At 45.4% G+C, this 71,895-nt stretch overlaps 1 protein-coding gene and 3 pseudogenes across 1 annotated transcript; 1 reads left to right on the plus strand and 3 right to left on the minus strand.

Annotated features, from left to right (window-relative positions):
• Positions 1–10,612: 10,612 nt before the first annotated feature.
• On the minus strand, positions 10,613–45,085 carry LOC136334564 (histone-lysine N-methyltransferase PRDM9-like; annotated as a pseudogene).
• Positions 13,275–19,127, minus strand: LOC136319748 (histone-lysine N-methyltransferase PRDM7-like; annotated as a pseudogene).
• Positions 44,992–46,564, minus strand: LOC136321101 (histone-lysine N-methyltransferase PRDM9-like). Its single transcript, XM_066254202.1, has one exon. The coding sequence runs from the start codon at positions 46,463–46,465 to the stop codon at positions 45,266–45,268; it is 1,200 nt and encodes a 399-aa protein (XP_066110299.1). The 5' UTR covers positions 46,466–46,564; the 3' UTR covers positions 44,992–45,265.
• A 4,035-nt stretch (positions 46,565–50,599) lies between these two features.
• On the plus strand, positions 50,600–60,526 carry LOC136335036 (uncharacterized; annotated as a pseudogene).
• Positions 60,527–71,895: the final 11,369 nt, after the last annotated feature.

The raw sequence follows: 71,895 nt of genomic DNA on the forward strand, positions 1-71,895 counted from the left end.
TCTTCATCAGCAGTGTGTTTGCACACAACTTTGAATTATATATTGAATCTTAGTACAGTACTTTTCTTCTCCAGGGAGGGCTTTATATTGACATTTTGAAAACCAATACTTACTATAGATTGTACCCTCTCTGTTCAGCCTTAAATATGCACGTTCTATATTTGGATACCATCATGATATTAATAGGGCTTTCAGCAATTAGTGGAGATCCAAACTGATAGATATGTGAATTCCAAACTGCCCTCTTGATGTTCCACTTATCTGTCAGACCTCACCCTTACTGGACTATTGCCCCTGAGACAGAGGAATTCCAAGAAGCTGACAAGCCACCCCAAGGAGGGGCTCCAGACATACCAGGACTTTTTGATTCAACACTCACATGCTTGAAATTTTCTTGACCCCATATAATTTGTCCCCCTAGCTTGTACTGGTGCACTTCTCCCTGAGGAGTGCCCCAGCAGGTCTTTCTTCTCTAATAAAGCCTGCACACCTAGTGATGAGTGCCATCTCATTCTTACAGAAACAACAGAATTGGTAGAAAAAAAATAAAGAGCACACGGGCTTTAAGTAAAACAAACTGAACCATTACTTTTTATTGACTACTGATCATGCTTAAAAACCAATAAATATTATGCACATCCTCCCTTTGAAAACTGATGTCCTGTGCTGATCATGCTTAAAAACCAATAAATATTATGCACATCTTCCCTTTGAAAACTGATGTCCTGTGCAGGCTTCAGAATTTGGTGATGAGTTATCAAATGAGAGTTATATGAGGCAAAGCAAAATGATTCTCTGAATATTTTTAAGTAATGAAGTCCAGTCATGATGAGTACTCATCAGTCTTTCACTTAAAATAAAGTTATGACCCAATTAGGAGAGCAAAACCATTTTGTCTATGTACCATGTTTTATTTTATAACAAAACAATAATTTATATTTTGTTAGGAATTCCTAACAATTGTCAATTATTTTATTAAAGTTTATTTTAAATGTTTACTTGGGGAAATTCCTTTTTCCCTGTTTTTTTAATAATTTCCTTATTTTTCTTAGTATTCATTTGGGAATAAACTAAACATTCAGATATTATGCCTTCTGTAATAGATTCTAAGTTTGGCTTTTCTAATTATCCCTTTCCTGTTGGCCAAATCCTTTTTCTAATTGGTTTTGAATAAACCTTTGGCAATAAGGTTTCCAAGACCCCACTGGTTCTGGGTGGCATCTATTCATTTGAATTACTATGTTCTGATTTTGAGGCAGACTGGAAAAATATACAATTAACAATAAAATTCAAATAGGTAATGTTAACAAATACTATAACAAACGTCTTAATACAATAAAGTGACTAGAGCCTACTAGATTATTAAACAAAAGTAAAATTCTGCCTTAGCCATTTGGCTCAGTGGTAGAGCGTCAGCCTGGTGTACAGAAGTCCTGGGTTTGATTCCCAGCCAGGGCACACAGGAGAAGTGCCTATCTGCTTCTCCACCCTTTTCCTCTCTTTCCTCTCTGTTTCTCTCTTCCCCTTCCACAGCCAAGGCTCCATTGGAGCAATGTTGGCCCAGGTGCTGAGGATGGCTCCAGGGCCTCTGCCTCAGGTGCTAGAATGGCCCTGGTTGCAACAGAGCAATGCCCCAGATGGGCAGAGCATTGCCCCCTGGTGGGCATGCCAGGTGGATCCCAGTCGGGTGCATGCGGGAGTCTTTCTGACTGCCTCCTCGTTTCCAACTTCAGAAAAAATACCAAAAAAAAAAAAAGGTAAAATTCTAACCAATGTAACAGGATTTAAAATAAAAGTCTTAGAACCACAAGTTCTTAACATGTTAACATAATTTCACTATCTATGTTGACATGCTCATTGCTTTATATTATGTGGCAATGTAACTTAATTTCAGTTTTCTGAGAAATGTCCTAAAAAATAGGAGTTACATATATTCAAGAAAAGTCCACAAGGCATTGGAGTTGTGGTCACATTCTACACTTTGCAGCTAGAGTTTAAGTCCTAGTGACCACTGCTTCTAGCTGGAGTTAGGAGCAGGTCCCAGCCTACAATAGGCATGGGGCATTGAGACTAGAGGAATAAAGGAGACACTATTGTAAGAATGAGACGGCACTCGATCACCAGGTGTGCAGGCTTCACTAGAGGAGAAAGACCTGCCGGAGCACTCCTCCAGGAGAAGTGCACCAGTACAAGCTAGGGGGACAAATTATATGGGGTCAAGAAGATTTTTGAGCATGTGGGTGTTGAATCAAAAGTTCTGGTATGTCCAGAGCCCCTCCTTGGGGCGGCTTGTCAGCTTCTTGGAATTTCTCTGTCTTGGGGTAATAGTCCAGTAAGGGTGAGGTCTGACAGATAAGTGGAACATCAAGAGGGCAGTTTGGAATACACATTTCTATCACTACAGGCTATCAGTGTTTCAAATTAGCAAAACAGTAGATCTGTCTTACCTACGCAGTGGAGTTACAAATTAGTAAGTCACAAGTTTACTTTACCTACAGCTAGTCCCATACCAGTACCAGTTCTAAAACAAAAAGAGAAAGCAAGTATTCAAAGGAAAGCAAGAACATAAAGCAAAAAGAGTTGCTTTGCTTACCTCTTTGATTTCTCTGCTGAATTATCCAAATTGTCAAATTTGGGAACTGGAAGGCATCTACCATAGAACTGTCCAGACCCCACAGGAAGACCAGGAGCCCTGGAAAGTCCCAGGTGGCATGCCTCTCCGTGAGATTCAAGTGGGGCCAGGCAGCTTCTCAGAGAGACCAGCCAATTGGGGGTGTCTCTATCCAGTGACACAAAATACCGGATTCCAGATGAGCCCCCTTATGTTATAAAGTATCGCACTTCAGATTCTGAAAGGCACTGTACCTCATTTCATCGAGTTCATGTAGAGACACCCAGTCCAGATGAATTTTGAAGAGTTTTATTAGAGGAGGAGATTTATTAAATATGCCGACCACATATGGCTGACACGGGGCATCAGGCCCAAATTGTGCAGTCCCAAAAATAGTCCAGGGACTGCTTATATACCCTTGATCACACATGGACAGGGGAGAGCATGACATCATGGCATAGAATGACAACATTTGTTTAGGGGATTCACAGAAACATTAAGACTTTTAAGGTGCCTGACTAGGTGGTGGCACAGTGGATACAGCATCGCACTGGGATGTGGAGGACCCAGGTTTGAGACCCCAAGGTTGCCAGTTTGAGCATGGGCTCATCTGGTTTGAGCAAAGCTAACCAGCTTGGACCCAAGGTCACTGGCTCAAGCAAGGGGTTTCTTCTTCTGCTGTAGCCCCACGGTCAAGGCACACATGAGAAAGCAATCAATGAACAACTAAGGAGTCCCAATGAAAAACTGATGATTGATGCTTCTCATCTCTCTCTGTTCCTGTCTGTCTGTTCCTATCTATCCCTCTCTCTGACTCTCTCTCTGTCTCTGTTAAAAAAAAAGACTTTCATGGTAACATAATCAAAGATGTTTACAAATCTTTCAGGGTTTAACTTCCTTCACTAGCCTAGAGGTATTTTACCCTCAAGATTCCAGGAAGGGGGAAGATCTACAATCAATGCAAGGTGGTATGTAAATTCTGCCTCCTATTGAAAGAGCAAATTGGCCTGGGTGCTGAAGTTGTCTCTAGTTGCAATGGAGCAACACCCCAGATGAGCAGAGCATCGCCCCCTAGTGGCCTTGTCTGGTGGATCCCAGTCAGTCGCATGTGGGAGTCTGTCTACCTCCCCATTTCTCACTTCAGAAACATACAAACAAAAACAACATAAAACAAACAAAAAATGGAATATGTGTTCTAGGGAAAAGCCTCAAGGTTCCATTTAGTCTTATCTGATAGAGGGCTCCAGTATTTATAGGCTTGATGGCACATTAGAGGAATCCATTATGTCCTGAGAAGTCCATTGTCCCCTCTGCCCTCTGGCTCAGGTTTGGGAGGAGTTTCCTTAAGGCACTGCCGGCCAGGTGAGAGGGGAAGGAAGAGGGAAAAGGTTACATTGTAGGAGAGGCACCATGGGAGTAAAAAATGGATGGAAAACACTGAGGTTCAGAATTCAGAGTGTTTATGGTCAAGAGAGGTTGTCCTTCTCAGCTGAAGAATAGAAACATGGTCCTAACAGAGATCTGGGCCTTGTGTTTGTCATTTTATTCTGCCTTCCTGCTGAGAGTAACACAGTGGCCACATTGTGGATTCATCACTCTACTTTTCATTCGTTTTCCAAGTTTATCCATTCATTTGAGACAGAGAGAGAGAAGCATTCACTCATTGCTCCACTTAGTTGTTTTATTTAGTTATGTGCTCATTGGTTGCTCCTTTTAAGTGCTGACAATGGGGCTCAAACATTTTCCCTTGGCAATGGGAAAATGGTATCTGTACTTAGCTACATGGCCAGTGCCCCATAGCATTTTTTATACTGTAGTATTTTAATTATCATTCAATTGAAGTTATTTTATATTTCCAATTGTGATGCATTTGGAGGGTTATTTAGAAAATATCATTTATACCTTAAACCAGGAGTCAAGAACCTTTTTGGCTGACAGAGCCATGAATGCCACATATTTTAAAATGTAATTCTGTGAGAGCCATAAAACAACCCATGTACATTATACATTATCCAATAAAAATTTGTGTTGTCCTGGAGGACAGCTGTGATTGGCTCCAGCCACCTGCAACCATGAACATGAGCGGTAGGAAATAAATGGATTGTAATACATGAGAATGTTTTATATTTTTAATGTTATTACTTTTTTAATTAAAGATTTGTCTGTGAGCCAGATGCAGCCATCAAAAGAGCCACATCTGGCTCATGAGCCATAGGTTCCCGACCAGTGCCTTAAACCATAAGGAGCTCGTAGGTCCCTCTTATTAATATTTTTTAGGTTTATGGCCATGACAGCAAGACATACACTTTGTATTCTTTCAAACCATGAAGCTTGTTGAAGGTTGCTTTCTGTTGCTTTGTGGTCTCTGTAAATATGTTTGAAGTGTGCCTCTCTGTCACCTTGTGTACATGCCAGTTTCAGAAGAGAACTTAAGTACAATCACCTTAGTGTTAGACATCAAGACTGCAAGGAGCAGCTTGTTGACCCCTTTACCTTACTTCTTTTGTCCAATAGGTTTTGGGGTTTTCCAACAAAAAGTAATCTGTAAGATGTGTCACTTGTTCTCAAATTAGCTGCATGTTATCCATGTCACCTTTGTGAATATAAGATTCTGGTCTGACTTGTGGTGGTGCAGGGGATAGAGCATTGATTTGGAATGCTGAGGTTGCCAGTTTAAAACTCGAGGCTTGCTGGGTCAAAGCACATGTTAGAGGCAACTCCTCAGAGGTGATGCTTCCTGCTCCTTCCCCCTTTCTATCTCTTCTGTCTTTTCTCTAAATCAATCAATCATTTTTTTTCAAAAAATCTTAGATTCTGTTATTCAGTTTTTTGAAGTGTTCTATACATCCAGTGTAACCTCATTGTCTGGTATTCTTGGGAATATCAGTTCCCCTTGAGCCTTTATTATACATTGAATATCCCTTGTTCATCTTATTATTTCACTTATTAGTCCAGCTGCTAGAATTTTCAAAGTATAAGGACATATTTTTATTTCATTCCCCACAGTGTCGAAGAGTCAGGCATGTGACATGAATGGCTGGGGAATTAAATCCTGGAGAGTCCTGCAGCTGAGATCATGGACATGTATCAAGTAAGGGTAAGCTTTATTTCTGTTCCCTCTGTCAGTTACTTGGTTTATTTTTATAGGGTTTGGTAGAATGTGGTAGGGCTGCTAGTGATGTTTCTCTATTCTACATTTACATTGGTAGTGAAATATATTTTGAAGCTCGCTGCTTGGACTTAGGGAGTCATGAGATGTCCTTTATGGAGTCCTGGCTGTGTTTGCATTGTATCAGGTTCAGCTCCTGCATCAGTCATTTAGCAAGTGAGGTCTGTTGTTTGGCTCCATGTCTGAAGTTCAGTTATGGGGTCTTGTTTACAGATCAGGAGCCTGTCTCCAGGGTTTGTTGTTGAATCTGTATTCTGCTGTGCACCTGGGGTCCCATTGCATTTAACCTCATATCCGAGTTCCAGTGTGGGGCCCATGAGCAGCTCCAGTTCTAGGACATGATGTATGGACTCTGGTGTCCAAGGTACCATGTCAGTCTCTGGCATGGGTGTGTCCTAGTCTCAGGTTGGGTCTGTAGACCAGTGTTAGGTGTTTGGTGCCAAGTCCCCTTTTTGGTTTGGGGGTTGGTCCAGTGCTCAGTTTAAGTCATCTAGGGTCCACAGAGGCCCTGATTCTGTCTAAGGACTCTGGTGTCTGTTCAGTAATGATTGTTGTGTTCATGTTGGCAGGAAGGTAGATATGGATGGGAAAGAGAGCAAAGCGAATGGGAGATTCTATTCTATAAAACTCGCAATACCTGCTCCAGGAAAAAGTCTCAAGGTTCCATTTAGTCAAATCTGATAGAAGGCTCCAATATTCGTAGGCTTGATGACACAGTAGAAAAATCCATTGTGTTCTGAGAGGTCCATCATCCCCTCAGCCCTCTGGTTCAGGTTTGGGAGGAGTTTCTCTAAGGCACTGCCAGTCATGTGTTTTGGGGAAGTGAGAAGGAAATGGCTCCATTTGTAGTAGAGGCACCATGGGAAGGCAGTAATGGGCAGGAAACACTGTGAGGTGCAGAATTAGATTGTTGATGGTAAAAAAAGGTAATCTTTTCTAGGTGAAAAATAGGAACATGGTCCGAAGAGATATCTGGATTTTTTACTTTGTTTTTCTTTCTTATTTTCTGCCTTTCTGTTGAGGAAATGCACTAGGCATGTTGCAGGTCTTTCTCAGCTTTTTCCATTTGATTTTTACATTTTTTTACATTGATTTGAGAGAGAGAGGGAAGCATAAAATCATTTTTTTTCAATTAGTTGTTCCATTTAGTTGTGTACTCCTTGGTCACTCCTCTTAGGTGCTGAGACCTGTGACAAAATCCACAATCTTGGCACACAGGGAGGACACTCCATGCACTGAGCCATCTGGTCAGGGAACCATAGGTTTTTTAAAATTATTATTATCTTTCAGTTGATGAAATTATTTTAGAATTCTAATTGCAATTTATGTTACAGGTTATTTAAAATTGTATTTTATAAGTGTAAGTATAAGGACTTCCTGGCTTATTTGTTACTAATGATTTTTTTTTTTTCCAGAGACAGAGTGAATCAGAGAGAGGGATAGACAGGGACAAACAGACAGGAACGGAGAGAGATGAGAAGCATCAATTATTAGTTTTTCATTGTGCGTTGCAACACCTTAGTTGTTCATTGATTGCTTTCTCATATGTGCCTTGACCATGGGCCTTCAGCAGACCAAGTAGCCCCTTGTTGGAGCCAGTGACCTTGGGTTCAAGCTGGTGGGCTTTAGCTCAAACCAGATTAGCCCGTGCTCAAGCTGGCGACCTCAGGGTCTTGAACCTGGGTCCTCTGCATGTCAGTCCAACGCTTTTTCCACTGCGCCACTGCCTGGTCAGGCGTTACTAATGATTTCAAGGTTAAGTGTCACAAGAGGAAGAAACATGGGTTACGTAATTTCAATCTTTTGAAGTTTGTTGTCACTTCCTTTATAGTGCAGTATGGACCCTTTTCAATGTGTCTCTGCTGTTAGGTCGGGTGCATCTTGAGAACAACACATCAGTGGTGGTCAGGAGGAACAGGGGTGGGTACAGTGCATTATATGTCAGTTGTTGGATGGCAGGAATCAAAGGAGGACAAAAACGCTCAGATAGCTTGATGAAGGAAGTAGCATTTATTTAGCTGGCAGAGCAGTGTGACTGCAAAAGAGGCAACCAAACATGTACTCCCCGAAGTTAGATTTCTTACATCTTATATACCTTTTACAGAATAGAGGTTTTAATGCAAGGGGCTCGTGATCCCTTTGTCTAGAGGTATACGTCACTCCCATGACTCCAGGATGGGAGGGTGAGTTTAGGTAGATTCAGAGGATGTGTTGGAATTTTTTCAATTAAGATATGTAAACACTGTTTCTTAAAAGCTTTTGAGAAATGAAAAAGGGAAGTGGTTTTCAGATAAGTTTTTTCTTCTTTGCTTTGTGTAGCAAGTGGCCCCAGTTCACCCTTTCAGAGAACTATAGGAAGTAGTTAATCTATAACTGCCTGACTCAGTTACCCCTGTAGGCTCCCTTCTCTTGCATTCTTCTTGTTTCTTCCTTCTCAGGGAAGAGGGGGCATGCCCTTCCCTCCTTAGTTATATTTTCTATCTCTGTATTTTCTTTTTTTGTGTTACTATATTGGTTCTGAAAGATTATTTTCTATCCCTAAATGAGAGTTGGATGAAACCCAGGGTTATGCCCTCACCAGGTAGCTCAGTTAGTTAGAGCATCATTCTGATACACCAAGGTTGTAGGCTTGATCCTCAGTCAGGGGACCTCCAAGAATTAAACAGTGAATGCATGCGAACATTGGTGCTGTCATATTTGGAGTTTAGCAGTTCTAATAGGTGTGAGTGTTGTATTATTGTAGTCTTATTGTGTCATTTCCTAATGATACATCAGGCAGAGCTTATTTTTACAAGGTTAGGTGCTTGGTCTCATCAACATAAGAAACATGAAAACTGGGGGATTTTAGGATCTCATTTGAGCCAAAATGACTCTAAATGTTTGGAATGAAGATCTCTATTCCTACAGATTGAGTGTAGTAATTTATATTTTATTTACTTTTTAAAATTTATTTTAGGCCAGCCTGACCTGTGGTAATGCACTGGGTAAAGCATTGACCTGGAATGCTGAGGTTGCTGGTTCGAAACCCCAGGCTTACCTGGTCAAGGCACATATGGGAGTTGATGCTTCCTGCTCATCCCTCTGTTCTCTCTATATCTTTTCTCTCTTTCTTTTTTCACTCTCTAATAATAATGAATAAAAAATAAATAAATGAAAAGACTCTCCTTAAAAAAAATTATTTTAGGCCATGGCCGGTTGGCTCAGTGGTAGAGCATCGGCCTGATGTGCAGGAGTCCTGGGTTTGATTCCCAGCCAGGGCACACAGTAGAAGCACCCATCTGCTTTCCCACCCTTTTCCGTCTCCTTTCTCTCTGTTTCCCTCTTCCGCTCCTGCCGCCAATGCTCCATTGGAGCAAAGTTGGCCCAGGCACTGAGGATGGCTCCAAGGTCTATGCCTCAGGTGCTAGAAAGGCTCTGGTTGCAACAGAGTGGTGCCCCATATGGGTGGAGCATCACCCCCTGGTTGGCATGCCGGGTGGATCCTTGTCGGGCTCGTGTGGGAGTCTGTCTGACTGCCTTTCCATTTTCAACCTCAGAAAAATACAAAAAAAATTATTTTAGACAGTGTAGATAGACAGGGAGGGAAAAGGTGGGAGTAGAAAGCATCAACTTTCATATGTGCCTTGATCAGGCAAGTCTAGTCTTTTTTAAGTTAATTCATTTTAGATAATGCAGAGAGAGAAGCAATTTTTTTCTTTTTTTCTTTTTTTTGCAAGAGAGACAGAGAGAGGGACAGATAGGGAAAGACATGACGGGAGAAAGATGAGAAGCATCAGTTCTTTGTTAGGGCACCTTAGTTGTTCATTGCTATCATATGTGCCTTGACCAGGAGGCTACAGCACAGTGAATGACCTCTTGCTTAATCCAGCAACCTTAGGCTCAAGCCAGCGATACTGGGGTCATGTCTATGATTCCACACTGAAGCCTCCAATCCCACACTCAATCAAGCTGGTGAGCCTGTGCTCAAGCTGGAAACCTTGGGGTTTTTAACCTGGGTCCTCTGAATTCCAGTTTAGGGCTCTATGCACTGCACCACTGCCTGGTCAGGCACCATTCTCATTTTATAGATTAAAATACAGAAAAATGGAAGTTGAGAATCTTGCCTTAGGTCACACAGCTGGTGAGGGCTGAGCTGAGATTCAAAGCAACTACTGAATGATCTGTAGTCCAGGTGGTATGCACCATGAGATGCTCACCCTGTAGAGGCCAGTGAAGAGAGAGTGAGGGAGACCAGGTGCCTAGACCGAGCCAGGTACATAGACATGCACATGCACATGTTCTTCCCTGGTTTGCACCACTGAGACACAGAGGTCAGAGGAAATCATGACAGGAATAAAGATAAGCCAAGGGAGGAGGGTTGTGAGCCTACTAGGAGAAAAGGCTCCACTTCTTGGGAGTCAAGGAAATTCCTTTCCTGGTGAGTCTGTCTCAAATCTCTCTCTGGGCAGTAAGCTAAGTAGATTGACTTAAGACTTCCACATTTCCAGTTGCTGAGTTTCTATGCATGACAGTGTGAGTTCTCTGTTGCTCTCCTGGAACTCTGGTTCCAGTGACAGGGGAAATGAAGTATGTGAGCTTTAAAGCTCTATGAAGATAAGATTTACTAGAACAGGAGGCCAAGATACAATGGAGGAGATTGGTGTTGATTCCCATAGCACTTAAGGAACTGTTTGTCTAGCTCATCTCTCGTTATGAAAGTGAAGAATTTGTTTAACCAGTTACTTCTGTATAAATTACACTCTTGGGAGGGAAGGGGTCAGTAGAGTCCTTCTGAAGTCTCTTCAGAGGTGGGATATGACCCATGTAAAAGCTATGGCTGTGGAGATGCAATTTTATGCTAATAAGTCACTACACTCTTTGCAAACATAAGGTTTCTCCCCTGAGTGTTTTCTCTGGTGTCTGAGAACACTTGACTTCCGTGCAAAGCCTTGTTCACACTCCCTGCAAACATAGGGCTTCTCCCCTGAGTGTGTCCTCTGGTGTATGAGGAGATCTGAATTCCATGCAAAGCCTCGTTCACATTCCCTGCAAACATAGGGTTTCTCCCCTGAATGTGTCCTCTGGTGGATGAGGACATGTGACTTCCGTGCAAAGCCTCATTCACACTCCCTGAAAACATAGGGTTTCTCCCCTGAATGTGTCCTCTGGTGTATGAGGAGATGTGACTTCCGTGCAAAGCCTTGTTCACACTCCCTGCAAACATAAGACTTCTTCCCTGAGTGTGTCCTCTGGTGTCTGAGGAGATAGGACCTCTGTGTAAAGCCTCGCTCACATGCACTGCAAATATAGGGCTTCTCCCCTGAGTGTGTCCTCTGGTGTATGAAGAGATCTGCGTTCCATGCAAAACCTTCCTCACACTCCCTGAAAATATAGGGTTTCTCCCCTGAATGTGTCCTCTGGTGTATGAGGAGATTTGACTTCCGTGCAAAGCCTCGCTCACACTCCCTGCAAATATAGGACTTCTCCCCTGAGTGTGTCCTCTGGTGTCTGAGGAGATGGGACCTCTGTGTAAAGCCTCGCTCACATGCACTGCAAACATAGGGCTTCTCCCCTGAGTGTGTCCTCTGGTGTATGAGGAGATCTTCCTTCGATGCAAAACCTCGCTCACACGCATTGCAAACATGGGGTTTCTCCCCTGAGTGTGTACTCTGCTGTATGAGGAGATCTACCTCCTGTATAAAGCCTTGTTCGCACTCCCTACTATCTGGTGTTTGAGGAGGTTTCACTTCCATGTAAAGCCTCGCTCCCACTCACTGCAAACATAGGGCTTCTCCTCTGAGTGTGCCCTGTGTTGTCTGAGAATATGTGACTTATCTTCAAAGCCTTGCCCACACTCTCCATACTTGACAGCTACAATACTTGACATTTCTACTCCCATAGATACTTTGCCTGTGTTCACTGAATTTACTTTCTGGCCTGTGCTGGGCACTTCCTGTATCATTCTCTCTTGCTCACTAGAGCTTCCCATGTGTCCTTTACAAGGTTTGAAAAAGGCCCTTGAAATCCTCCTCTGCCTGGTCCTTTTAAGCAAAAGTCCAGCAAAAAGCTGGACTTTTATTTGACCTCTTGACCTTCAGCTTTGTCATCCCAGTTGTGTGTATCAGTATGTTGCTGCTGCTGACTTGGATCCTCTGGGCAGAAATCCTCTGATTGTAGCTGTTTTCTTGTAGATGTTCCTGGGAGAATCTGAGGGGGGTGACTGCGTCCCACATGTTGAGTGAGGAATTTCTGACTGGAGAAGACCAGAGAGCAGGAAGGACACGGGTGTATCTCTGGCTGTGGTTCTGCTGAAAGAGAAAATTTTGGTCAGGGTAGAGGTTGATAAGGCTGCATGATTCATATGTTTTGTCTGATGTTAAGACGTCTCCCATGAGTCATTCTTACGGGTTTGACAGTATAATCTCTGTCTTCCACAAACTGTTTCTTTATAGTCTGTTTTTCTTTCTTTATCGTCTGTTTTATCTTTTAATTTTTATGTACTGTATCTTCTTTAGAAATCCAGAAAGCCCATATCGAGGGGCCTTTGTATATATTTCCAAATGAGGGACTGTCAAGTAGCATCAGGGGCTGTTTCACCCCTTTTATGGGTGAAACAATGCTGACCTTTCTTTTATACATGTAGCTTTTAAAACAGTTGTTTAGAAAGACCACTGGCCCCAATTAGGAATTGCTTCCCTCATAGTTTCCCATAGATGATAAACTAAAAATATGTCCTTCTTCAAGCCTAACACCAAATATTCATACTTGATTTCATTTAGTGTCAACCCATTTCATATACAATGTCCTGTTTTAAAATATTTCCCCAACCATACTTTTTAAAAATTGATTGATTTTAGAGAGACAGAGAGGAGGAGGAAGTAGAAGTAGAAGAAGAAAAAGAAAAAGAGAGAGAGAGATAAAGGCATTTATTCCTTTTTCTACCTAGACATTCAGTCATTGGTCATTTCTCATATGTACCCTGAACCAGGCTCAACCTTGGTATTACAGGATGATGCTGTAACCGACTGACCAGCCATGGTCCCCAACCATACTTCTTACATGCCTGACTTCTATTTCTCTCTAGGTAATGCACCATCCTCTCTCACTTGGAGATGAAGTAATCTCTGAGAGGATTCCCCACTGAAGTGTATTTTACAAAAATTAACAAAGCAAATAAGAGAATAAGTCTCCCTGTAGCTGAAAATAACACCATTGTCCCACCTCACTCAGGAAGGTCACTAGTGTCTCAGCTTGGAACACAACACTGCATTTCCAGGCTGCTGGGCATCTATCCAACCTCTGCTCTTACCCTGTATGCTAAACAGGAGTGGTCCTCAGAAAACAGGCCCTGGACAGTTTCTCAGTGGACACAGTGTTGGCCTGGCAAGTGTAAGTTCCAGATTCAATCCTTGGTCAGGGCACAAATGAGAAGTGACTATCTGTTTCTCTTTCCCTCCCTCTCTCCCTTCTCTCTCTCTTTCCCTTCCAGAGCCAGTGCCTCAATTGGTTCAAACATCAGCGTGATAAGTCAGTTGGTTCAATTGTTGACCTGCGGCATTGAGGATAGCTCAGCTAGTCTGAGCATGGTCTTCATACTGGGGTTGCTGGGTGGATATTGGTTGGGGCACATGAAGAAATCTGTCTATCTCCACTCCTCTCACATAAAAAAATTAAATCCAAAGTAAAAAATATAAAATTTTTCCTAAGAATCAAAGGCATATGAAGTGAATTCTTCATTTCTGAAGTATCTGATTTGAAATCTTACTGACTTTAGAGTGTACCATGAAAATTTCTAAGGTGAGTTCTCTCTTTTCTTTCCATTTTGAAGAGCAGTTGTGACCACCTCCAGCTACTGTGAGCTCTCTCTTCCACTTGCTGCTGCACTTGATGCCCAGCTTCTGGCCATACTCATCATCGTGCCAGACTAGCAGCTCACAGTCTGGCCTGATGACCTGGCAGGTTTGGTAGAAAATCTTCCCATGATACTGAAAGGCCACCAGGTTATGCTCTTCATCATCCCAGGCACAGTTCACATACCTGGGATTGAGGCAGATGAAAGAAAAAAAACCCAAAGGTGATGAGTTCTTACTACCTCTCAGATCCATGTCCAGCTCTGTACCTGACACTCAGGCTCTGATTTTGCCCACTCCCACAGCGCTCCCGGAGAACCTTCTTTCCGATGTCTGAGTATATCAGGATGTCATAAAACTTTCAATGTCCATATCCTGCTTACAGTGCTCATCCTACCTAATACCATTTTCCAAAGCCAATTGCAGATGTAACCTTAACCCTGATTGGTCATTAAACACAGTGACCTTTAGCTTCTCTAAACTAACTCAGGTCCTGTTTATATCACAGAACTTGCTACTTTATGTTGGACTTTGTGTCTAGATTAGTTCACATCATTCAATACTCAGACCAAGTCCATATTTTCTTGAGAGGCCTTTCTCCATTCTCCTCATATTTTATTTAGGTAGCTTCAACCAGATTCCTGTAAAAACCTGGAGGTCTCCCCCACCCCCAAAAGTGAGAAGTGGGGAAATAGACAGACACCTGCATGCACCTTACCAGGATCCACCCGGCATGCCCACCAGGGGGCAATGATCTTCCCATCTGGGGCACTGCTTTGCTGTAACCAAAACCATTCTAGTGCTTGAGGTGGAGGCCATGGAGCCATCCTCAGAGCCTGGTCCAACTTTGCTCCAATGGAGCTTTGGCTGGGGAGGGGAAGAAAGAGACAGAGATAGAGGAGAGGGGGAAGAGTGGAGCGGATGGGTGCTTCTGTGTGCCCTGACTGGGAATCAAACTCTGAACTTCCACAGGCCAGGCTGATGCTCTACCACTGAGCCAACCTGCCAGGACTTGGAGGTCTCTTTGTCTTAGCAAAATCTTAAAGAACAATAATAGCTTATTCACATTTTGTAACCCCTCATAAAAGATCCTCTCAGGCAAGTGTCCCATGATCATTGCTCTGCAGGCTTCAGAACTCAGTTCTAGTTAGAAGGGAGGCTGGGATATTTGCTGCCCTCACATGTTTAGGCCAGTGGTTGGCAATCTCATTATTCAACAGAGCCAAATATTAACACTACAATGACTGAAATTTCTTTTGAGAGCCAAATTTTTTTAAACTTAAACTATATAGGTAGGTACATTCCTTATCGAGGTAGTGCCTGCACATGGTATTTTGTGGAAGAGCCACATTCAAGGGACCAAAGAGCTGCATGTGGCTCATGAGCTGCAGTTTGCTGACCACTGGTTTAGGCTATCCTTAGTTTAAGTGTGCTGGCACTGTGAACTTCTCAAAAAAAATTATAGTTAAATATTTGTAATATCAATTGTTGCACTGTGTCTGCAATTACTCCTCCATAAGAAGATGTGTTATATGATCTGCTTAGGTAATGAATAACTTCATCTAAACTGGAATATAGGAAGGGCTTAAATAATGTTCATTAGATCAATTAAAGTGTAATTCAGACCCTCAAAGTTTTTTTCTAGTGCCTAAATTTTGTCTAGCATATAAATTTATATTTTGAGAACATATGCTATATTTTTATCCCCCTTTTTTCTCTAAATACCTCTTGCTTTGAAAGAGCACCAAATGGAGAAAAAAGAGGAACAGAGGATTGAGGGAGACCACTGAGGGAAACATGATGAGAAGGAAAGATTTATGGGCCTGAGAGGGATGAGTGTTCTCGTGACTCCCAGAAAGTTCTTGGCCTTATCTCATCCAATTGGCACAGGATTTATCTTTCCCATTCACATGCATATAGCAGTTTCTCCCTTTGGTGATCTGCATTTCAGGAAGAAAATATAAAGGTTTTTTTCAGTTGAGGAAGTAATAGAGAAATTATTTTACCCTACTGTCAACAAAACTCTTTCAGCTTGCATGCATTGCCACTCGTGACCACATGATACTTTTCTTACTCATCACATCTGAGTTGACCTGTCCACTGAGGGATGGGAGGAGGCTTTCCTTTGTGTCTGTACCACTTTGCTCCCACTTAACCTGTGATCCTCAACAGGAGCTCTATGGTCTGCAGAGTCCACTCAGTACACAGAGCTAACCATGTTGTCTTCATCCATGTCCTAGCATGTAGAAGGGAAGGTCCCACCAAGCCATGGGAGGGATGTGGGAAGCCACAAGACAGGGGAAGAGGTAAATAGTTCTCAGCTGCCAGGAATATGTGTTGTTGCCTGCCTCTTCATCTTCTGTGATCTGGCCCTCATAAGGGCCAAAGTGCAGACCCACTGGCAGAACACATGCCTCGTTCCACACTCCAAGACCAGCTTCAGGGATGCCTGATGGCCCAATTCTCAACCCAGGGGGAAGAGTGAGGGCTGCATGGTTTGGATGCCCCTTATCCACTGCACTGTCTTTTACAAATGTAGGGGGCCCATGCACGTCACAACTGTCAATGAAGAAGTTCTGACACTTCTCACAATCTGGGGGTGAGAGCAACAGGGATTAGGGAAGGTGTAGTGCATGTTTCTGGACATATAGAGCTTCAGAAAGAGCCCAGGAACACACACCTTTGAACCCAATTTTGTAGTGCAAGTCTCTAGGTGAACGGAATGCTCTAACGGGCAAATGACCAGATGAAATTATTGTATGCAGACATGACATGCTTTGTGAGGGTCACTTACAGAGGTAGTTATCATCCTGGGGCCTGCTGACCTCTTGGTACACTTGTCCTTTTCTTTCTCATAGGCTATACATCTTTACTTCAGTCTCCTTTCTCCTGAGTTCTAAGTTGGAGAAGAGTGAGTTTGGTGGAGTTAGGAGTGTTAGTCCCTATTTTGTCAGAAAACACAAAATTTCCTTCCATCAAATTATCACCTGTCCTTCTACATACTCTGGTATTTTCTTTTGTCAACTATTTGCTCAGAGAGCCTCTATAATAGTAAGCCTCTACACTGACTACAGATGGCCAATTCAATTTTTGTTTCTAGATCTTCCCATTGTGAGACTTAATTTCCCAAAATTTAGTTATTCATAAAATATTTATTAGGGCACAGTATCTGTAAGGCATTTAGGAAAGGCAGGTATACAACACCAGCAGCATATGGTTGCTATTATCAGAGATGTATTTATTGGACAATGTGTGTCAGTTCTTTTACATTGAACTTAAGCCCTAGCCAGTATAGAGCATTGGCTCAGTGTATGTCCCGGGTTTGATTCTGGTCAGGCTACATAGGAAAAGTGACCATCTCTTTCTCCACCCCTCCCTCTCCCTCTTCTCTCTCTCTTCCTTTCCTGCAGTCAGTGGCTCAATTGGTTCAGGCATTGGCCCTGGGTGCTAAGGATGGCTCGGTTAGCTAGAGCACATTACCCTGAGGTGCTAAAAACCAGCTCAGTACTCGAGAATTAGGGTTGCCGGTAGATCCTGGTAAGGGTGCATATGAGAGTCAGCCTCACTATCTCCCCTCCTCTTATCTAAAAAATAAATAAATATATACACAAATAAGTAAACTGAATTGAATACTATCAAAGCATATATGCACGTATCTCACCTTACACATTGGCATTCAAGAGCTCAGAGAATTTGTAAGATTTGCCCAAAGCTCCAGTGCTAAATTCACTCTTAGTTTAGTAGAGCTTAAATCCAGGCCTATCCAAAATCCACCCCACATACCTAGGTCATACTTATTAGCCTTTCTAGAGGACTTAGAGGAACTGAAATCTACAAATGATTTTCTCTTATCCAATTTTCATCTAAAGTGTTGTCCAGAGGATCTTGCTTTAGCACGATGGACTGTGATGCTGAGGACCCAAGTTTGAAACCCTTAGGCTGCTGGCTTCAATGTGGGCTAATCCAGCTTGAGTGCATGCTCACCAGCCTGAGCACAGGGTCGTAGGCTTGAGCATGGTATCATAGGCATGACCCCATGATTGCAGGCTCATGTCCAAGGTAGCTGGCTTGAGCAAGGGGTTACTTACTGTGCTGTAGCCCCCCAGTCAAGACACATATGAGAAAGTAGTCAATGAACAACTAAGGAGCTGCAATGAAGAATTGATACTTCTCATCTCTCTCCCTTTTAGCCAGTCTATTCCTGTCTGTCCCTCCCTCTTTATCTCTCACTAAAATAAAAAAGAAAAAGAAAAAAAGCCGATCATGTCAAAAATATAATAAAGGTCACTTAAGTGGACAGAAAATCCATTTCTTTAACATAAAACTTTCTCTTTTCTGTCTACCTGACCTGTGGTGGCACAGTGGATAAAGCAATGACCTGGAACACTGAGGTCACCAGTTTGTAACCCCAGGCTTGCCTGGTCAAGACACATATAAGAAGCAACTACTACAAGTTGATGCTTCCTGCTCTTGTCTGCCTCCCCATTCTCTCTTTCTTACTCTTCTCTCTAAAATCAATAAATAATTTAATTATTTTATTTTATTTAAATTATTTATTGATTTTAGAGAGAGAGGAGGGAAGAGAGTGAGAGAGAAACATTGATTTGTTGTTCCACTCATTTATGCATTTAGTGGTTAATTATTCTTTCTTTTTTCTTTTCGTTTAGCTAGAGAGACAGACAGGAAGGGAGAGGGATGAGAAGCATCAACTTATAGCTGCGGTACCTTAGTTGTTCATTGATTGCTTTCTCATACATGCCTTGACCAGGGGACTCCAGCTCAGTCAGTGACCCCCTTGCTCAAACCTGCAACCTTGGGCTCAAGCCAGCAACGTTGGGCTTCAAGCCAGTGACCATGGGGTCACATCTATGATCCCATGCTCTAGCCAGTGACCCCACACTCAAGCTGGTGAACCCATCCTCAAGCCACAACCTTGGGGTTTGGAACCTGGGTTCTCATCATCCCAGATTGATGCTCTATCCTCTGCTACCACCTGGTCAGGCTCAAATGGTTGATTCTTATATGGGCCCTGACTGGACATCAAACCCAGAACATTGGTGTATGTGGATGACTCTCTAACGAATTAAGCAACTTGGCCAGGGTTCCTTTCTGTCTTCTTGTTTCAGAGTAGCCTTGTCCAGTCTAATGGTACAGTGACCACCTTGCCTGCTTTTCTTCTTATCCTTTCACCTTTACACATTTGGCTGTTCTTGCCCTTCCTTAATCATCAGATTCCGTGGACCACAGAAACCATTGGGTCAAGCTTGAGATCACATCTGTGCTTCATCTGTGTTTCAATGCTAGACCTATGAAAGTGGAAGGACCTTACTGACCACACCCTCATAAAACCAGACGCACTGAAGAGATGGCTGACACAGGGCCTGATACAATGGTCCCTACCCTGGCTCATAACCCCAGCTGCCTTAATCACCACGATTAATCCTTTCCCATCTGCAATGTGGCCGGCGCTGCCCAGGGAGCCCTGTCCTGGAGCACTGCTCACTGGCCAGACCTTCATCCTCCTCTTGTGATGAGAAGTGTTCTGAATGAGTTATTTCTTATGTGCTTTTATACTTATGAGAAAGCAATCAATGAACAACTAAGAAGTCACAACGCGCAACGAAAAACTGATGATTGATGCTTCTCATCTCTCTCCATTCCTGTCTGTCTGTCTGTAAAGCCAGAAGCCACAGCCAGGGCCACTATCACAGCAGCCTGGTCCATGCAGGTTCGCATTGAATTCTGACAGTCGGTAAAGAAACAGCGGAGCCAAGAACTGGTGGGCCATAGTCTTTAATACTAGCTTGCACCCCGCGGGCAAGTAAAAAATACACACTGGGCTCCAAAACCCACTCACATTCAGTGCTCACAAAGCCACTGACTTATCCGAGTTTCCTAGAATCAAAGGTTTCTAGCTCACCAGCTTTATTCTCCTCAGTTCCCCATCTCCTTCCTTATCCCAGATACAAACTCTGTACAAACTGGCATCTCACTCAACACTCCACCATCTTGGCTGCTTTCTCTGGCCTCCTCCACGTGGCCTCCTTCCGCTGCTGGCTCTACTCTCTCTGCTCTCTCACATTCCTGCTCATTAACACATCTATAAACATGTGTAATTATTTACACATGGAAGCAGTGTAGCAAATCGCCCCTTACTTCACAATGCACTGTTTGCATCTCGCTTGTTTGCTAATCGCAAGCTCTGTCCCTCGTTATCTGTTTACAGGCTGGGGACCTGACCCTGGGTCCATTTCAAATGGACAGTGCGTGCCTGCAACCCCTCGCCTCACTGCCTCCGAGTCAATTCTTCATGTGAGTCCTCAGTGTCGTCCGCCAGGGGTCTGGTGGCCTGCCAGCGGTGAACAATGAAAGCGGGTCGATGGGCGCCGAGCCCTGGGGAGAAACAAAATCGTTGTCCTGAAAGTGAAGCGCTTGTAGGAGCAGCCCCAACACTTAACCGGCCGTCATGCAGCCCGCGATTCCCTCCCGCTGTCCCTCACCTTTGCGCAGCAGCACGCCCAGGTTGTTCTCCACGTTGGGGCAGGGCGCCTTCTCCCAGTCAACCATGGCGACCACCCATTCGGGAGCTGTAGGCGCAGATGTCCCTGAAGGCGCCCGGGGCCTGTGGGGATGGGGGGGGAGGGGGAGAAACGTGGCCACGTGACCCCACGCAGCGGCTGGAAGGAACCGCCCCCCGCCCCGCTGGGTCTGGGCTCTACCCCACCTGCCGCCCTGGGCTCACCTGCAGCGCAGCCCATGCCCTCCCCGCCGCTCCCTCCGCGCCGCCCCACGGGATTCCATCTGCGTCCACCCTGCAGGCCAATCCCCGACGTGCCTGCCTGGGAGACACAGCTGAGGCTGACTGATTGGCCCACGGGGCGCACGTGGGACCAGCCCCAGGGATGCAAGGACGGGCCAGACTGGGGTCTCCAGCCAAGTCAGTGACTCCTTTGCTCAAGCCAGCAATTTGGGCTTTAAGCCAGCGACCTTTGGGCTCAGCCAGCGACTATGGGATCATGTCTATGATCCAGCACTCAAGCCAGTGAATCCGCGCTCAAGCCGGATAAGATTATTACATTTTCTTGTTGTTCAAGCGCTCTCTTGAGTTCCTCTATTCTACTCTCAAGTTTATTGAACATCGTTATGACTGTTTGCTTGGAAGTCTTTATCTGTCCGATTAACCATTTCCATTTCACTAGGATATTTCTCTGGAGTTTTTTCCTTGTTCCTTCATTTGGGGTATATTCTTCTGTCTCCACATTTTGTTTGACTGTCTGTTTTTGTTCCTTTGAGTTGAATGGAATAGTCATCTCGCCCAGTCTTGAAAAAGTTGTCTTTGTTACATTGTGTGTTGAATAGTTTCAGCCTGCCAGTTGTAGTTGGGGGGAGGTGCATGCAGTGCCTGTCCTGTCATTTGGCCTGAAGGAGAGGGTTCTGAATGAGCAGCCTGGGGTGTGTGAGACTTTTTGTCCTTTTAATTTGGGCAGGGCTGCCTGGTGCAAAAGGGGCTGCGTGGTGTGTGCTCTGCGTGTTCTGTTTTCATTATCTGTTGTCAGAGCACAGTCTGCGCTGGGTTACCTGATTGCTTTCTTGTATCTCACCCCCCCATTAGATCCACCCTTTGTCCTGGTGGGGTAGCCTGGGTGCACACACAGCCTTCATTTGTTCATTCTCCACTTTCTTGGGGCTTGGCAGCCCTGTGCACATGCACAGCATTGCCCCCCTCACTCCACACTGGACCGCAAGGTTTTGCTTGCTTTGTGCTTTTTGGGAGTAGAGCTGCCGGACCAGTGCATGCAGCTGCGCCCCCCATTCTCTGCAGTTGTTCTGATCAGGGAGCCCTGTGTGCAGACCATAGACCATTTGCCAGCTCCATATTTATCAGGAGGAGTAATGCCTGTAGTGACCCACTATGGCTGCACTATTCTCTGGGTCAAATAGTCCTGCAGCTGGTACTGGCGTTTTTTGCTAGCTCTGCACTCTCTCTAGGTGGGGGGCCCCACATTCACATGCAGATCAGTGGGCAAAGTGTTGCCACTTCCCCATACCTACCTGCTGGGTCGATATCTGGGAAGAGGAGCTCTCTTTATACAAGCTAAGCTGCCCTCATGATTCTATTGTATTTAGCTCCAGGAGGGGTGGCTGGTGGTTTGCTGCAGTGCCCTGCGGGTGGCCATAGAGGCTGAATGGAGCTACTGTCTTGTATCCACATGCCCAGGATGTGTAAACAGTGGTGCTCACTGGTCTCTTTGGTCCTGAGCTGTTCCTTCACCTCCTGCTGAGCTCTCATGTTTCCTCAGCCTTCTCTATGCTGCTCTCTCTCTCTCTCTGTCTCTCTCTCTAGCTTGTTGTGCAGAAGCTGTTTAATTTTTTTCAGTTGTCTTTCAGGAGTAATTTTTCTAAGCAAAGGGATACATTGGATGGGTTTTGGGAGGCTGCAAGTCCAGCATCCACATGTGCCATTATGTTGGACCTACTGGAGAGTTCTAAAATAAAGTCTGATATTGGCTGCAGCAGCAGGCTTCTGCTCTGATACATTCTTATTCCCCATATTCAAATTTCTATACAATTTTTGAGACATTGGTTTTTTCTCTGACTTCAATTAGTTGTTGGATCCAGGAGGAGTAGTTTATTTTCACCTTGTTTAGTTTTATTCTCCTGTGAGGATGGGCATGATAACTGCCAAGCTTCTTACTTGTAGGACCAGAAACCAGGAGTCTTGCTTTAGTAGCATTTTATCTCTTGGCTTTGTGTTTCCTATTTGTAAAATAAAGAGACCAGATCACTCCATGGTGCTGAAACTCTCTTCTAGCTCCAGCATTCTGTTCATCCTATAAGCACTGACTTGTGTGAATGACAGTGCCAATTTGTGAGATTTGCTACCATTCTACAGGTTGACCTGCAGGTGGACAAAGAGAGGCACAGTTTTTTGAGTCCTCCCTTGATTACGTTTATCAAATTCAGGAAGTTCAGGAGTCCAAGAAATTCAACATTGTGGAGCCAGTAAGTTCCATGTATTCTTTAATGCTCTAAAAATATTTTCTGAATGCTTGGTAAATGCGGAGAACTTTTATCATCAACTTTGAATCTCAAAGAATGTGAATGTGTATAATTGTGATGAATCTCTCTTTTTCCTCCCCCATTTTTTCTCTCTAGCTATGATTTGTTTTTCTCTTTATTTCTTCCTCTCCTCCTCTTTCCCTCCCTGGATTTTTTTATCACCATTCTTTTTATTTTGTTTTCCTTCTTTTCTTTATGTCATGCTTTCATAAAGCCTTTGAAAGTGCCCATCATATACCAGGCATTGTGCTAGGAACTCATGTTTCTCCAGTCAGTGACTTACCATTATACTATTTTTACTTCTTTCTCATATGTACCTTGATGGGGGGTGGGGGGGATCCCAGAAGAGAGAGTGACCCCTTGCTCAAGCCAGTGACCATGGGGGTCATGTGTATGATCCATCTCATGCTCAATCCAACGGCTCTGCACACTCAAGCTGGTGAGCCCACACTCATTCCAGTGAACTCGGGATTCAAATCTGGGTCCTCTGCTTCCCAGTGTGACTCTATATCTACTCTACCACTGTCTGGTTAGGCAAAACCTATTGGTTCTGAAAGAGGCATGCTCAGTCTAGAAGGGAGAGGTGTTGGGTTAAATCTGTTATGATTATACATTTGCTCATTTTCCCTTGTAGGTCTGTTCTGTATAGAAGAATTTATGTTATTGAGCACAGAACAATTTGAAACTCCATAGTTAATTAAAGTCACTGATATGAAGTGCTGTTCATTTCTATTAATGCATTTTGCCCTCAAGTGTACCGTATGCTATTATATAATTTTGCATGTAATACAGATAAGTGTGAAAGGTTTACATTTGTTCATGTGAAAACAACACAATTGTTCATAAATAGTAATTTCACAAATAACTGTTTGACATACTAAGAAATGTAAACCTACTTTTGTACCACCTGTGTGCCTTTACCCATTCTTTTATTTTTAATCTCTTTGTACTTTGATCAGAGGTGGATTTAATGGTGGGCACACAGGGTGTGCACCCTGGGCCCCGAGTATGGAAGGGCCTCGCTAAACCCCAACTTGACACTTTTTTCTTGTCTCAAGGGGCTCAATATTTTCTTGTGCACAGGGGCCCTCAACCGATCTTAGTCAATCTCTGACCTTTATGTTTTAGGTGACTTCGTGTCCTATATAAAGTCATGGTGAACATTTGACCAGTCACAGGAAAGCAACAAAAGAAGATAGAAATGTGAAACCTGCACCAAATAAAAGAAAAACCCTCCCAGTTTCATACCTATTAAGTGCAGTTTGATGTGGGCTCAGGCACAGATTTTGTAGTGCTTTTTAGGGAGCTATCCCATGTAGCCTCTACAGACTCGTCACTGACTGATGGCCTACCAGAACGGGGTTTCTCCACCAAACTGCTGGTTATTAAAATCTATAAGGAATGGAGTTTGGTCAAGGCTATGATATAAGGCTCTAAATTTTTGTATTTACTTTTCTCATACTATTTATTATATAATGCATATTGTTTTCATGCAACTAAAAAGATATCTCAGACAAAATTTTTACATGGATGTGCAGGTATTACTGGGCATTTTTTTCTGTTTTGTCATTTTGTCTATTGACATGTCATTACCCCAAAGTTTTAATTTTTGTACCTTCATACTGGAATGCATGTGTGTATCTAGTTTTGCAAGCTCCTGTGTTTTATTTTGCTTTTCAGAATTGTTCTGTGCATTGCGGGTGCTTATCAGCCTCCATTCTGTGCACTCACTGCCTGCCGTTATGACCCGCCCTCAGCCCAGGCTCATGACAATCCAAAGTGTCTGCATACATTGCGGTTGTCCCTGGGGCCACCATTCGACCTGGGTGAGAAACACGTGTTCAAAGATCATTCTGGAACCTGAATGATTGGCCTGGGAATGTAGAAACCACACCCCATTAATGCAGTGAGTTAAACTCTGAGAATTGGGGAGTAATCTAGAATGTTATCCATTGATGATTACATAGGGTCACAGTGCTTTCTGTGCTGTTCTTCATGTCTTAGTGTACTGTTATGGGGGAAATATTTGCTCACATTCTGGGGTTTATAGTGCAGACATGTTGAATAAGTCAAGCTCTAGAATGATCATGTCTTCTGTTTGGTTGAATGTGAAACCTCCCTATCAACTTCCTCAATGGCCAGGTGAGATAGGGAGCAAGGAAAAGGTGTAGGGCTATGAGGAAGCTCAGTTTCCCCATGTAGCCTGCTAGGAGCAGGTAATTATTGTTCTCCAGTTTCCCCCCATTGTGGACCTGGTGAGTGCATGGGGTAGAACAAGAGGGGAAGAGGAGGTAATCCAGTCTGTAGCAGAATACCTCTTCTTCCAGCTGTTTTGTACACTTTAGGTGTGATCTCTCTTAGTAGATATGGGCTCTGTTTCTGTTCACATGTCAGAATCCAAATGTAAAGTGAGCAATGTGGTTCAGGGGATACTAGGTAAGTGGAGGGGATGAGGCGAGAGAGAGTGGGGAACAGCTACAGGCAGCTTGTGAGGACCCAAAAAGAGTACCCAGACTATTTCTGAGGTACATGCCTCATGTCCCAAATTAGATGAACTATTCCATGGGACCACTTTTTGTGAGCCCTTCCTATAGATGCAAAGCAGATTCAGAAACACACTGTCATTGTCCCAGTTTATTGAGTATGGCGAGGTCCAATCTCACAGGCTTCCAGGCAGCAGAGCCAAGTCCAGAGCCTAGGTGCATGTTCCAAGCTCCAGAAAGGAGAACTTTTATAAGCGATAGGAGAAAGACCCTGAGAGGTTTGTTCTCTGGATCCACATGTCTGACATCTGGTGTCCTGGGGTGAGGAGTGAGGTGACACCTGGAGGCAGATTTTCTATCCTGATTCCCAGCAACCATGGAGGAGAAGAGGGGATGTCTGGAGAAGGAGGCAGCTGACCTTGTGGCGAGTTTTTCATGGAGGCTTGAGGTCAGTGTGTGAGGGCAGAGCAGATGTTTTAGCTAAGGGATGAGGAGAGACCAGAGATGAATATTTATCTCCTCTGCATGCATCTCTTGGAGGGGGTCATGGGAAAACTGGAAGGAGAGACTGGCCAGTGAATTCTCCCTCCTTGCTCAGGCCAGGGAGTGAAGAGCACAGTGAGTCTTCAGTTCACTGGCCAGGAAAGACCGTGAGCAGGATTCCGCATCCCAGCTGCAGTAGCTTGTGTGGTGAAAGGGGTCATCTGGGGCTGAATTTCCACCCCTGCTTTAGCCAGAATGATGGGCAGGAGAGGTTTCTGTAGGAAGGGGCCAGGAGAGACCTGGAGGAGAATTGTTTTTTTCTGACTCTAGTTCAGCATCTCATGGGCAGCTGGAGCCTCCAGAAACAGGTGAGGAGCCACCTGGAGCCACTTCTTTCTTCCTGGCTCCAGAAGGTCTGTGCAGGCAGAGGGTGTCCTTAGGTAAAGGGCGAGGATAGACCTGGTTGTGGCTTCTCACCAGCCTGTGAGAAGTAGTGGGGTTTCTGGGGTGAGGAGTGCAGTTCAGCCTGCATGAGTCTGGCCACGCCACCGCCGGGCAGCCCTGCCCCAGCTGCTCAGCCCAGGTCAGGGCTCACTGGTCCTGAAGCCTCCCCCAGCCGGCCAGGTTCCAGAAGCTCTTCTCAGATCACAGCCTCCCCCAGCCTTTGCCTGTCTCTCCTCTGCTTTTCCCTCCCAGCAGTGTCAGGACCTGAGATGCCCAGTGCCTATGGTAGAGTAAGGTGCAATAAGAGAAGTCTGAGGCTTTTAGAACAGAGAGCCTGGGTGTGATGAGGTCATGGGGAGAGAGAGAGAAAAAAAAAGAGTGAGAGAGAAAAAAAGAGAGCTGAAGGAAGGGGAATGGAATGGGAACCACAACCGTGGGCTACTCGGTGACATGTCTGAACTCCATTTCCCCCACAGAAAGGAAGAGACAACAGGGTCCACCAGCATCAGTTGCAGCCAATTCCAGTAGCCAGGCCTTCAGCTTTAAAAAAATGTTTATTGATGAGAGAGAGAGATTTGCTGTTCCATTTACATAAGAATTTACTGGTCACTGCAGTTGGAGGACTCGTGACAGGACCCCCTAGTCTCGGGTGGGACCCCTGCACCCAATCACAGGGTCAGATCTGATGTGTCAGGGCTCTGTACTCCCTCAGGGAAGACCCCTGGACACACTCAGAGGAGGCAGAGCCGATGTGACCGGACTCTCCATGCTGAGTGGATCCATGCACACACTTCGGTACAGAGGAAACAATATTCTCTGTTGCCATTTAGTATGCACCGTGGGAACAGCACCCGTTTACTGAGCATCTGCCATTGTCATGTTGCAGGGACACAGTGAATGTCCAAGGCGCCTCCCATCACCCTCAGCTCTGGATGTCTGTGTCTCCATAATGGTAGGAACTAAAGCACATGGGAGAAAGTTCACTACTCTTTCAGGTGGGACTCTTCTCCATGAGACAAAATCCAAAGCTCACATGACCCCCTCCTAGGTGAGGCCCCTCACCACAGTCAGAAAACCCAGCCATGCTGAACCATGACTCCTTTGTTAGGGCCCCCTTCTTACATCACAGGATCCAGAGCCGATGTGGTCAAACCCAGACCCTCTACTATCTCAGTTGTGACCCTTCCACACCGTCAAATGACACAGAGCATGTGTGATGGGATGCCCTATGCTCTCAGGGAAAGACCTTTCCTTGCACTCACGTGGCTCAAAAAATGACGTGATGCCCTCCTTACTCTCTCAGGGAGGGACCTCTCCTCACACTCACAGGTTCCAGAGCTGATGTGACAGGACCCCTCCATTCTCTCTGGTTGGTCTGTTTCCTATACTCACAGGGAACAGAACTAATGTGACAGGACTCTCTGTGTCAAGTGAGAACCCTTCCACAATAAGTGGACCCAGAGCTTATGGGCACAACCCCTAAATTTCACAAGGCAGAGCCTTCTTCCTGTGAGAGAGCCCCCTGTTACCTCACTGTCTTGTATGAATATGAGTTCACCTTGAGCATGTATTATATGTTGAGTATCTCTTGTTCATCTGATTAGTTTATTTGATTATTACCAACACTGTTGGAATTTACAAGGTATGAGGAAAATGTGTTTGTCTCTTTTTTATCCCTAATACTGTCAATGAACTGGACATGTGAAGATAAAGGATGAGAAACTAACTTCAGGAAAGTGCTGCAGCTGAGACGTGGACATCTGCCAGGTAGAATTACCATTATTTTGTTCACTGTCAGCTGTTTGGCTTCATTTTTTGTAGGGTTTGGTGGAATTATGTAGTGCTCCCACATTTACACTGGCATAAAAACACATCTGAGAAACTAGGTGCTTGGACTCAGAGTCATGAGTTTTCAGTATTGAGTCCTGGCTGTGTTTACATTGTGAGGATCCAGTTCAGCTCATACATCTGTTGTGTGGAAACTTGAGTCCGTTGTGAGGTTCCATGTCTGGAGTTTGGCTGTGGGGTCTCAATTCCAGATGTGGATTCAGTCTGTGGCATCTGTGGTTGAATCTGTGTTGAGCTGTGTGTCATCTGTGTGGGGTCCTTCTGTGTGTATCTCCATGTCCTGGTTTCCAGTGTGGGGTCCACACATGGCTCTAGCCATTAGATGGTGTAAAGCCAGTAGCCACAGCCACCAATAGAGCTGCCTGGTCTGTGCAGGTTTGCATTAGATTCGGAGAGACGGTAATGAAACAATGGTACCAAGAGCTGATGTGCCACTGCCTTTAATTCTAGCTTGCACCCGGCGGGCAAGAAATACACACAGTGGGAAAACACTTCCCTTTCTATTTAGGGCTCCCAAAGGCACTGACTTATTTGAGTTTCCTAGAATCAAAGGTTTCTAACCTCACCAGCCTTATTCACCTCTGTTCCCCAACTGCTTTTTTCTGCACAAACTGTCTTCTCCTTCATTGCTCTGCCATCTTGGCTTGTTCTTCTTTCCTCTACGTGGCTTTTCTCTGCTCTCCTCTCTAATGCTAGCCTCAGGAACTGAGAGAGAGCAAGGTCCTGGTCTGTCCCACTTTATAGTGCAGAAATCAAAACCTTTAATTCAATATACAAACAAGTAAGTCTCTGATACAAAGTCACTTATCTGAAGCATAATGGGATTCCTCAAAAGAGTGTATCACCCCCCCCCATCATGCAACAGTCAAGGGTGTAAGAAAAAGCTTAGTTTTAAAACTAAGCCTTAGGCTATAACAACCCTGCCTGCTAACAGCCTGTCTCCCATACCCAATGCAAAGTATCATATAAGCGAACAAACATATATATTATATTGGCCAACATTTTACCCCTTTTGCTCACTTCACAATCTAAAGCACAGGTATTCCTGCATGAGGAAATTAGGCATATTACATACATTACAATAAATGACAAATTATATAATTTTGACTATTGCAAAGGTACATTTTACCAGTCTCTGAGTATTTTGCCAAAAGCACAAAATATCTTCGGCCTTTCTAGCGACTTGAAAAGCTTCCTGGGGCAGGGGTGGACCTCCAGCAAAACCGCCCCCACCCCTATCAAAGTATTTCACATTGTCCAAAATCTGTAAGTCCATCCAACAAAGAAGCCAGTGCCCACTCCAGTTGTAGTCCAGGAATCAGTCCACACACATGGGGCCTCAGCCACCCCCCTCATCCCTGCTGTTCTGGCAGGTCTTAAACTGTCCCAAAGAGCAGCATGTGGCAATGGTAGTTAGCACTTCCATTTCTGCTCTGGAGAGCATGATGGCAACCACTCCTATGTCCCAAAATCACAGACCTAACAGAGGCATAGTAGGTACTCATTGCTGCTGGGCTCTTACCTTCTGGAGACTGCAGACCACAAGTCCAGACAGATTCTCCTCATCCTCCAAAGAGGAACTGAAAACATCAGCTTCTGCTGTTTTGCTTGAGCCCTGGGCCTCCTGCTGCTGCTGGCTCTCCACAACGTCCATGGCAATCTGCAACTCACGAACCTGTGATTCCTTCTCCAACAGCTGTTCCATTTCCAAGCGAATTTCATGAACCTGGTTGGCCTCCTCTGGTGCTTGCTCCAGCTCCAGGGCCGGCATTTTTCCCCATGTTTGCTCCATCTCCTTGCACTGCTAAGTTTGTGGGTCCCGGGCAGCCTCTTCCACAGAGCTCTTAGTTTTCTTACGCATGGCTATAAAAGTCAGCCAGCCTACGGCTCCCAAAAGGACAGCCATGAAAAAACATAACAGCAGCTAGTCCTCTACTTACCGCTCAAAGGTGGTGGTAGCCTCATGCCAATCTGTTTCAAATCCTGCCGACTATGCCAAATGGAAAGCCAGTAGCCATGGCCACCATCACAGCTGCCTGGCCCGTGCAGGTTTGCATTACCACAGACTACGCCAAATAGAAAGCCATTTTATAGTGTAGAAATCAAAACCTTTAATCCCGTATACAAACAAGGAAGTCTCTCATACAAAGTCACTTATCTGAGGCATGATGGGATTTCTCATAAGAGTGCACCACCCCACATCATGCAACCAGTGGGGAAAAGCTTATTCTTAAAATTAAGCCTTAGGCTATAATGACTGTCAACTTACAGCCTATCTCCCAAACCCAATGGAAACAATAAGCAAGCAAATATATATATTATATATATTATATTTAGGGAAATGGAAATGCTGACTATTATTGCCACATGCTGCTCTTTGGGACAGTTTAAGACCTGCCAGGACAGCAGGGATGAGGGGGATGGCTGAGGCCCCATGTGTGTGGACTGATTCCTGGACTACAAATATATATATTATATTTACAAACTTACTTGACCAACATATGTAATGCCAGGAATCTGGTGTCCAAGTTCTTGTGTCAGTCTCTGGTGTCTGGCCCTTGGGTTCTAGGGTCTGACTTGGGTCTGCAGAACAGTGTTTGATTTGGTGCCTGAGGCCTAGGGTCTGACTTTTGGTTTGGGGTCTGTTGTTTAGGTGGAGAAATGTAGGGTCTATGTCTGGTGTCCTGAGTCTATCTGTGGCCTCTGTCTGGTGTCTGTCAGTAATGGTTGTTGTGTTTTCATAGACAGGTAGCTGGCTATTGGTGGTGAAAGATAGGTAAGGAACTTGCACATTATATTTTATAAATCTAGAAAAGCCTGTTTTAGAAAGAAGCTTCAACATTCTATTTAGCTTAAGCTTAAAATTTTTTTTTAATTTATTCATTTTTAGAGAGGAGAGAGAAACAGAGAGAGAGAGAAGGGGGAGGAGCTGGAAGCATCAACTCCCATATGTGCCCCGACCAGGCAAGCCCAGGGCCTCGAACCGGCAACCTCAGCATTTCCAGGTCAATGCTTTATCCACTGCGCCACCACAAGTCAGGCTAGCTTAAGCTTAATCAGCACAAAAGCTCAAGTATTTCTAGGCTTGATGGCCCATTTCAGGAATCTACTGTGTCCTCAGAAGTTCATTGTCCCCTGTGTTCCAATCAGGAAGGAGTGAGTGAAGGAAGCCCAAGTCATCACACACTGGAAGGTGTCCCAGTTCTTAATTATGGACACAGATAAGCCACATTGGCGTATTGAGAGCTAACTTACAAAATAAATAGGGTTGGAGCCCTGGCCAGGTAGCTCAGTGGGATAGAGTGTTCTCTCAATATGTCAAGGTTGTGGGTTTGATCCCTGGTCAGAACACATGTCAGAAGTAACCATTGAATGCTTAAATAAGTAGAACAACAAATCAATATTTCTCTCTTTCGCCCTCTGTCTGTCTCCCCCGCTCCCCTTCCTCTTGCTCTCTAAAATCAATAAATAGCCTGACCTGTGGTGGTGCAGTGAATCAAGCATTGAGCTGAAAATGCTGCGGTTGCTGGTTAGAAACCCCAATCTCTGCTGGCCAAGGCACACAGGAGAAGCAACTACCAGTCGGTGCTTCCCGCTTCTCCCCACCTCTGTCTTCTCTCTCTAAAATTAATAAATAAAAACTTTAAGGAATAAGTTTTTTAAATGAATAGGTTGGAGAGTCAAATCTTTATAGGGACCCAGTAAGGCCATATGAGCTATTGCTACAGCTTGAGGATCTCAAGTTAGATGCCAGGAAGGAGTTTAGGAAAACAACTGTTGGTCAAATAAGTTTATTAATATGATATATATATTTGCTCGCTTATAGTTTGTATTGGGTGTGGGGGACAGGCTGTAAACAGGCCTGGTCATTATAGCCTAAGGCTTAGTTTTAAGACCAAGCCCACACCCTTGACTGATTGAAACACCATGATGTGGGTGTTGCACTCTCGTGAGAAATCCCATTTATGCCTCAGATAAGTGACCTATCAGAGACTTTCTTGTTTGTATATTGCATTAAAGGTTTGATTTCTATACTATAATATAAAGTGGGGCAGACCCGGAGCTTGCTCTCTCTCAGTTTCTGTTATCACCATTGCAGGGGCCTCCCTGCATTTCTTGCCCTTCATGGGAAAAGCAGGTTTTCTGCTTTTCTTTTGTCCTCTCTTGTGGCTTGCCTGTCTTGGTGAGACACCAATAAACAGAATGGCCCACCATCCTCTGACTCTGCCATTTTTTACCATCTGCCTGAATCTAATGAAACCTGTATGTGAATGACCATGATGGTGGCTCCTGGCCTTACAACAGCCCAGAGGCCTGTGGGTCTGACCCCTCTGTACCATAGCTGCTCTGCTTCCAGGGAAGGCCAAGAGCAAGTCATAACAATGGTGGAGGTTACAGGTACTAAATCCTTCTGCCCTTTTCCTCTGGATACCTCCCCTTTTCTGGTGGCCCCCAGTGTCCCTCCTTAGACTGTGGTCACCAAGGAATGAAGAGGTTGTAGGAGTGCAAGGATGGGGTGGGTGTCCCCGGCTAAGCCCTGGGCTTCTGCGTGCTCAGTCACATCAGTTTATTATTGGCCTGGACATCAGCTGGGAATGGGAAGGACAGAGAACAGGAGGGCCATCCTGAGCTCCAAGGTCTCACATGCCATGTGGTGGTGGCTGCAGAGAGGAGAGGACTGATAGGAATATCATATGAGGCATGGACCAAGACAGGACAGAGGGATAGAGAGTGCTGGTCACACGTTTTCCAGGAGCTAACATGCACCACTTTCCTGAATCCTCACAGCCACTGAGAGAGAGAGAGAGCCGTTCTCTTCATTTGATGTATGAGGAGACTGAGTTTTCATTTATTTGCCTGAAGTCACACAGCTTACAGGTGGTGGAGCCAGAAGTCAGCTCTAGCATTTATTCCGAGCCATGGGAAGCTCCTGTCAGTTGAGGTCTCAGAAGAAGGACACGTGGGTAGAAGCAGACCAGTGCTCTGGACTGAAGAAGAGATTGTAAAGACAGGGAGGGGGTTGAAGTTGGGAGGACACTCTTAAAGGGATCTGTTGGTTGAGCACCTGGAAGGGCCAGGCCACCTCCTCCCTCTCCGCCTATCCTATCTCATTTCCTGCCCAAGTTCCACCTCAAACACCACCTCGGGTGAGAACATGGCAAGCTGGACCATCAGGTTATGAGCAGTTTTTCTTAAAAACATAAATAAAAAAGACTGACCAGGCAATGGCACAGTGGATAGAGCATTGGACTGGGATGCAGAAAACCCAGGTTTGAGACCCTGAGGTCGCCAGCTGGAGTGTGGGCTCATTTGGTTTGAGCAATAGCTCACCAGCTTGGACCCAATGTCACTGGCTTGAGCAAGGGGTTACATGGTCTGCTGAAGCACCACGGTCAAGGCTCATATGAGAAAGCAATCAATGAATAACTAAGCAACAAAAAACTAATGATTAATGCTTCTCATCTCTCTTTGTTCCTGTCTGTCTGTCGCTATCTATCCCTCTCTCTGACTCTCGCTGTCTCTGTAAATAAAAAAATAAATTAAAAAATAAAAATAATGTTTAAAAAAACAAAAATTTAAGTAGAGTGGTACCTTGAGATACGAACAGACCAACATACTTTTTTTAAGATATGAGTTGTGGTTCTGTCTGTATTTTTGTTCGAGATCTGAGCGAAATTTCGAGATACGAGTCGTGATTCAGGAAGCTGCTGCTAGTTGGTGCGTTGTTGCACTGTTCCAGTATCGGCAGTTTGATACACGAGTTGACTGACTGACGAGCTTGATTACAGAACTAATTAAAATTGTATCTCAAGGTGCCACTGTTCAATGTTCAACAGAAGGCTGCTAGGAGTACTTGGATTGCTTGTTTTGTCCGGGATACTGTGAGTGCACACTCTTCTAACCCATCTTGGAGCATCGGTTCTGGAATTTGAACTGTGTTAGAATCAGTCCGTAGTTCAGATACCTGTGAAATGGAGATAATAGTCGTCCCTGTTTCATTCAGCAAATGGGAGCAAGAGGTAAGGTGAGGCATGTGAGGGTCTTAAAGTAGGAATTATTACTAGGTCTGTATTCTCATTTAATGTAGTGGGCAGTGCTGTTGCTTAATTATTTTTTTCTCTTTTTCTTTTAAATTGAATCCAGGGAAGGGAAGGGAGAGAGGGAGACAGAAGCATTAATCTGTTCCTGTATGTGCCCCAGCCAGGGATTGAACCAGCCACCTCTGCATCTCAGCCCAATGCTGCAACCAACCAGGCCATCCAGCCAAGGCATTTGCCCTTCTGTTTTGCACATATTTGGATCAATATCACAGTAGACCCGTCTAGGAAAAAAAAGCCCACAAATATGTTTTTGCTGCCATCTCCTGTGCATCTTGAGAATAACAGCTAGGTAAAAGTCACCAGAAAGTTGTGTCCTCTGCTGCACTCTGGTGCACAATTGGAAATGAAAAGCTGAGTGCATGTAACCGGAGACTGTCAACCTACTTCTGCGTCACCGCATGGACGTGTCTTTTCTTATCTTTCAATTCGAATCTCTTTACACGCTTATATTTTAGAGACAGCGCAGGGCGGTGTTCGAAGGTGTGGGTCGGTGATGGGGAGGGACCAGTGGCGCGGGGTGTGGACCGCGAGGGGAGGGCCGGCGCGGGTCAGGTCGGACAGCACGGGGCTGGAAGGACGGCGGCAGCAGAGTCAGGTCTGTCTGGGCAGGCGAGGCGCGTGGATGGCATGGGGCGGAGACAGCGAGGGGGCGGTTCTGGCAGCGCTGGGCGGGGTGTTTGGCAGGGGGCTGGGGGAAGAGGGGACTGAGCAGGGCAGTTTGCGAGAGGCAGGATGGGACAGCAAGGGACAGCAAGGATCGAGGATCGGGAACAGCGCGGGGTAGGGGCCACGGGGGCGGGGCTGACAGCGTGTGGTAGACTAGGGTGCGCTGGGGCCCACGAGGGCAGGACACCTCCTGTGGTTGGGTCAGTCCCTGGAAAGGAGCAGCAGCCTCGCCTTAGACAGGAGCTCCCTCCCCGGAGAGGGTACAACTCCCTGAAGAGGGTTTCACGCCTTGGATTTGGTGACCTTCCCAGGAAGGGGGCCCTCCTTCTGTAGAGTGGCTCTTCTTCCATGGAGTGGCGGCATCTCCCTGGAGACGTTTATTTAGGGAAGGGAGGCTCCCCCCCCCCCCCGTAGAATATTTATGAGTTTATTTTAGCCAAAGTGTGCACAATTGTTGGTAATCAAAGTCTCAGCAGATTGAAAAAGTGATCTGGAAAATGGCGTTTTGCCCGTATTCTGTACATCAGAAGCAAAGCGGAAGACAAGGGGTAACATGAAATTGATTGGTGATAGATTAGGGAGGCTGAGCAAAGCAGGGTAATGGTTGAAAAAAAATGTATATACTGAAATTTCTTTTATGTGGGCAGGAATATGATAGCTAACAATGACCGCGATAATAACAACAATGGGGGTGTTCGGCTTCTGCTCTGCTGATATGCTTGCTCTGAGGACTGCAGTAAAAAATTATTCTAAAAAAAAATTATCCGTACATTTCAAAGGTTTGCTATCGTTAGATAGGATAGACAGGCACTGGGGCAGGAAAAGGGGAACAAAGGGGGTTTTATCTCACCCACTGAAGGAGGGGCTCAGAGATCACAGAATCTGCCAGAATAAAATCACCAAATATCCAAACGGCCCTGAAATACTGTACGATGGTCAGAGCATAAGCCAAAGGGGAAACTTTAAAGTTAGAGTTAAAAGTATATGATCTTTGAGACCCCAGCAGGTAGCGGTGCTCAGACGAGCTGAGTTGCCCACTTGTGTCTTGTGCCAAGTTCACAACTTTGCTTAAAAAACTGCTTGCTTTGCCTGAACACTGCACCCTGTCTCTTACCTGAATTCTTTCTCACCTGAGAAGCCCCCTTGGACCTGAGTTTTCTCTGGTGACATTATCAGGTACATTGTTATAGATGCAAAAGACAACAGACAAGCTCAATTAAAGTAAGCCTTTGACCTTTGTTAGAGAAAAATACCTCTATAGGACATGACTACCCACCATGAACTGCTTGCTTTTAGTTAAAAGTTTCCATTTCAGACCATCTTGTGTGGTTATTTTAGGTCTCTGAGTTTGTAAGGCCACCATGCAAGCCTCCCCGGAGCTTGTCAGGTTCAGCATGTGTCCCCTTTTTTTGTCCACACCCTCCTCAGAGAGAGGCTGGCTTCCTAGAGAAGTGCTTCCCTGTCCCAGTAGAGCCCTAGCTCTGTGTTGATCAGGAATCCCTGATTCAACTTCCCTGTGCAGTAGGACACTCCTGCTTTGCAGCAGGGCTGGCAGCCTCTTTGAGACTACTCTTGAGGGGGCAATGAGGACTCTGATTATTGGTACTGAGACCAATTGCCAACTCGAGGAAAGACACGACCAACACACTGTTATAAAGTACCGCACCCCAGATTCTGAAAGGCACTTACCTCATTTCATCGAGTTCATGTAGAGACACCCAGTCCAGATGAATTTTGAAGAGTTTTATTAGAGGAGGAGATTTATTAATATGCTGGCCACATATGGCTGACAGGGAACATCAGGCCCAAATCGTGTAGTGCCAGAAATAGATTAGGGGCTGCTTATATACCCTTGATCACACACAGGGGTGGGAGAGCATGATGTCACAGTACAAGCTGGAAACATTTGTTTAGGGTATACACAGAAACATTATGACTCTCAAGGTCACGCAATCAAAGATGTTTACAAATCTTTCAGGGTTCATCTTTTCTTACTAGTGTAAGAATGAAACCGCACTCGAACATCAGGTGTGCAGGCTTTATTAGAGGAGAAAGATCTGCTGGGGCATTCCTCCAGGAGAAGTGCACCGAAACAGACTCGGAGGCAAACATTTATTAAGGTAGGGAGAGCTTTGAGCAAGTGTGCATTGAGTCAGCAATTCTGGTTTGCACCCTTCTGCAGTCCGACGATTTCGGCTTCCTGGAACACTTCTCCTCGGGGAATCTGACCAGCTTCCTAGAACTTTTCTGTTTCAGGGGCGACAGTACAGTAAGTAAGGGTGGGGTCAGATAGACAAGTGGAACAGCAAAAGGGCAGTTTGGAAGTTCTGGTGAATTCATGTATCCATCATTTCTCAACTCTGTGGTATGATAAAAGAAAAAAGAGGTGAGGGGAAGAAAAGGGTATGGGGTTCAGGAAGGAGGTTTGTCTCACATCAGCCATCTTCTGGAGCTACTTCCTGCTGTTATCCCTATTGAGGGCCTCCTTCGTGAACCTCTCCCTGGGACAGTTGGAATAGGGGCATTTTTATAGAGTTCCAGATTTTTTTGTTTTGTGAGGGCAGGTTTTAGGGTTGGTGTGTAGGGTTAGATTTTTTCAATTTTCTAATTGGTGAAGGTCTGCATGCAGTTCTGTAAGAAACTAGTGAACAAATGTAAGAGGTAGGGTCCAAAAGTTAGAAAAATAAATAGAAGAGTGTGTGGACCAATGAAAGGCAATAGGTAAGACACCCAGTTTATGTGAAACCACTGATTCCATGTTTATGAATTCACTGGTCTTCAGAGAGACAGTGGAAAAAAGACAGGGAAGTGGCCAGTCCCCCTGCCCCTAGACCTACTTCTGAAGAGATTTCTAAACAAGAAGAGGGATTACCTGTACAGCTCCTTTGGTCCTTAGATTGACAGGTAGTGTACTAGGAACTAAAAGAGGCTCATGGGGTGAGATTAGGTTGATATTTGGGGTGAGATAGACTAGGAAAAAGTTTTCTGTCTAATTAGTTGGGAGACACATATAGGTGTTGGTCCCACACGAGTAGAAAGCACCTGATTGGGTGAGGTAGGTTGAGAGGTGAATAGAGAATAGAAGGACAAGGGGTCGGTTTTGTTTCTCTGTTTCTGAGCTCCAGATGGTCAGGGTGGAGAAAAGAGTCATCCTTAGCAGCAGTGGGAGTTGTCAGGATCACGGTGTGTGGACCTGTCCACGTGAAAGTCAGTCCTTGGGCGATGTACTGCTGGAAGCGCCTCTTGGACAGTCTTTGAACAGTTTACTGAGTAACCTGTAAATCCTGTAAGTCCTTAATAAAAGGGTGGTTACATTTCTACAATTTGTAGTTAGAGTTTAAGTCCTAGTGACCACTGCTTCTAGATGGAATTAGCAGCAGGTCCCAGCCTACAATATGTATGGAATATTGAGACAAGAGGAATAAAGGAGATATTATACATTAAATAAAGTAAGAAAATTAGAATGTCAATACCCACAGTAGAGATCTTCGAGGGATAAATAAAACTCAAATATTCAAGCAAGGCAGTGTAGATGGCCCTTGTTTACAAGAAATGAGATTAGTTTACAAGAAATGAGATTAGTTTACCTGCTATTTGGAAGAAATACTTTAGGCTCCTGAATGACGTCCTTGGGCCTTCAATGGCAATTCCCAGCATGCTGGGCAAGGTAAGATCACAGGTAGCTGGAGCAAGGTAAAAGAGACTGAACCCTCCCTTCATGGAGCAAGGGAGCAGCTTACCTTCTCATGTCCCCTTTTCCACAGAAAAGACGTGTCAACAGGTGGGGCTAGGAGACCTGGCAGGCTTCAGTTCAATGACTTTTCTTTCCATTGTGGAGCAGGGCCCTGATAGAGTCCTCTGAAGCCCTTTAGGGTTCTGAAGCCTTTAAGAGCATATGCCAAAAGCTGGTATTTCCTGACTTCTTTAGAGCCTTATTTGCCTTTTCTGGTACTTCCTTGGTCATTATAGACCTTAAAAGCCATGCTCAGCAGATCTCACAGAGGGGCTTGACTAAAAGACCAAAATTGGGAATCCAGTGTCTAAAAAAGCCTATTAGACCGAGGACAGAAAATATTTGGTTTGTGGTGGTAGGTGGTTGGAGATTGCGGAGGTTCTGAGTTAGATCTAGGGTGAGACTTCAGGTGGTGGGCATTAAGGCAATGTCCAGATGGACTACAGACTTAGAGTGAACTTGAGCAGAGAAGACATGATATCCCCTCACAGTGAGGAACTTAAGAAGGGAGGAGGTGTGTCTCCTTGAAGCAGGCAGGGAGGGGCTGCAGAGGAGTAGGTTATTTACATATTGTAAGAGAGTATTAGTTTTGAGATTGCAAGCTGCTAAATCCTGAGCTAGTGTCTGCCAAAACAGGTGTGGGCTGTTTTTGATTCCCTAGGGTAAGACAGTCCATGTAAAGGTAAACAGAAAGTAAGGAATCAGGGTGTAGAGCAGGGTTCCCCAAACTTTTTACACAGGGGGCCAGTTCACTGTCCCTCAGACCGTTGGAGGGCCGGACTATAAAAAAAACTATGAACACGGCCCTGGCTGGTTGGCTCAGCGGTGGAGCGTCGGCCTGGCGTGCGGGGGACCCGGGTTCGATTCCTGGCCAGGGCACATAGGAGAGGCGCCCATTTGCTTCTCCACAACCCCTCCTTCCTCTCTGCCTCTCTCTTCCCCTCCCGCAGCCGGAGCTCCATTGGAGCAGAGATGGCCCGGGCGCTAGGGATGGCTCCTTGGCCTCTGCCTCAGGCGCTAGAGTGGCTCTGGTCGTGGCAGAGCATCCCCCTCTGGTGGGCAGAGTGTTGCCCCTGGTGGGCATGCCGGGTGGATCCCGGTCGGGCGCATGCGGGAGTCTGTCTGACTGTCTCTCCCCATTTCCAGCTTCAGAAAAATACAAAAAAAAAAACAAAAAAAAAACTATGAACAAATCCCTATGCACACTGCACATATCTTATTTTAAAGTAAAAAAACAAAATGGGAACAAATACAATATTTAAAATAAAGAACAAGTAAATTTAAATCAACAAACTGACCAGTATTTCAGTGGGAACTATGGGCCTGCTTTTGGCTAATGGGATGGTCAATGTGCTCCTCTCACTGACCACCAATGAAAGAGGTGCCCCTTCCGGAAGTGCGGTGGGGGCTGGGTAAATGACCTCGGGGGGCTGCATGCAGCCCACGGGCCGTAGTTTGGGGACCCCTGGTGTAGAGGATGGTAAAGAAGATATTCTTGAGGTTTATGATCCTGAAGTGAGCGGTGTTTGAGGGAATGTGTGACAGTAACTTGTAGAGATGAAGGACTACTAGATGGAAGGGAACTATTGCCTCATTGATTAGGCATAAGTCTTGTAGGAGGCGATAAACCCTGAAGGTTTTCAGACAGCAAGGGAGAGGGTATTGCAGGGAGAGTTCATGGGGATGAGTAAGCCTGGCTTAAGAGGTGGGTAATTATTGGTTTAAAGCCTTAGAAACAGACACAGTTACACATTAAACAAAGATTTCACATAAAAGTTATGAATTAAGAAATTTAACTGAGCACGCTTTATTTGTTTCGATTGAAATTATATTAGAGATATTTTCTGACAAAGAGACAAGATGGATTACTTACATAGCTTAATATACAATTCTGCTTTTTTAAGTTTTTCGAGATGGCAAGAATTTGCCAGCATGGAATGGCGGAAGACAGAAGGCAGATGGATGGACAGTGTGAGCAGCTGGATGAAAAAGAATGAGGGTCAGAATCTGCAGGATGAGGGGGAGAAGGGCATAGCTGTAGCGCAAGCTGGTGGGGAGAGGTAAATGGGTAAAATACAGCAAAGGCAGTGGGGAGGGGTTGAAGAAGAGAGACATGCGCCACAGCCAGAGCCACAGCTTCTAAGGAGGGGGGAAGGAATGAAGAACACAGTGGAGAAGGGAGGGGGCTCTTGGAGGGAAGAGACTCAAGCGACAGAAATTTGTAGAGGAATTAGAGAAGGGTCCTGAGAGAAGGGTGCTCTTAGGGGTCAGGCAGGAGAAAGAGAGAGTTGGGAGTCCATGGAGAAGGAAAGATTAGGAGCGGAGGTTTTAGGTGAGGTTTCTTTGGCCAAAACCGGCCTGCGTGTAGAACAAGCAGTACAGAAATTAATGACAGGAGAGAAGGGAGAAGAAAGGCCTGCACACGTAAGGAATCTCTGATGCCCACCCTGTCCGGTGGCAGAAATTGTCAAGATCTCTTAGGATATTGTAATGATAGTAGAAAGCAACCTGGCAAGGTTCCTGGACTTTTAAGGAAGTCTGTAGAAACAGGCCGCTCAGAGTAGAAACCTCCCAAACTGTGAACCTCAGAGAGTAGGGTGAGTTCCAAAGGAGTAGAGGAATAGTCTCTGAGGCCTGACATTGGGAGGAGCCCATGTTCCGAGGGGAGCCTGGCTGGACGGTTTGGACTGAGAGGAGCCCACAGTAGAGAAGACTGGTGAGAGACAGGGCGTCCCCAACTTCAGTCACAGTTCCAAGAGGAGAAAATCTCCATAGAAAGGGAGTCTCAGACAAGAGGTCGTCACCCCAAGGTTGAGTTCCCGAGATGTAGGAGAGAGGCCTGGCTGGGCACGACCAGACTTTCGTAGAAGTCCATAAAGGAGCAGAGTCAGACCACAGGTAGATATGGGGTCCTAAGTCAAAACCGTCTATCCAGGAAGGGGTGTTTTGGAGAGAAATTTGGAGGCCAACTGGGGAAGGGGAAGGGGAAGGGAAAACTCCTTACCATCCTGGTCCAGCAGGGGTTCAGGAAAGGGTTAGACTGCCAGCCAATCGACCTAAAATTACACATCCAAACAGAATCAGGGATTAAGCCTGGGATGAGCTGCCACTGCCTATTGCTTTTCTGGTTGTAAGTTTGGATGGCAAAGAGGGATCGTAAAGACAGTTAGTACCCTGTCCCAGGTTTTGGCACCAAATGTTGGAATCCATGAAAGTCTGAAAGACCAGAGTAACAGGCTTTATTGAAAGGAACTTCTCCCGGGGAGAAGAGCACCAGTTACAGACTATGGGTGTTATATAGTGTTTGGGAGAGCCTGAGGGGAGACTGAGGCAAAAGTTCTGGTACGTCTGGAATGCTCCTCCTTGGGGGGCTTTGAGCATGTGGGTGTTGAATCAAAAGTCCTGGTGTGTCCAGAGCCCCTCCTTGGGGCGGCTTGTCAGCTTCTTGGAATTCCTCTGTCTCAGGGGTGATAGTCCAGTAAGGGTGAGGTCTGACAGATAAGCAGAACATCAAGAGGGCAGTTTCAGATAGTGGAGAGAGAGAAGCAATTTTATCTTTCTTTTTCTTTTTGCAAGAGAGAGAGACAGAGGGACAGATAGGGAAAGACAGGAAGGGAGAAAGAAGAGAAGCATCAATTCTTTATTGGGGCTCCTTTGTTGTTCATTGATTGCTCTCATATGTGCCTTGACCATGAGCTCAATCCAGCAACCTTGGGCTTAAGCCAGCAATCATGGGGTCATGTCTATGATTCCACACTGAAGCCTGCAACCTCACGCTCAATCAAGCTGGTGACCTTGGGATTTTAAACCTGGGTCCTCTGTGTCCCAATTTAGTGCTCTATTCACTGCTCCACTGCTTGTCAGGCACCATTCGCATTTTATAGATTAAAATACAGGTAAAGGGAAGTTGAGAATCTTGCTTTAGGTTGAACAGCTGGTGAGGGCAGAGCAGAGATTCAAAGAAACTACTGAATAATCTGTAGTCCAGGTGGTATGCACCATGAGATGCTCACCCTGCAGAGGCCAGTGAGGAGAGAGAGAGGGAGACCAGGTGCCCAGACTGAGACAGGTACACAGACATGCACATGCACATGTTCTTCCCTGATTTGCACCACTGAGACACAGAGGTCAGAGGAAATATGACAGGAGCCAAGAGAAGCCAAGGGGGGGGGGGGAGTTGTGAATCTACTAGAAAAAAAGGTTCCACTTCCTGGGAGCCAAGGAAATTCCTTTCCTGGTGAGTCTGTCACAAATACCTCTCCCTGGGCAGTGAGCTAAGTAGATTGACTCCAGACTTTCACATTTCCAAGGGTTGAGTTTCTGTGCATGACAGTGTGAGTTCTCTGTGGCTCTCTTGGAACTCTCTGGTTTCAGTGACAGGAGGGAATGAGGTATGTGGTCTTCATAGTTTTTTTTAAAACTTTATTTTTCATTTTAGAGAGGAGAGAGAGAGAGAAAGGAGAGAGGGAGAGAGGGGAGGAGCAGAAAGCATCAACTCTCATATGTGCCTTGACCAGGCAAGCCCAGGGTTTTGAACCAGCGACCTCAGCATTCCAGGTTGAAGCTTTATCCACTACACCCCCACAGGTCAGGCTGTCTTCATAGTTTCATGGTGATAAGATTTATTAGAACAGGAGGCCAAAAGACCATAGAGGATTGGGGTTATCATTCCCATAGCACTTATGGAACTGTTTATCTAGCTCATCTCTTGTTATGAAAGCAAAGAATTTGTTTAACCAGTTACATCTGTACAAATTACACCCTTGTGAGGGAAGGGTCAGTAAACTCCTTCTGAAGTTGCCTCAGAGCTGAGATATGACCCATGTAATAGCTATGGCTATGGAGATGCAATTTTATGCTAATAACTTGCTACCTCTTTCCAAACATAAGGCTTCTCCCCTGAATGTGTTCTCTGGGGCCTGAGATGTGCCTTCAGCGTAAAGCCTCACTCACACACCCTGCAAATATAGGGCATCTCCCCTGAGTGTGTCCTCCAGTGTATGAGATTTGCCTTCTATGTAAAGCCTTGCTCACACTCCCTGCAAACATACGGCTTCTCCCCTGAGTGTGTTCTCTGGTGTCTGAGATGAGACTTCCGTGCAAAGCCTCATTCACACTCCCTGCAAACATAGGGCTTTGGGAGAGCCTGAGGGGATACTGAAGCAAAAGCTCTGGTATGTCTGGAATGCTCCTCCTTGGGGGACTTGAAGCATGTGGGTGTTGAATCAAAAGTCCTGGTATGTCCAGAGCCCCTCCTTGGGGCGGCTTGTTAGCTTCTTGGAATTCCTCTGTCTCAGGGGATGTAGTCCACTATAAGGGTGAGAGGTCTGACAGATAAGTGGAACATCAGGAGGGCAGTTTTAGATAGTGGAGAGAGAGAAGCAATTTTTTTTTTTTTGCATGAGAGACCGACAGAGGGACAGATAGGGAAAAGCAGGAAGGGAGAAAGATGAGAAGCATCAATTCTTTATTGGGGCTCCTTAGTTGTTCATTGATTGCTCTCATATGTGCCTTGACCATGAGCTCAATCCAGCAACCTTGGTCTCAAGCCAGCAATCATGGGGTCATGTCTATGATTCCACACTGAAGCCTGCAACCTCACGCTCAATCAAGCTGGTGACCTTGGGGTTTTGAACCTGTGTCCTCTGTGTTTCAGTTTAGTGCTCTATACACTGCTCCACTGCTTGTCAGACACAATTCTCATTTTATAGATTAAAATACAGGAAAATGTAAGTTGAGAATCTTGCCTTAGGTTGCCTAGGTGGTGAGGGCGAAGCTGAGATTCAAAGCAACTATTGAATTACTCAGACATGTGGTATGCACCATGAGATGCACACACTCTAGAGGCCAGTGAGGGAGACCAGCTGCCCAGACTCAGACAGGTACACAGACATGCATACTCACATGTTCTTCCCTGGTTTGGACCACTGAGACACAGAGGTCAGAGGAAATATGACAAGAGCCAAAAGAAGCCAAGGGAGGAGAATTTTGAGCCTACTAGAAAAAAAGGCTCCACTTCCTGGGAGTCAAGGAAATTTCTTTCTTGGTGAGTCTGTCACAAATCCCTCTCCCTGGGCAGTAAGCTAGGTGGATTGACTCTAGACTTCCATATTTCCAGCAGTTGACTTTCTGTACATGACAGTGTGAGTTCTCTGTGGCTCTCCTGGAACTCTCTGGTTTCAGTGACAGGGGGGAATGAGGTGTGTGGTATTCATAGTTTTATGGTGATAAGATTTATTAGAACAGGAGGCCAAGAGACCACAGAGGACTGGGGTTGACATTCCCATAGCACTTAAGAAACTGTCTAGCTCATCTCTCATTGTGAAAGTGAAGAATTTGTTTAACCAGTTACATCTGTACAAATTACTCTTATGAGGGAAGGCTCAGTAAACTCCTTCTGAAGTCCCCTCAGAGGTGGGATATGACCATGTAATAGCTATGGCTATGGAGATGCAATTTTATGCTAATAACTTCCTACCCTCTATGCAAATATAAGGCTTCTCCCCTGATTGTGTTCTCTAGTGCCTGAGGAAATGTGCCTTAAGTGTAAAGCCTCACTCACACACCCTGCAAACATAGGGCTTCTCCCCTGAGTGTATCCTCTGGTGTATGAGATTTGCCTTCTATGTAAAGCCTTGCTCACACTCCCTGCAAACATAGGGCATCTCCCCTGAGTGTGTCATCAGGTGTATGAGGAGATGAGACTTCTGTGCAAAGCCTTGTTCACACTCCCTGCAAACATAGGGCTTCTCCCCTGAGTGTGTCCTGTGGTGTCTAAGGAGTTGTGACTTCCGTGAAAAGCCAGGTTCACACTCCCTGCAATCATAGGACTTCTCCCCTAGGGTGTCCTCTGCTGTATGAGGTGATCTGCCTTCTGTGTAAAACCTTGTTTACACTCTCTGCAAATATAAGGCTTCTGCCTTGTGTGTGTCCTTTGATGTCTGAGGAGCTGTGACTTCCTTGCAAAGCCACGCTCACACACCCTGCAAACATAGGGTTTCTCCTCTGAGTGTGTCCTTTGGTGTATAAGGAGATGTGACTTCCTTGCAAAGCCACGCTCACACTCCCTGCAAACATAGGGTTTCTCCCCTGAATGTGTCCTCTGGTGTATAAAGAGGTATGACTTCCATGCAAAGCCTTGATCACACTCCCTGCAAACATAGGGTTTCTCCCCTGAATGTGTCCTCTGGTGCATGAGGAGATGTGACCTCTGTGCAAAGCCTCGTTCACACTCCCTGCAAACATAGGGCTTCTCCCCTGAATGTGTCCTCTGGTGTATGAGGAGATATGACTTCCGTGCAAAGCCTCGTTCACACTCCCTGCAAACATAGGGTTTCTCCTCTGTGTGTGTCCTCTGGTGTCTGAGGAGATCTGACTTCTGTGTAAAGCCTCGTTCACACTCCCTGCAAACATAGGGCTTCTCGCCTGAGTGTGTCCTCTGATGTCTGAGGAGATTTGACTTTGATGTAAAGCCTCGTTCACACTCCCTGCAAACATAGGACTTCTCCCCTGAATGTGTCCTCTGATGTCTGAGGAGCTGTGACTTACTTGCAAAGCCACGCTCACACTCCTTGCAAACATAGGGTTTCTCCCCTGAATGTGTCCTCTGGTGTATGAGGAGATGTGACTTCCATGCAAAGCCTCGTTCACACTCCCTGCATACATAGGGTTTCTCCCCTGAATGTGTCCTCTGGTGCATGAGGAGATGTGACTTCTGTGCAAAGCCTCGTTCACACTCCCTGCAAACATAGGGCTTCTCCCCTGTGTGTGTCCTCTGGTGTCTGAGGAGATTTGACTTCCATGTAAAACCTCGCTCACACTCCCTGCAAACATAGGGCTTCTCCTTTGAGTGTGCCCTGTGGTGTCTGAGAATATGTGACTTATCATCAAAGCCTTGGCCACACTCTCCATACTTGATAGCTACAATTCTTGACATTTCTACTCCCATAGATACTTTGCCTGTGTCCACTAAATTTACTTCCTGGCCTGTGCTGGGCACATCCTGCATCATTTTCTCTTGCTCACTACAGCTTCCCATGAGTCCTTTAGAAGGTTTGAAAAAAGCTGTTGAAATACTCCTCTGCCTGGTCCTTTTAAGCAAAGGTCTGGACTTTTCTTTGACCTTTTGACCTTCAGCTTTGTCATCCCAGCTGTATGTATCAGAATGTTGCCGCTGCTGACTTGGATCCTCTGGGCAGTGATCTTCTGATTGGAGCTGTTTTCTTGTAGATGTTCCTGGGAGAATCTCATGGGGGTGACTGCTTGTCACGTGTTGGGTGAGGAATTTCTGACTGGAGAAGACCAGAGAGCAGGAAGGACACAGGTGTATCTCTGGCTTTGGTTCTGCTGAAAGAGTAAATTTTGGTCAGGGTAGAGATTGATAAAGCTGTGTGGGTCATATGTTTTGTCTGCTGTTAAGACTTCTCCCACGAGTCATTCTTATGGGGTTGACAGTATAATCTCTGCCTCCCACAAAGTGTTTCTTTACAGTCTGTTTTATTTTTTAATTTTTATGTACTATATCTTCTTTAGAAATCCAGAAAGCCCATATCAAGGGTCCTATCTACGCACTGCCATATGAGGGACTGTCAAGTAGCATCAGGGTATGTTTAACCCCTTGTATGGGTGGAACAATTCTGACCTTTCTTGCATAGGTCACATAGCTTTTAACACAGTTGTTTTTAACACAGTTGTTTAGAAAGACCACTGGCCCCAATTAGCAATAGTTTCCCTCATAGTTTCCCATAGATAATAAACTGAAAATGTCCTTCCTCAAGCCTCACACCAAATATTCACACTTGATTTCATTTAGTGTCAGTCCATTTCATATACAATGGGAAGTCCTGTCTCAAAATATTTCCCCAACCATACTTTTTAAAAATTGATTAATTTTAGAGAGACAAAGAGAGGAGGAAGAAGAAGTAGAAGAAGAAAAAGAAGAAAGAGAGAGAGAGAGAGAGATAAAGGCATTTATTTATTTTTCTACCTAGACATGCAGTCATTGGTCATTACTCATATGTGCCCTGAACCAGGCTCAACCTTGGTATTTCAGGATGTTGTAACCGACTAAGCTAACCAGCCAGGGCCCCAACCATACTTCTTACATGCCTGACTCCTATTCCTCTCCAGCTAATCAACCATCCTTTCTCACTTAGAGACGAAATAATCTCTGAGAGGAATCCCCACTGAAGTGTATTTTCAAAAAATTAACAAAGCAAATCTTAGAGAATAAGACACCCTATAGCCGAAAACAGCACCATTCTCCCACTTCACTCAGGAAGGTCCCCAGTGTCTCAGCTTGATCACAGCACTGCATTTCCAGGCTGCTGGGCATCTATCCAACCTCTGCTCTTACCCTGTATGCTAAACAGGGGTGGTCCTCAGAAAACAGGCCCTGGCTGTTTTGCTCAGTGGACAGAGTGTTGGCCCAGCATGTAGAAGTCCCAGGTTCAATCCCCGGTCAGGGCACAGATGAGAAGTGACTATCTGTTTCTCTTCCCCTCCCTCTCTCCCTTCTCTCTTTCTTCCCCTTTCAGAATCAGTGCTTCAACTGGTTCAAGCATCAGTCCAATAACTCAGTTGGATCAAGTTTTGACCTCCGGCACTGAGCATAGTTTGGCTAGTCTGAGCATGGACCTCAGACTGGGGTTGCTGTGTGGATCCTGGTTGGGCACATGAAGGAATCTGTCTATCTCCCCTACTCTCACTTAAAAAAATAAATCAAAAGTAAAAAATATAAAGATTTTTCCTAAGAATCAAAGGCATATGAAATCAATCCTTCATTTCTGAAGCTTCTGATTTGAAATCTGACTGACTTTAGAGTGTACCATGAAAATTTCTAAGGTGAGTTCTCTCTTTTCTTTCTATTTCAAAGAATGGTTGTGCCCACCTCCAGCTGCTGTGAGCTCTCTCTTCTGCTTGCTGCTACACTTGATGCCAAACTCGTCACTGTACCTGACCAACAGCTCACAGTCTGGCCTGATGACCCGGCAGGTTCGGTAGAAAATCTGCCTGCGATACTGAAAGGCCACCAAGTTCTGCTCTTCATCATCCTGGGCACAGTTCACAAACCTGGGATTGAGGCAGGTGAAAGAAAAGAAACCCACAGGCGATGAGTTCCTACTACCTCTCAGATCCATGTCTATCTCTGCACCTGACACTCGGGCCCTGATGTCACCCACTCCCACAGTGCTCCCGGAGAACCTTCTGTTCAATGTCTGAGCCTGTCACAATGTCATATGACTTCCTATGTCCATGTCTTTCTTATGGGGCTCATCCTGCCTAATACCATGTTTCAAAGCCATGTCCAGACGTCACCTTCACCCTGATTGTCCATAAAACCTAGTGACCTCTTGCTTCTCTAAACTAAATAAGGTTCCATTTTATATCACAGAACTTGCTACTTGATGTTGGAATCTGTGTCTAGATTAGTTCACATCATTCAATACTCAAGCCAAGTCCATCTTTTCTTGAGAGGCCTTTCTCCATTCTTCTCACATTTTATTTAGATAGCATTTGAGGTCTCAACCAGGTTTCCATAAAAACCTGGAGGTCTCCTCCCAACCCAGAAGTGAGAAGCAGGGAGGCAGACAGACTCCCGCATGCTACCTGACCAGGATCTGCCCAGCATGCCCACCAGGGGGCGATGCTCTGCCCATCTGGGGCATTGCTCTGCTGCAACCAAAGCCATTCTAGCACCTGAGGTGGAGGCCATGGAGCCATCCTCAGAGCCAGGGCCAACTTTGCTCCAATAGAGCCTTGGCTGTGGGAGGGGAAGAGAGAGACAGAGATAAAAAACAGGGAAAGGGTGGAGAAGCAGATGAGTGCTTCTGTGGGCCCTGGCTGGGAATCAAACCCTTGACTTCCACAGGCCAGGCTGATGCTCTACCGCTGAGCCAACTGGGCAAAACTTGGAGGTCTCTTTGTCTTAGCAAAATCATAAAGAACAATAATAGCTTATTCAAATTCTGTAACCCCTGTTAAAAGATCCCCTCAGGAAAGTGTCCTGTGATCATTGATCTGCAGGCTCAGAACTCAGTTTTAGTTAGAAGGGAGGCTGGGATAATTCACTGCCCTCACAGGCTTAGGCCAGTGATTGGCAAACTCATTAGTCAGCAGAGCCAAATACCAACAGTACAACAACTGAAATTTCTTTTGAAAGCCAAATTTTTTAAACTTAAACTATATAGGTAGGTACATTCCTTATAGAGGTAGTGTCTGCACATCGTATTTTGTGGAAGAGCCACATTCAAAGGGCCAAAGAGCTGCATGTGGCTCATGAGCTGCAGTTTGCTGACCACTGGTTTAGGCTGTCCTTGGTTTAAGTATGCTGGCACTGTGCACTTCTCAAAAAATAAAAAAAAAATATTATAGTTAAACATTTGTAAAATCAATTCTTTCACTGTGTCTGTAATTAGTTCTCCATAAGAAGATGGGTTATATGACTTGCTTAAGTAATGAATACCTTCCTCTAAACTGCAATTTAGTAAGGGCTTAAATAATGTTCATTAGATCAATTAAAGTGTAACCCAGGACCTCAAAGTTTTTCTCCAGTGTCTAAATTTTGTCTAGCATAGAGATTTATATTTTGAGGACATATGCTATATTTTTATCCCCTTTTTTCCTCTAAATACCTCTTGCTTTGAAAGAGGACTGCATGGAGAAAAAAGAGGAACAGAGGATTGAGGGAGACCACTGAGGGAGGCATGATGAGAAGGAAAGCTGTATGGGCCTGAGAGGGATGAGTGTTCTCCGTGACTCCCAGAAACTTATTGTCCATACCTCATCCAGTTGGCCCAGGATTCATCCTTCCCATTCACATACTTATAGAAGTTTCTCCCTTTGGTGATCTGCATTTCAGGAAGAAAAAATAAATGTTTTGTTTCAGTTGAGGAGGTAATAGAGAAATTATTTTCCCCTACTTTCAACAAAGCTCTTTCAGCTTGCATGCATTGCCACTCATGACCACATGATACTTTCCTTACTCATCACATCTGAGTTGACCTGTCCACTCAGGGCTGGGAGGAGGCATTCCTTTGTGTCTGTACCACTTTGCTCCCACTTAACCTGTAATTCTCAACAGGAGCTCCATGGTCTGCAAAGTCCACTCAGTACCCAAAGCTATTTTCTCCATCCATGTCCTAGCATGTAGAAAGGCAGGTCCCACCAAGCCATGGAAGGGATGTGGGAAGCCACAAGACAGAAGAAGAGGTAAATACTTCTCACCTGCCAGGAGTATCCATTGTTGCCTGCCTCTTCATCTTCTGTGATCTGGCCCTTATAAGGGCCAAAGTGCAGACCCACTGGCAGAGCAGATGCCTCGTTCCACACTCCAAGCCCAGCCTCAGGGATGCCCGATGGTCTGATTCTCAACCCAGGGGGCAGAGTGAGGGCTGCGTGGTTTGGATGCCCCTTATCCACTGCAGTGTCTTTTACAAATGTAGGGGGCCCATGCACATCACAACTGTCAATGAAGAAGTTCTGACACTTCTCACAATCTGGGGGTGAGAGCAACAGGGATTAGGGAAGGTGTAGTGCATGTTCCTGGACATATAGAGCTTCAGAGAGAGCCCAGGCACTCACATCATTGAGCCTCAATTCTGTAGTGCATGTCCATAGGGGAACAGAAAGTTCTAAGGAGCAAATGACCAGATGAAATTATTGTATGAAGACATGACATGCTTTTGAGGGTCACTTACAGAGGTAGTCATCATTTTGGGGCTCACTGTCCTCTTGGTGCACATGGCCTTTTCTTTCTCGTAGACTATACATCTTTACTTCAGTCTCCTTTCTCCTGAGTTCTAAGTTGGAGAAGAGTGAGTTTGGTGGAGTCTGGAGTGTTAGTCCCTATTTTGTCAGAAAACACACAGTCTTCTCTCATCAAATTATCACCTGTCCTTCTACATACTCTGGTATTTTCCTTTGTCAACTATTGGCTCAGAGAGCCTCTATAATAGTAAGCCATTACACTGACTACAGATGACCAATGCAATATTTGTTTCTAGATCTTCCCACTATAAGGTTTAACTTCCCAAATTGTAGTTATTCATAAAATATTTATTATGGGCACAGTATATGTTAGGTATTGAGGAAAGGCCTGGTATACAACACCAACAGCATATGGTCACTATTATCAGAGATGTATTTATTGGACAACATGTATGTGCCAATTCTTTTATGTTAAATGTAATCCCTAGGCAGTGGCTCAGTGGATAGATCGTTGACCAAGTGTATGTGTCGGGTTTGATTCTGGTCAGGGTACATAGGAGAAGTGACCATCTCCTTCTCCACCCCTTTCTCTCCTTCTCTCTCTCTTCCTTTCCTGCAGCCAGTGGCTCAATTGGTTTGAACATTGGCCCTGGGCACTGAGGATGGCTCGGTTAGCCAGAGCACATCACCCTGAGGTGCTATAAACCAGCACAGTACTCAAGAATTGGGGTTGCCAGGTAGATCCTGATAAGGGTGCATATGGGAGTCAGCCTTTCTATCTCTCCTCCTCTTATCTAAAAAAATACATACACAAATAAATAAATTGAATTGAATACTGTCAAAGAATACATGCATGTATCTTCACCTTACACATTAGCATTCAGGAGCTCAGAGAATTTGTAAGATTTGCCCAAAGATGCAGGGCTAAATTCACTCTCAGTTTAGTAGAGCTTAAATCCAGGCCTATCCAAAGTCCACTTCACATACCTAGGCCATACTTATTAGCCTTTCTAGAGGACTCAGAGGAACTGAAATATACAAATGATTTTCTCTTATCAAATTTTTATCTAGAGTGTTGTCCAGAGGGTCTTGCTTCTCCAGGATGGACTGTGATGCTTAGGACCCAGGTTTGAAACACCAAGGCTGCCGGCTTCAGTGTGGGCTAATTCGGCTTTACTGCAGGTTCACCAGCTTGAGCACAGGGTCACTGGCTTGAGTGTGGAATCATAGGCATGACGCCATGGTTGCTGGCTCAAGTCCAAAGTAGCTGGCTTGAGCAAGGGGTCACTCACTGTGCTTTAGCCCCCCAATCAAGGCATATATGAGAAAGAAATCAATGAACAACTAAGGAACTGCAACGAAGAATTGATGCTTCTCATCTCTCTCCCTTTAGCCAGTCTGTCCCTCCCTCTGTCTCTATCTTACACTAAAATAAAAAGAAAATTGGCCATTCATGTCAAAATATAATAAAGGTCATATAACTGGACAGAAAGTCTATTTTTTTAACATAACACTTTCTCCTTGCTGTATTCTTTTTTTACATTTTTAAAAAAATTTCTTGACCTGTGTTCGCACAGTGGATAAAGCAGCGACCTGGAACACTGAGGTAACCATTTTGTAATCCCAGGCTTGCTTGATCAAGACACATACAAGCAGCAACTACTACAAGTTGATGCTTCCTGCTCTTGTCTGCAACCTCCTTCTCTATTTCTCTCTCTCTCTCTCACTTCTCTCTCTAAAATCAATAAATTACTTTTTTAATTGATTTTAGAGAGAGAGGAGGGAATAGAGTGAGAAACATTGATTTGTTGTTTCACTCATTTATGCATTTAGTGGTTGATTATTCTTTCTTTTTTCTTTTTTTAGCTAGAGAGACAGACAGACAGGAAGGGAGAGGGATGAGAAGCATCAATGTATAGCTGCAGTACCTTAGTTGTTCATTGATTGCTCTCTCATACGTGCCTTGACCAGGGGACTCTAGTTGTGCCAGTGACCCCTTGCTCAAACCAGCAACCTTGGGCTTAAGCTAGTAACGTTGTGCTTCAAGCCAGTGACCATGGGGTCATGCCTATGATCTTTTACTCAAGCCAGCAACCCCACATTCAAGCTGGTGAACCCATCCTCAAGCCCACAACCTTGGGGTTTTGAAGCTGTGTCTTCATTGACCCAGGTTGATGCTCTATGCTTTGTGCTACCACCTGGTCAGGCTCCAATGATGGATTCCTATATGGGCCCTGACTGGACATCAAACCCACAACCTTGGTGTATGGGGATGACTCTGTATCGAATTAAGCAACTTGGCCAGGGCTCCTTTCTGTCTTCTTGTTTCACAGTGGCCTTGTCCAGTCTAATGGTACAGTGACCACCTTGCCTCCATTCCTTCTTATCCTTTCACCTTTACACATATAACTGTCCTTGCCCTTCCTTAATCATCAGTTCGGTCAGCATTAAACAGTCTTGGGAAGAGAGCCTTAGGTCTGTGGACCACGGAAACCATTTGGCTCAACCATTTGGAGATCACATCTGGACTTCAGCTGTGTTTCAGTGCTAGACCCATGAAAGCAGAAGGACCTTACTGACCACACCCTCATGAAACCAGACACACTGAAGAGACGGCTGACACAGGGCCTGATACAATGGTCCCTACCCTGGCCCACAACCCCAGCTGCCTTAATCACCACAATTAATCCTTTCCCATCTGCAATGTGGCCAGCGCTGCCCAGGCAGCCCTGTCCTGGAGCACTGCTCACTGTCCAGACCTTCCTCCTCCTCTTGTGATGACATGTGTTCTGAATGAGTTATTTCTTACATGCTTTTATACTTTTATACTGTTCCTGCTCATTAACACATGTATAAATATGTGTAATTGTTTACACTTAGAAACAGTGTAGTGAATCACCCTTACTGCACAATACACTGTTTGCATCTCACTCATTTGCTAAATGCAAGCTCTGTCCCTTGCTAGCTGCTGAGAGGCCAGGGACCTGACCCTGCTTCCATTTCTAAAGGGAAGCACTCTCCCTGAGGCCCCTCACTTCACTGCTTCATCGGAGTCCATTCTTCATGCGAGTCCTCAGTGTCTTCCACGGGGGTCTGGTGGCCTGCTTGCAGTGACCCATGAAAGAGGGCTGAGGGGCTCTGAGGCCTGGGGAGAAACAATCGTGGTCCCCAAAGGGAAGCACTTGAAGGAGCATGTAAAGCCAGGATCCACGGCCACCATCACAGCCACCTGACCCATGCAGGTTCGCAGTTAGATTCCGACAGTCGGTAAAGAAACAACAGCCAAAAACTGGTAGGCCATTATCTTTAATCCTAGCTTGCACCCGGCGGGCAAGTAAAACACACACTGGGCTCGAAAACCCACTCATTCAGTGCTCACATAGCTACTGACTTATCTGAGTTTCCTAGAATTAAAGGTTTCTAGTGTAACCGTGAGTGGAAAAATTCTGCTTGACCTTTTGTCTAAAATTAAAGAAAGCAGGAATTGACCGCTCCCTACCATAAACCACTGAAAAATTTGCTTAGAGCTAGTGTAACAGTAAAAATAGAAAATTCCTTCTGTCCTTTGCTTGGCTAATTTTGGCTTGCCGAACAAGAACTGGCCCGCCTCGCCCCGATGTAATCATAGGTGATTGCTCTTCTGCAAGTACCTGGGGCAATCACCCGGAGAGCCCTTGCAACTTCCCTATCTCATGACTCCTGAATTCCTGACCTGAGATAATGTATAAAACTTGCTTGCTGAAGATTGTTCGGGGCTCTTGGCCACCTCCTTGCCTTGAGCCCGCTCGCGAGTGTAATAAACTTTTTCGTCTGTTTTACCCACACACTTGGGTCTAGAGTCTTCGTGGTGCACCCTCGGTCAACATTTGGAGGTCCCACCGAGACCCCGCTTCCTCGCAGACCACGAGACGCACACCTGACGCTTGGTGAGTGAAACTGGCGGTGGCTGTCAGGCAGGGACGTGAGTCCCTCCTGGCTGCGACCGACAGATGTGTCCGGGGGTCGCAGGCCACGACTCCGGGGGACGCCCTGGAGTGTGAGGACGACCAAGGATGCTTGGAAGTTCATCCACTGTCTCAGACAGAAACTGTAGATTTGTTGCCAGTTTCCAACCGAGCTCGTTGGTCCGGACCGCTAGGTTTATTTTTGGTTTCATTTTGCCGTTCACAGCGCAGCCGGCTTAGTCTATTCGTCTTTGTGATTGTCCTGGTTATTGTCTTATTTGTGTGTTATTGTCTTTTTGGGTTTGAAATGGGACAGAAAACTTCCACCCCACTGTCCCTGACTCTGTCTCATTGGTCTGAGGTTGATGCCTGAGCCCATAATCTGTCTCTTCTTGTTAAGAAGCGCAAGTGGCAAACTTTCTGTGCCTCCGAGAGGCCCACCTTCGGAGTAGGTTGCCTGACCACTGGAACCTTTCACAAGGACACCATAAAGGTGGTTAAAGCAGTTGTCTTCAATCCAGGACCTCATGGCCATCCGGATCAACAGCCTTATATTTGGGTTTGGGAGGACCTGGATGACAACCCTCCTCCTTGGGTCCGACCTTTCCTTCCTCCCCCTACACCCTCCCTTCCAATAACCCTCTCCACCACTCCGGGCCCTCCCAGACCTGCTCTAACTCATCCGGACATCTGCTCTATGCTTCCACTCAAACCTCCGGAGCCAATGGCACCTGCTTCATCCCTGTATCCTCCTTCCCTCCCCTGTTCTCCCTGAATCTCAAACTGACCTTATTCTTTTTGATTCAGGACTCCCGCCTCCCTATCCCAGGGATGTCCCTGTCAGCACTGCAGGTCCCCAGCTTGGGGCCCCACATCAGGATGAACGGGGACCATCAGTAGAGGGTCCAGCCCAAGGTACCCAGAGCCGGAGAGCACAAACCCCAGATGACGTGGCCGTCACCCTGCCCCTTCGACCTTTCGGACCCCCTGTCCCTGACGGCCAAGGGGGGAACATGCCGGTGCTTCAGTATTGGCCCTTCTCCTCCTCAGATCTATACAATTGGAAAAACAATAATCCGCCTTTTTCAGAGGACCCTGTCAAACTTACTGACCTTCTCGAGTCTCTTATGTTTTCCCATCAGCCCACTTGGGATGACTGCCAGCAGCTCTTAGGTATCCTCTTCACCTCCGAAGAAAGAGACCGAATTCTCCTCGAGGCCAGGAAATTGGTTCCTGGACCTGATGGTCGTCCTACTCAACTCCCCAACCTTATAGATGAGGCTTTTCCCCTGAGGCGGCCTAACTGGGACCCTAATACACCTGAAGGTAGGCAGTGACTCTTACTCTATCGCCAGACTCTGATGATGGGTCTCCGAGCAGCGGCGAGACGCCCCACTAATTTGGCTAAGGTAAGAGAAGTAATTCAAGGACCAGAGGAATCCCCATCCAGATTCCTAGAGAGACTAATGGAAGCCTATAGGAGGTACACCCCTTTCGACCCTGAGTCTGAAGAACAGAGAGGGGCACTGGCTATGGCTTTTATAGGACAGTCAGCTACTGATATTCGGAGGAAACTCCAGAGGATGGATGGGTTACAGGACATGGCTCTGAGAGATTTAGTCAAGGAAGCTGATAAGGTATACTATAAAAGAACGTGAGGAGCAGGAAAATAAGCGAGATAAACGGAGAAATAAAGAGTTAATGAAGATTTTGGCTACCGTAGTAGGGAAGCAGGATAGGAAAGGAAAGAATAGCACCCTGGGCCCGCGCCAGAAGCTGGGATCCAATCAATGTGCTTACTGTAAAGAGGAAAGACATTGGGCTAGAGATTGTCCCAAGAAAAAGAAGAAGACCGCAGACCTCCTTGCCCTGGAAGGTTAGGGGCGTCGGGGTTCGGACCCCCTCCCCGAACTCAGGGTAACATTCAATGTGGAGGGGACACCAATCGACTTTGAGGTGGATACAGGAGCGGTTTACTCTGCCTTGCAGAGCCCGCTGGGTCCCCTCTCAAATAAAAAATCCTTGGTCCAGGGGGCAAATGGATGCCAGCATAGGTCATGGACAACTGAAAGGACAATGGACCTGGGGAGGGGAAAAGTACAGCACTCCTTTCTGGTCATACCAGAATGCCCTGCCCTGCTGCTGGGGAGGGATTTGCTTACCAAGTTGGAGGTGAGTATTGATTTCAAACCTCAGGGACCAGAAGTAAGATTCAGTAACCCTCTTGTCAGTCAGCCTGTTGTGACCATGCTGACCTTGTCTGCTGAAGATGAGTATAAACTGTATGAGACCCCTGCCCCCGGACCTCATTCAACAGAAGACAGGTGGCTTCAGAGCTTCCCAGAGGCCTGGGCAGAAATGGCAGGGCCAGGATTGGCAGTACAAAGGCCTCCGGTGGTAGTATACTTAAAACCCTCCGCCACCCCCATAAGAGTCAAACAATACTACATGAGTAAAGAGGCCCGGGAAGGCATTAGACCTCACATCCAGAGGCTGCTAGGACAAGGGATCCTGAGGCCTTGTCAATCAGGGTGGAACACCCCCTGCTACCAGTGAAGAAACCAGGGACAGGGGACTATAGACCGGTCCAGGATTTGAGAGAGGTTAACAGTCGGGTAATGGACATACATCCAACGGTCCCAAACCCTTACAACCTCCTCAGTACCCTCAGTCCTGACAGGAAGTGGTATACAGTACTGGACCTGAAAGATGCCTTCTTCTGCTTGCGCCTGCATGAGGACAGCCAACCCGTTTGCTTTTGAATGGACTGACCCTGAGAACGGACTCAGCGGACAGCTCACCTGGACGCGGCTACCCCAGGGCTTCAAGAACTCTCCCACCATCTTTGACGAAGCGCTGCACCAGGACTTGAGTGCCTACCGAGCCTCCACCCCTGAGGTAACTCTGTTGCAGTATGTTGATGATCTGTTACTTGCAGCCGCCACCAGAGAGCAGTGCAAACAGGGAACTGAAAAACTGCTTGCCGAACTGGCCAAACTGGGATACCGGGCATCCGCCAAAAAGGCCCAGATCTGCCAACCCGAAGTCACCTTCCTGGGCTACTCTCTCCGAGACGGTAAGAGATGGCTAACTGAGGCCAGGAAAAAGACTGTTACTCAAATCCCGCCTCCGAAAAATCGGAAGGGCCTCAGGGAGTTCTTGGGCACAGCAGGTTTTTGCAGACTATGGATACCCGGCTTTGCCGCACTAGCCGCCCCTCTGTACCCCTTGTTAAAGGATGGAACTGAGTATACCTGGGGAGATGAACAGCAAAAGGCCTTTGACCAAATCAAGAGGGCACTGTTGTCAGCCCCGGCCTTAGCACTCCCCAACATAGAGAAGCCTTTCACTCTCTATGTAGACGAGAAGGAAGGGACAGCTAAAGGAGTATTGACTCAGTCTCTGGGACCCTGGAAACGGCCGGTGGCTTATCTCTCTAAGAGGTTGGACGCAGTTGCAAAAGGGTGACCGGGATGCCTACGGGTGACCGCCGCTGTGGCCCTCCTGGTCAAAGATGCCGACAAACTGACTCTGGGCCAAAAATTGACTGTTGTCGCCCCCCATGCCCTGGAAAGCATAATCAGACAACCTCCAGACCGCTGGCTAACCAATGCCTGCATTACTCATTACCAAAGCCTCCTGTTAGATAAAGACAGGATCACCTTTGGATCTCCAACTGTTTTGAACCCAGCCACCCTGCTACCCAGGAAAAAGGAAGAAACTGTCCACCATCAGTGCAGGGATATCCTAGCCGAGAAGGCTGGGATCCAGAAAGAGTTATGGGACACACCACTGCCACAATCTGACTTAATTTGGTACACTGATGGAAGCAGTTTTCTGTGTGAAGGAGAACGCAGAGCTGGGGCTGCAGTGGTAGACAAGGAAAAAGTAATCTGGTCAGAGAGACTTGCCCCAGGAACCTCAGCTCAAAAGGCAGAACTAATAGCTCTAACAAAGGCCTTAGAACTGGCTAGTGGTAAGCGGGCCACCGTCTACACGAACAGCAGGTATGCATTTGCCACTGCACATGTGCATGGGGGCAATTTACAAAGAAAGGGGCCTGCTCACATCAGCAGGTAAAGACATTAAGCACAAACAAGAAATCCTAGCCCTCTTAGATGCTGTCATGCTCCCACGGGAGCTGGCCATTGTCCATTGCCCTGGGCACCAGAAAGGGCAAGACCCAGTAGCCAAAGGCAACAGGAAGGTGGATGAGGAGGCTCGAGCGGTAGCCATGAGGACTGCCTCCAACATCCTCACTATAGAAGCAGAGCCATCCCCCACCCTGACCCACTTAGAGGAACCTGAGGATGCTCGGACGTTCCTCCAGATGGCCCACCATCTCACCCACCTTGGGACTGACAAACTGGTACAACTGCTTCAGGATGATAAAACATTGACCACCCCCGAGAAGAGGCAAATGGCAAAGGAAGTAGTCAAAGCTTGTAAGGCCTGCCAGATGGTAAATACCTACCCAGCCAAAGGAACCAGAGGAACCCGTCTCCGAGGCACCAGACCAGGCCAATATTGGGAAGTAGACTTCACTGAGGTAAAACCTGCCAAGTATGGACTAAGGTATCTCTTAGTTTTTGTAGACACCTTTTCAGGATGGGTAGAAGCCTTCCCTACCAAACATGATATGGCGGCGGTGGTAATTAAGAAGATTATGGAAGAAATCTTTCCTAGATTTGGCCTTCCAAAGGTAATAGGGTGTGATAACAGACCGGCGTTTGTGGCCCAGGTAAGCCAGGGGGTAGCCAAAATATTGGGAATTAATTGGAAACTACATTGTGCTTATAGACCCCAAAGTTCAGGACAGGTAGAGAGAATGAATAGAACAATTAAAGAGACCTTAACTAAATTAGTCATAGAGACTGGCCATAGGGATTGGGTAATGCTCCTACCATACGCTCTTTTCCGGGCTCGAAATACCCCTTCCGCTAAAACTAACCTAACTCCCTTTGAAATACTTTTTGGAACCCCTCCGCCTATTCGGGATTTATCCCCCTCTGACATAAATATCCCGAATACCCCCTTGTCTGTTAGGTTACAGGCCTTGGCCAGAGTGCAACATTGCCTATGGAAGCAGTTGTCTGACCTTTACCAGCCGGCAGGAGATGGGACCCCGCATCGCTACCAGGTTGGGGACTTTGTCTATGTCCGGAGACACCAACACCGAACACTCGAACCCCGCTGGAAGGGACCCTACCAGGTCCTCCTCATCACACCCACCACTGTAAAGGTCGATGGCATCGCCGTTTGGATCCATACGTCACACCTCAAGCCTGCTCCTGCTCCTGATGACCAGTGGACAGTGGAGAAAACAGATAATCCCCTCAAGCTGTGTGTCCACCGCCGCAACAAATCCCCACCAACCGACCTGGCAGACATGGCAGGTGATATCAGGGACCAGTGACATAGTATGGGAAGTGACTTCCAATGACCATCCCCCCTGGACTTGGTGGCCGTCCCTGTATCCAGACCTCTGCAGCTTGCGGCAGGGCTGGAGACTTGGGACATCCCGACCACGGACCCTGCTAGACCCCTTCCTTGTAATATGTCTAGGAACCCCGTCTGCCTCAGACAAGGCCCGATGCCTGCAGACTATTTCAATTTCCCCTAACAGTTCCTATTTAGTCCCTGAAAAAGGAACTCGGTGGGCATGCAGAACGGGCCTGACTCCCTGTGTGTCCACTCAGGCCTTTAACAACTCACAAGATTTTTGTGTAATGGTTAAAGTGTTCCCCCCCCCGCCTTATATATCATGGGGATGAGGACTTTGAAGAGGCGATTGAAGGGCGGACCAGGTATAGAAGAGAGCCTGTCACACTCACCCTAGCAGTACTGCTGGGAGCCGGGGTATTGGCAGGAGTGGGAACAGGAGCTGCTGCCCTAGTTGAAGGACCCAGACAAATGGCCTCGCTAGAGTCTGCTATTAACCAGGATTTAAAGGCCATACAGCAGTCGATAGAAGCCTTAGAAAAGTCACTAACCTCCCTCTCTGAGGTCGTGTTGCAAAATAGACGAGGCTTAGACTTGTTATTTTTAAGACAGGGTGGTTTATGTGCTGCTTTAAAAGAAGAATGCTGTTTCTATGCCGACCACACTGGAGTAGTAAGAGACTCCATGAGCAAATTAAAAGAAAGGCTGTAGGCTAGAGAAAAGAGATTACAGGACCAGCAGGGATGGTTTGAAGGGTGGTATACCAAATCACCCTGGTTGACTACCCTCATCTCCACCTTGGCAGGACCCCTTATAGTACTACTGCTAGTTGTCACTCTTGGACCATGTGTCTTAAATAGACTAACCACCTTCCTGCAGGGGCAAATAGGGACCGTAAAACTCATGATTGTAAGACAGCATTATGAAAGATTAAACCAGGACTCAGATCTCTAGGATTAGAGATATGCAAGAGAAAGAGGAGGAAATGTAACCGTGAGTGGAAAAATTCTGCTTGACCTTTTTTTTTTTTTTTTTTTTTATAATTTTATTTTTTTAATGGGGTGACATCAATAAATCAGGATACATATATTCAAAGATAACAAGTCCAGGTTATCTTGTCGTTCAATTATGTTGCATACCCACCACCCAAAGTCAGATTGTCCTCTGTCACCTTCTATCTTGTTTTCTTTGTGCCCCTCCCCACCCCCTATCCCTCTCCCATTCCCCCCTCCCCTGCTTGACCTTTTGACTAAAATTAAAGAAAGCAGGAATTGACCGCTCCCTACCATAAACCACTGAAAAATTTGCTTAGAGCTAGTGTAACAGTAAAAATAGAAAATTCCATCTGTCCTTTGCTTGGCTAATTTTGGCTTGCAGAACAAGAACTGGCCCGCCTCGATGTAATCATAGGTGATTGCTCTTCCGCAAGTACCTGGGGCAATCACCCTGAGAGCCCTTGCAACTTCCCTATCTCATGACTCCTGAATTCCTGACCTGAGATAATGTATAAAACTTGCTTGCTGAAGATTGTTCGGGGCTCTTGGCCACCTCCTTGCCTTGAGCCCGCTCGCGAGTGTAATAAACTTTTTCGTCTGTTTTACCCACACACTTGGGTCTAGAGTCTTCGTGGTGCACCCTCAGTCAACACTAGCTCACCAGACTTATTCACCTCTGTTCCCCATCTCCTTCTCTCTGCACAAACTGGCTTTTCTTTCAGCACTCCACCATCTTGGCTGCTTCTCCTCTCCTCCACGTGGTCTTACTCTGCTCTCCTCAGTAATGCTCATCTCAGGAACCGAGAGAGCAAGCTTCCAGTCTGCCCCCCTTTATAGTGTAGATTCAAAACCTTTAATCTAATATACAAAATTGGAAAGTCTAATACAAAGTCACTTATCTGAGGGATAATGGGATTGCACCACCCCCACATCAAAAAGGGTGGGAGAGGCTTAGTACTAAAAACAACCTCAGGCTATAAGGATCCTGCCAGCCCACAGCCTGCCCCCAACACACATTAACATCACCTGGGTGATGGCTTCCAAGTGGGCAGCGCCATTTTAAACAAAGTGAGCATAATATAATTTATCTGCCCAACAGAGAGTCCCGCGGTCCCCGCCCGGTCCCCGCACCCCGTCCCCGCACCCCGTCACCTTTGCGCAGCAGCGCGTCCTGGTTCCTCTCCCCGTTGCAGCAGCGTGCCTTCTCCCAGTCACTCAAAGCGGCCACCCCTCCAGGGAGAAGTAGGCACGGATGTCCCTGAAGTCCTTGGGTGCCAGGGGGGAGATGCAGCCACGTGACCTCGCACAGCCTCGGGAACCGCCTCTCGCCCCACTGGGTCCTGGCTGCCCCCAGCCCACCATGCCCTTCCCGCCACTCCCTCAACGCCGCCCCGCAGGCTCCTGTCTGTGTCCGTGCTCCCGCCACCCTCCATGCCCAGCCCCCACGGGCCTGCGCGGAAGACAGCGCGAGGCTGACTGCTTGGCCCAGGGGCGCTCATTTGCGCGCCTGCGCGTGCACTTGCGATGGGGTGTCTTAAGAGGCGGTACTTGGGGCCAGCCCTAGGGATGCAAGGACAGGCCAGGCTGTGGACTCCAGCCAAGTCAGTGACCTCCTTGCTCAAGCCAGCAATTTGGGATTTAAGCCAGCGACCTTTGGGCTCAACTGGTGACCATGGGGTCATGCCTATGATCCCACGCTCAAGCCGGATGAGCTTATTACATTTTCTTTCTTTCTTTTTTTCAGTTTAACAAATATTTATTAGTGCCTACTATGTTCCCTGCCTCCACAACAGGAAGACAAATTTTAACTTGTAATTACAAAAATGTTTATGTAACATTATGAAAGGGCGACACAGAGTTGCTGGAGGAACCTATAACAAGTGGATTTAAATAGTTGAAAATGTAGGTGATTTCTTTTTTTTTTTATAAATAAATTTTTGTTTTAATGGGGTGACATCAATAAATCAGGGTACATATATTCAAAGAAAACATTTCCAGGTTATCTTGTCATTTAGTTCTGTTGTATACCCATCACCCAAAGAGAGATCGTCCTCCCTCACCCTCTATCCAGTTTTCCCTGTACCCCTCCCCCTCTCCCTCCTTGCCTCCCCCCACCCCCCGTAACCACCCCACTCTTGTCCATGTCTCTTAGTCTCGCTTTTATGTCCCACCAATGTCTGGAATCCTGCAGTTCTTGTTTTTTTCTGATTCACTTATTTCACTCCACATAATGTTATCAAGATTCCACCATTCTGCTGTAAGTGATCCAATGTCCTCATCTCTTCTAGCTGAATAATAATGTACCATGGTGTATATGTGTCCCATCTTCTTTATCCAGTCTTCTATTTTTTTTTACAGTGATTAAAAGCCTTTAAGCAAACTCTTGGCCAATACAGCAAGAATCCCTAAAAGAGTAGTGTCCTTAACATGTTCCCCAAGTCCAAGTTGGCCCCCTCACCATGCCAAATCCCTGAAAAATGCAACCCAATCACAGTTCAGTCTGTTAGGAGCTGTCACAGGGAGCAGGATATGACATGAGCTGAGTTTGTTGTAGGGAGAATGGCTTGGAAGCGGCCAACACTGGTGGTGTGGAAAACAGGAGGCTACTGCAAAAATCTAGGCAAGAGAAGAGTTTGGTGTGCACTAGGGTAATGGTGGTGGAAATGGAAAACAATGGCTGGATTAGAGATATTTGGAAGCAAAACTGACAGGAGTTATTGGTGGATTGGATGGAGACGTGAGTGAAGGAGAAATCAGGCATGATTCTTTGCATTCTGGTTTGATGGCCTGATTGGGTGGTGTTGGCATTTCCTAAGATGAGAAAGCTTGGGAAAAAAAACAGTAAAATTGTGTATACTACTGTGTGTGTGGTACACATACACATGTATACACACACACACCTATGTGTATAGTATGTAGTGCTTTATTATACACGTGTATATACATAGTTTTATATGTGCTTATGTATGTATATACATATAGATTGTATTTTTATTATACGTATGTGTTTATCTGTGTATGGTGTGTGTGCATATGTATGTGTGCTCACCTGTTTACTTTCTTAGAATTAGAGCAATATACTTCACTATTGCCAATATCGAGCATTGTTTTAAAAATGTTTGTATTTGATAGATAAAAGGCATATTTTGTTTTGATTTATGTATATTTGATGTTTAATGGGGTTGAGTGTTATGGACATGAAAAATATTGTATTGGTCATTTGTATGTCTTCTTCTGTGACTCCCTCAAAACAGTTCTAACTTAAAACTGGGATCAGGCTTCTTGGATTCTTTAGCATTCTGGTGGTCTTCTTAAAGGTACAGAGCCTTAGTTTAACTGACACTTTCAGAGGACCTCCTTGACTGCTTGAGCTAAAGTAGCTGCCCATTTCTGTTCTTTGTTTTAGTGCTTATCACAACTTACAAATATTTTATTTATGTATATTTTCTCTTCCCTTCTGTCCACCCAATGACAGAGGAGTATTTATAAAGACAGAAACCGAGTCTGTCTCACGCATTATAGGCAACCAGTGTCAAGCACAGGGCCTGGCATATAATAGAAGCACAGTAAATGTTTATGGGATGAATGAATGAAAAATAAATATTAGTGAACAAATATTTATTTAGTACTTACTCTGTGCTCGTCCCAAGGATTTAGAGAGAAAAGACAGTCTATTCCCACACTGTTCATATTATGAATGGTTTTATATGCTATCTGAAAAGGATCCACATGAATTAATCTGTTAGTAGTTCTTATTTTCTGGAGCTGAGTTCAATGTAAATGTTTAACCTGTGCAGATATGTTTGTGTTTGCATGACTGCTTTTAACACTACAGTATACTTGGAAGACACACCGTGGAGTTTCTTTTCTGTTTTTTTATTTTATTTATTTTTTTGAAAACTCACTGTGGTGGGTTTTTTTTATTTGATCAATGAGAAGATGCTGATGATAAAGTTATTTTTGCACATTTTTTCTAGGTCTTGGCCTTTCTCTGTAGCCTCTTCATTTCCAACAACTTGACTGTGGAGCTCACACAGGATTTTCTCCCACACAGACAAAAGCTCCAGCTCAGTCTGCAGAATGTAAGTTTGCATGTGGGTTTTTCCACCTGTCTCTGCATTACAATCGGATTTAAGCCCTAATGACCTTGACATTGGAATTCTAGGGTTTTGCACCCCAGCCAATTTGTCAAGACACACTGGTGTAGATCACAAATATTGAATATTTTAGCTGGACACTTCATGCTTTTCCATTATTAGCTCTTCCTTGCTTTGGGAGCTGACGGTTGTTCAAACCCACCCTTCCATCCTCTGACACCTCTGTCTATCCAGTAGTTACTGTGTTGCTAATTTGCCGCCTCTCTCCCAGGTCAGACCCAGCTATGGCCTTGTTTCAGCACAGGTTCTCTGCTACCGCCCTGCTTGGCAGACAAGGTACTCTGTAGGTCTTATTGCTGTGGAAAGAGGGACATGAGAAGTTAAGCTGCCCCCTTGCTCCATGGAGGGAGGGTTCAGTCTCTTCTAGCCCTGCTCCAGCTACCTGTGACCTGACCTTGCCCAGCATGCTGGGAATTGCCACTGAAGACCCAAGGACATCGTTCAGGTGCCTAAGGTATTTCTTCCAAATAGCAGATAAGCTAATCTCATTTCTTGTAAACACAAGGGCCATCTACTATGCCTCACTTGAATATTTAAGTTTTATTTATCCCCCAAAGATCTCTACTGTGGGTATTGACAGTTTGATTTTGTTACTTTATTTAATGTATAATATCTTCATTATTCCTCTTATCTCAATGCCCCATGCCTATTATAGGCTGGGACCTGCTGCTAATTCCAGCTAGAAGCAGTGGTTACTAAGATTAAATTCCAGCTTCAAAGTGTAGAAATGTAACCACCCTTTTTTTAAATACTTGCAGAATTTACAGGTTACTCAGCAAACTGTTCTAAGACTGTCCAAGAGGCGCTTCCAGCAGTACATCACCCAAGGACTGACTTTCACGTGGACAGGTCCACACACCGTGATCCTGACAACTCCCACTGCTGCTAAGTGTGGCTCTTTCCTCCACCCTGACCATCTGGATCTCAGAAACAGAAAAACAAAACCGACCCCTGGTCCTATTCTCTATTAATCTCTCAGCCTGCCTCACCCAATCAGGGGCTTTATACTCGTGTTGGACCAACACCTGTATGTGTTTCCCTACTAATTGGACAGAAATCTGTACCCAATCTATCTCACCCCAAATATCAACCTAATCCCACCCCATTAGCCTCTTCCAGTTCCTAATACACTACCCATCAATCTGAGGACCAAACGAGCTACAAAAATAATTCCTCTTCTTGTTGTTTAAAAATTTCTATAGAAGTAATTTTAGGGGCAGGGGGACTGGCCACTTCCCTGTCTTATTTCTACTCTCTCTCTCTCTCTCTCTCTCTCTCTCTCTCTCTGAATCCCAGCGAATTTGTAAACATGGAATCGGTAGTTTCGCACAGACTGAGTGTCTTGACTATTGCCTTTCCTTGGTCCACTCACTCTGCTATTTATTTTTCTAACTTTTGAACCCTGCCTCTTATGTTTGTTCACTAGTTTCTTACTAGTGAGACTGCATGCAGACCTTCACCAGTCACAAAATTGGAAAAATCTACCTAACCCTACACACCAACCCTGAAACCTACCATCGTGAAACAAAAAATCTGGAACCCTATAAATACACCCATACTCTGAACAATGGTGACAAAATCCTTTGTTCTCAATGCTAGTACCAATTATAGGACCAATCCCAATTTTGTGCCTAATATTAATACTTGCCCCTTTCTTTATCAAGTTCCTACAGGCTTGAATGAGAGAAATCTCCAAAATTACCTACAATCAAATGCTTTTACAACCCCTACTCAAACTATCCCAAGAGGGGGTTCACAAAGGAGGCCCCTGGGAGGGATAACAGCAGGAAGTAGCTCCAGAAGATAGCCGGTCTGAGACCATCTTCCTGAACTCCATACCCTTTCCTTCCCCCCCACCTCTTTTCCTTTTTTCATCATACCACAGAGTTGAGAAATGATAAATATATGAATTTACTAGAAATTTTAACTGCCCTTTGGGCATCGCACCTGGCTGCCTGACCTCACCCTTACTTACTAGATAATTGCTTCTGAGTCAGAAGAGTTTCAGAAAGCTGATCAACCACCCCAAGGAAGAGCATTCCAGAAAGCCAAACCGTAAAACCATAAAACGGAACATACCAGAACTTCTGACTCAGTACCCCCTCAAGCTTTCCCAAGCCCTATAAAATTCATGCCTCCTAGTCTGTACCAGTGCCCTTCTCCCTGGAGAAGTGCCCAGCAGGGTTCTTTTCTTCCTTTCAATAAAGCCTGTTACTCTGGTCTTTTTGGAATCCCATGGATTCCAACACTAATCTTTTCCATTTTTCTTCTTAATACTAATTCCTACTTTGTATCTTCCAAATGGGTAAAACTGCTTTTGGTTAGTATGTGGATATCTGAAACTAGTTTCTACTCTATACTTCCTCCAGCACTCTCTTAGGCTTTTAGTTAGTTTTAGCTTTAAGCAATATAGTATTTTCATGAATTTACTCTTGGAGCTTATTTTATAGATCCTCTTTATAAATTTTTTTATTATTTGTGGGCTTTAGAATGGTGTTCTCAGATTTATCTTTCAAGAGTGACAACCATCTGCTGAGTCCACCTTGAGACATTTGCTCTTCTTAGCATAGGACGGTCAGTATACACCCCTGACTAGTTCTATCCCGAAGATGGAAGAAGAAATTTTTGCCTCTTAGTATTGGCCGGTCAGTATACACCCCTGACTAGGTTAGACCTGGAAATGGAAGAGGTTTCCCTAAGCTTCCAGTGGACGGCCACTAAACTATATGGAGTTTATGAATTTCTCTTCACTTCTGCCCTCTGATTTTAAGCCAGAAATTTCCAATTGAGACTGCCTTTTTAAGGCTGAGTGCTGACTACACCAGTTGTCCCAGTAGAGCCCAAGCTTTACATCGCTGAGGCGTCCCTGATTCAATTTTTCTGTGCAGTGGGGCACTCCTTATCAGCAGGCTGGTAGCCTCTTTGAGACTACTCTTGAGGCAGCTATGAGGATGCTACTGATAAGTGCTAACATTAACTGCCACCAGAGGAAAGACATGACCACACACAAGTTATTTGCAAGAATCAAACAGGCAGTTATTACTCACAAATCCTTTTGGTGTGCCTGGGTACAGCTTAAGGGGGCCCCATCAGCATGCTCCTCTCGGATGTCTTTTGTTAGAGGGAGTGGGGTCAGTCCACGTTCATGTTGGAGTCCTGGCAGCTACCACAGCATGGGGGGGGGGCGCTTAGCTTGAGTACCTTTTCTGGCCAACTCCTTCTAACAGTTGTTAATCTACAAAATTATCATCTCAAACCACCTTTTTGGGAGTTCTTCTCAGGGTGCCCTCTTTATAGTAATCTACTAAAATGTTACATAAAGCCACTTTTAAGATGTTCCTAGGGGAGCCTCCTGTCTATATCAACCCACAGAGTTATGACATCAAGCCACTTCTTATCTCTGTAAAACTTCACACACACACTAACTGAGCCCTACGTGAAAGGCAGTCTATCATATCTGTACACCATTCCTATCCAGACAGCATAGCTTTATTTAATTTTCTTAATTGCTGTTAATATTATATCCTAATTATTTTTATATATCTTCCATATTTTTCTATATTTCGATATATTTAATTAGTATAACCTTATGTTACTGCAACAAAGAAAATACAAAAAAAATGTGCTATGAGTAAATACATTTCAAGGCAAGATTGAATTTGTTTATAAATACCAATCTTGAGAAGACTGGCATAATGGAAAATGCATTAATTCCTTACTCATAGCTTTCACTAGAAATTAAAGTGTTTTAAAGGCTAAGAATTCTAATATATGTTATTAAAGCTACAAAGAAAAAAAAAAGAAACAATTGTATGTGAAAGAAAAACAAGGTATGGCTGTGGTCCATTAGGTCAGTTGGTTAAGAGAGTGCCCAGAAACAAGGTTGTGTGTTTGATCCCTGGTCAGGGCACACACAGGAAGCAACCAAGAAATGCATGACTGAGTGGAAAACAATGCTTCCCTCCTTCCCCCCTCTTTTTGTCTCTCTAAAAAAGTAAATAAAAATTAAGCCGTGGTCAGATAGCTTAGTTGGTTGGAGCCTCGACCCAGAGCGTGGGGGTTGCTGGTTCTATTTCCCAGTCAGGGCAATATAAGAGCAGCTTGATGTTCCTGTCTGTCTCCCTGCCTTTCTCAACAACAAGAATGACAACAATAGGTATATTGTGAGTGAATAAAAATGTATGAGATTTTTTTTTTTTTTTTTTGCGGGGATGGTGGGGAGGAGGAGAGACAGGGACAGACAGACAGGAAGGGAGATGATAGATATATGAATTTACCAGGAATTCTAAACTGCCCTCTTGATGTTCCTCAGGTTTTCGAAGACATCGCCTAGTTCAGACCTTACAGCATGGAAATTGACGACCTCCTTAACTGGATGGGGGACTTGGCTTGGAAAGGTTCTTTTCTTGAGTTCTCTTCAGAAGAAACTAATTTTCCATTTTCATCACCCCTCACCGTATATTATAAAATTAATAACTGCCTTTTTTTTAATATGTAACCACAGAGTTGAGAAATGATAGATACATAAATTTACCAGGAATTCCATACTGCCCTCTTGATGTTCCGCTTATCTGTCAGACCTTACCCTTACTTACTGGACTATCGCCCCTGAGACAGAGGAGAGGAATTCCAAGAAGCTGGTCAGCTGCCCCAAGGAGGAGCATTCTGAACATACCAGGACTTTTGATTCAACACCCACTTGCTCGAGATTCTCCCTTACTTTATAAATTTGTCCCCCTAGCTTGTACTGGCACCCTTCTCCTTGGAGAAGTGCTCAACGGGGTTTCTTTTTTTCTTTCAATAAAGCCAGTTACTCTGGTCTTTTTGGACTCCCATGGATTCCAACAGGAGAGAGCTGAGAATCATCAGCACCTTAGTTGTTCATTGATTGCTTTCTCATATGTTCCTTGACTAGGGGCTCCATCTGAGCCAGTGACCTTGGGCTTTAAGCCAGTGACCTTGGGCCATGCCTATTTCTGGAAGCAGCAATCCCGCCCTCAAGCCTCATGAGCCTGCTCTGAAGCCTGTGACCTCTGGCTTTTGTACCTGGGTCCTCAGTGCCCCAGGCCGATGCTCTATGCAGTGCACCACCAACTGATCGGGCTATCTCATATTGTTTTAATCAGGTCTTTGATTACTAAATAAACAATCTCAATCCTAACAACCAAAGATGTTATAACCGTATATTAATCTAGATCCAAAATGACAGGACCCCATACTCTCTTATAGATGGGATCTCTATGCAGAGTCACAGGGCCAGATATGATATATCAGGGCTCTGCATTTTCTCAGGTAGCACCCTAACATTCAGAGGCTGTAGAACTGATGAGACAGAACTCTATGCTCTCACTGTGGACCCCTGCACACAGTCGCATGAATACTGCTAAGAATCACTTTTTTCTGCTGCCATCTAGTGCACATCTTGAGAATATCACCTATTTACTGAGCGTCCATTCTTATCATTTGTCTAGGGCAGGATCAATCTACAAGGCACCTTCCATCAACCCTAGCTCAGGATGACTTACATACACATAGCGGAAGGACCCAAAATGCACGAAGTAGGACCCACTAGTCTCTCATTTGGGTCTTCTCTCCATAGTGGCATAATCCACAACTCATGACAGAACTCACCATTCTCTTAAGTGGAATCTTTATCCAAAGTCACAGGACTCAGAGGGAATTTGGCAGGACCCTGTATTCATAATGAGTAGAGAACAACCCAAAGAAGAACTTTCTAACACTGCATGAGTTTATATTTGGGAATGTACATCTTATTAATGAGCAACCCTGAACAGTAGTTCATAGTTTTCTTATACACCCCCCCCCCCCATTCACCCACTCATGTGAACTATTTCTCCCCGTTGTGTTCAAGTGACACATTTCCAGGACTGGTTTCCCAGGGACAGTCCTCTGGGTTCTGTTGGGACCACTGTTTGTGAACACCTCTTTCAGAGCAGAGTTGGGAATACACTACTTTCCAACAGAGAAATTGATGGAAAAAAACAGAAGGTTTAGTAATAGAACAAAATCTGCAGGTAAGTTGTTTTGTTTTGTTTTTGTGACAGTGAAAGAGAGAGAGGGACAGATAGAAACAAACAGGCAGGAAGAGAGAGATGAGAAGCATCAATTCTTTGTTGTAGCACCTTAGTTGTTCATTGATTGTTTTCTCATATGTGCCTTGACCAGGGGGCTACAGCAGAGTCGGTGACCCCTTGCTGAAGC

The sequence above is a fragment of the Saccopteryx bilineata genome, chromosome 1 (genome assembly GCF_036850765.1).
Source record: "Saccopteryx bilineata isolate mSacBil1 chromosome 1, mSacBil1_pri_phased_curated, whole genome shotgun sequence".
Lineage (NCBI taxonomy): Eukaryota > Metazoa > Chordata > Mammalia > Chiroptera > Emballonuridae > Saccopteryx > Saccopteryx bilineata.

Bases quoted from the DNA above. Each gene is read 5' to 3' on its own strand.
- LOC136321101 (XM_066254202.1), bottom strand. From the start codon at position 46,465: ATGGGAAGCTGTAGTGAGCAAGAGAAAATGATGCAGGATGTGCCCAGC.